Source organism: Dermacentor albipictus, chromosome 2 (assembly GCF_038994185.2).
Source record: "Dermacentor albipictus isolate Rhodes 1998 colony chromosome 2, USDA_Dalb.pri_finalv2, whole genome shotgun sequence".
Classification (NCBI taxonomy): Eukaryota; Metazoa; Arthropoda; class Arachnida; order Ixodida; family Ixodidae; genus Dermacentor; species Dermacentor albipictus.
The window spans coordinates 80,931,224-81,003,051 of NC_091822.1; the positions used below are offsets into that span (position 1 = coordinate 80,931,224).

General features: G+C 49.2%; 2 protein-coding genes across 2 annotated transcripts; one reads left to right on the forward strand and one right to left on the reverse strand.

Annotated features, from left to right (window-relative positions):
• The first annotated feature begins 8,723 nt into the window (after positions 1-8,723).
• Positions 8,724-11,177, forward strand: LOC135896068 (serine/threonine-protein kinase haspin-like). Its single transcript, XM_065424401.2, has one exon. It carries the CDS (start codon positions 9,621-9,623, stop codon positions 10,668-10,670), a length of 1,050 nt encoding a protein of 349 aa, XP_065280473.1. The 5' UTR covers positions 8,724-9,620; the 3' UTR covers positions 10,671-11,177.
• A 4,990-nt stretch (positions 11,178-16,167) lies between these two features.
• Positions 16,168-54,388, reverse strand: LOC135896072 (polycystin-1-like protein 2). The gene is made up of 14 exons (XM_065424404.1): positions 54,252-54,388; positions 53,473-53,756; positions 51,331-51,498; positions 50,047-50,263; positions 49,331-49,538; positions 45,540-45,722; positions 41,680-41,965; positions 30,641-31,006; positions 28,567-28,788; positions 24,100-24,243; positions 21,181-21,386; positions 20,010-20,241; positions 18,889-19,071; positions 16,168-16,629 (listed from the first exon to the last, which is right to left on the reverse strand). Exons 2-14 carry the CDS (start codon positions 53,668-53,670, stop codon positions 16,306-16,308), a joined length of 2,937 nt encoding a protein of 978 aa, XP_065280476.1. The 5' UTR covers positions 53,671-53,756; positions 54,252-54,388; the 3' UTR covers positions 16,168-16,305.
• Between the last annotated feature and the right edge of the window lie 17,440 nt (positions 54,389-71,828).

Consider the following 71,828-nt stretch of genomic DNA (forward strand, 5'->3'; position numbering starts at 1 on the left):
AATTTTTCCTTTGATTTGTTTATGCCTAGGTGGCCGGACCACCCATTTCCATGACAAAGACTCAAAAGGTCCTCCCTATACTTAGTAGGTATGACTAACTGATCTAAAATTCTACCCTTTCGATCTCTGTAATGCCGATAGAACAATCGTCCTCTCTCATGTATCGTTACGTTGCGCCTAGCAATGCCTTCTTTAGCTGTGTCACGTAATTTAGCTAAGATCTCATCATTCTTTTGCTCAGCTGCCAGTGACTCTCTATCCACGCGTAAGAGTTGATCAAAGTTCTTTGAGGCCGGTGATAATAACGACCCTGTCTCGCTTGTGAGCGCGTCTGCTTTCTCTTCCTGCAGGCTAGAACTCTGACACTCTAGTGCTACGCTCTCATTGAGCTGGTCAGCTGGCAGGCTCTCCTCAACTGTTCTTTTGTCCCTCGGGCCTAGCTCGGATTCGGGTATTGAAGTTATTCCCTTTTCTGCTTCCGCTGGAGGAGCTTGAGCATTTTCAGCCGAAAGCGCCGCGATCTTACGAGCTTGGCCTCGGGTCAATGCCTGTACTATGCCCTCTCCCAGTTTGAGCCCTCTGTCACGCAGTAACTGATTCGAACGATTCGAAAAGATGTAGGGATACTGCAGTGACAAAAATTTGGAAACTGCAGCCTCAGTCTCTAGCTCCCCGAATGGTCCACTGATTTTGACTTTGGCCATGGGCAGACACACGCTGTGTTCTTCTACAACCTGTTTTATCCATGCTACTTCTCCGGTGAAGTCATCTACCATCACGTAAGACGGATGGACAATGTCCAGCGTGGCGGCACTGTCTCTTAGCACTCGGCATGGTTTTCCATTATCTTGCAGGTCGTGGAGATATTGACTTAAAAGTTCCATATTCTCATCTTTTTCCTCCACGTAGGAAAAAACTACGCTAGACTTCTCGCAGTTTACAGCTATATGTCCCAGTTTGTGGCATTTGTAACAGCGAATTGGTCTAACAGATTCGAATTTTCTTTTCTGTTCTTTTTGTGCGGTTTCTCCGTTAAGTTTCTCCTCGCTCTTTTCTGCGGGCTTTTCCGCCATGTCTACAGGCTCGAATCGTCTAGTTTGCGCACCCTTTTTGAACGGAAATGGTTTCCGCGGTCCATTTCGACCGTCCCAGTTTCCCTCCTCGGCGTTCAACTTTCTACGGGTTGCGTACTCTTCGGCTAATTCAGCCGCCCTTTCGACAGTGTTTACATTACCTCTGTCTTGCACCCACAGTTTCACAGCTTGGGGGATGGTTTTGTAAAGCTGCTCTAGACATATGCTTTCAATGATCATGTCTCTGCTGTCGTACGCTTCCGCGCGTTTAAGCCACTCGACTAGGTTGGCCTTTAAGCTATATGCAAACTCCGGATAGCCCTCGCTATCTTTCTTGCCTGTGCTCCTAAACCTTTGCCGAAAAGCTTCGGCTGAAAGGCGGTATTTCTTCAGGAGACTAGCCTTAACTTTTGCATAATCATATGCATCCTGCACACTCAATCTGGCGATTACTTCCGCCGCCTCACACGGCAACATAGACAGCAACCGCTGTGGCCATGTACTCGGGCCGAAGTTCATCTTTTCGCAAGTCCTTTCAAAATTGCATAGGAACAAGCCTATGTCAGTCCCGACCTCAAATGGCTTTAATAGCCTGTCCATGCGGTATGATTCTGCCTCACTTGATCGTCCCAGAGCGCCTTCACTTCCTTGAGACAACTCCAAACGTTTGCTTTCGAGTTCAAGTTGCATTTTTCTTAACTCGCGATCTTTATCGCGTTCCTCCCTTTCTTTTCTCTCTCGTTCTTCTCTCTTTTTCAGAAGTTCAAACCCCAGTTCAACTTCTTCCTCACTGGCCTGTTCGGAAATGATATGCAATAATTCTAATTTTAGCATTTCCTTGCGTACATCTAGGCCCAGTTCCTCAGCAACAATCAACAACTCGTCTCTCAGCAGTGTCCTTAACTCCATTACTGCTGCTTTACTGCCTTGATTCTGCTCTCTAAATCTAGCTAGGAAAACACAACCTAGCTAACACACAACAATCTAGCTTCCCTACTGTTCTAAACAGAACAACCACAAAATGAAGCCTAGAGAGTCAAAGCAAAAACCAAGCACTCACCGCAGATACAGCACCATGTCGCAAAGTCCATCTCACCGCTGTCAGCCAGTTGTCAGGATTGGGGGCTCAATCCCATCGTCCGTGGTCCTTTGCCAAGATTGGAGTACGGCATGAATTCGAAGGTAGCTGGCCCATGCCGTCGTCCAACTTATTTACGCTGAGATCGTTGATGAAGTGAAGAACTGTTTCTCATCGAGAACGAGGAAAAGGGTTTATTTACAGAAATTAAATCAGTCTAACATGACTGCTTGAGAAAAAGAGTATCAGTCCAACATGACTGCATGAGAGAAGTGACTCAGTCTAACATGACTGCTCAAGAGAAGTGTCCTCAGCATTCGCAGAACCACAGTTTGTATACACTCGTTCCGCCGGTCATACGAGGCAGCGACTGTTCGTTTACTCATCACCAACTCGCCGCTGCTCTGCAGATCAGTTTACAGACACAAAGGCACACACATTTCGATGCCCAAACGACGGCGTTGGCGGGGTGCCGTTCCGGGAACTATCGGTGTCGATCGAGGGTCGCTCGTTGTTTTGCGTCATGCAGAACCGTGAGAAGCCCCAAAATACGTCGTTCCCGCGGCAGCTTGTCCATGCGTGTCAAATCAGCTCCGCGTTGGGGAACTCCGGAAACATTGTTCAAACACCGAACTCGTTCCGTCACAATGTCGATGGGGCGGGTGGAAGGCGGCGGATTCCAGCGCAAAGGCCGCTTCTTCGAACGCCTCCCAGCTGCAGCGACGGAGAGGGGGAGGTGCGCGTCGTGTCGCCCTGTCGTAACTGTGTGGCAATCTTGTTTCGCAGCTCGCCATTCTTAACAACGGTGACGGGCGCGCCTTTCCGGAAGCCGCAAGCGCCCGCAGTCCGGCCGACGTTCCCAGCCCGTCGGGGGGCGGCACCCCACGCGCTGGTGGTGCCGTCGACCGACCCGCGCGGGGAGCTGCGTCCGTCTCGGAAACGTCCCTTGATGTCAGCGGCGAGAACCTTCGGCCACCCGACGCCCTCAGGCGAGGCGTTCCGGCGCAGGAGCGACCTCTGGCTCCGGAAACTGACGGCGTCCGCGAAGGTGCTCCGACGCTCGGACTGGTCCGACGGGAGGCGCCAGATCTGTCCCGGTTCTTCCTCCTGCGACGCGGCCTCTTGCGGGGACAGTTTGTTCCGACGACCTTTTGTGGCGGTGTGCACTTGCAGAAAACGGCGCCTGTTCTGTGATGCTGTCGGAGGCGAAGGGCTACGCGAGCCCTGCGAGGCTGTCTTGTAAAATGACGTGGTTCCTTTTCGGCGCTGCCCACTCACCTGCGCTGCGGCGCTCGCCGAACGTGAAAGGCCTTCGTTTCGGAGGCTGCTGCCTCGATAACCTCGCATTGCAGCTCGGATGACGTGTCTGCGCGACAAAACCTTGAAAGGATGACGCTACGACATGAGAGCTTCTTCTTTTAGTACTTCTTCTCCTTGTCGTCTTAACGTGCGGCCCCTACTTACTATGGAGAATTAGGGAAGACTCCGGTGGATAAGGCCTAATGAATATATACCATTGTTTTACTTGTGAATTGGCGAAAACCTATGAATTCCATGTGACAGATGCAAGAAAAAAGTCACAGTTTCGCTCGTAAGGTGAAACATCGATTGCGATACGAAATTAGTTGAGCGCTAGCTATACGAAGTAAGGCTAGTAGTTTTATCGGCCGTATAATCTTGTAAGCATAGGCGTACTAACTACATTACCAAGCCTGGTGTGACGGGCACACAAGCAAACATGAACACACCTCACTCGATGTCGAAACGCTGGAGTGAGCAAGCGCGCCATGAGCAGCGAGCGAATTGACCTCCTTCATGCAACGCGATCAAAGGCACGAAAACAAAGCGTTTGGCGGGACTCTGTCGCCGTAGCAGGTGGCTTATAAGATGCAGTGGCCCGGGCGGCAGCGCGCTCGGCCGCCCCGATTAAAGGGGCCCTGGACTGAAGGGGCTCCTACCACTGAACGAAAATCCTTTTAAGCGATAAAAGTTTCTCTCTCCCTCTCTCTCTCCTCATCAACCAGTTAATCGAGAAATCTGCAGAGCACAATCAGCCTCTCTATAATGCTTTCATAGACTAGAAAATTGCATGTAATCGATTTAGGAGAGATACCAGCCATTCTATAGGCATTGCGCATGCTCAGTAAGGGGTGCACGAAGCATACGAATCCAAGCGATTACCCATACATACTCCACAGTTACCCTAATTATCCACATAAAAAGCGGATAAATAGGGATCTCGAAAAGGTCAGGCAAAGAGACAATCTCTCCCCTGACGCTTAGAATAAGTATTCAAGTTGTTCAACTAGGAAGCATTAGGAATGAGAATAAACAGGGACCATCTTGGCAACATTTAGTTTATATTTGCTGCTAGTCATTTCAATTGTGAATGCGTGATCATTTTTATGCATATAATATAAAATGCACCTTGCGGGAATATGCCACGTGGAAAGAAATCCCCATCAGCATCGACAAAATAACGGGAGTCATGACGAGAAGGAGAAGAAGCCGTACAACGGCCACCGCCATAATTTTCGAGCATTTCGTTTAGATCGCCCAGGCAGGGGCGGTGGTCTGCTAGCAATAGTTTCATCAAAAATATATCATAAAGTAACTGTCACTTTTGAACATGCGTGTTCACATTGGGAAATTTTAGGATAAGATTTTTTACTGCCTGGTTGCGCTGCGTTTACAGTGATTAATGCGTATTTCCCGAATGGAGTCAAGTGCACTGATCACCTGGACTCGATGTGCTGAAACTGTTTAAATACAATGCTGCTGGCAGATTTCAATTCGCATCATACTTCTTCGGGACTTAAAACGGGTGTTTGTGAAAGATGTTGGGGAATTAGGTACATGACAAAAATTTTCAATGTCGCAATGAACGTTGAGTTACTTTTCTACGTGGAGGATTATCTTCTGCAATAGACCTGACTTTCTATTCATGCTCATATGTCTGCTTCATCCTGGGACACCTTTGACAATGGAACAAGCAGCGATCACTTACCTATTAATATTTAAATTGTGCTGTCACGTCAGGCTCCTATTGTACGGCGAAGACGGCTTATTAATTATAAAACTAATAAGTCAGCTATAAATTCAGACTTATCAGCGTTGATCCCTTGTGATACGCAATGGAAAGCCGACTCTGTAGTATTGCTTTTAAATTCCGCTATTCAGCCTGATGAGTTTACGGTTGTGTCTGGCAGCTCACCATCAAACTCATCTTGGTGGAATTAAGCATGTACAGGAGATTATAGGCGAAGAAAAACAGCGCGGAAAAGTCTGCAGCATAATAATTCACCGAAAATAGGATGGACAATACATTCTTTGCAGCTATGTTTAAATGAACTGTGGCGTTAGCTAAAGACGAACAAAAAAAAAGAAGTAAATCGACTGTCTTCGTCTTTGTCAGAACCAGAAAGAAGATCGGCACTTCTTAAGCTTTTTCGTAGGGAAAAATCTGTTCAGCAGTCCGTATGGTCACATTCTGCTGTTCTATCCCCCAAAGAAGCGGCAGATTCACTAAATGAGACCGCGAAAGGGTTTGAAGCACGCTTTTCTTCACAGTTTCCCAAACCCAGGATGTTTAGAAGTTCAGCACCTGTGTTTGTAGAAGTTACAATGACAGAATTATCCGACGTTATCTTAATTACACATAAATCGGCTCCTGGAGCTTCTATGATTAAATTATTGTTTAACTCTTTCCAAAATGATCTCTTGAATATAGTTAACTGTTCGCTACAATATACAAGGATTCTGACCTCCTGGGGAATTGAAAAAATTGTGCTTTTACTTAAAATACCAAACCTCGGATATGTCTTCGAAAACATTCGGCCAGTTGCCCTTACATCGAATCTAGTCAAAATTGTAGCAAAAGTAATCCAGGTCCGACTCAATGAATGTACTTTTTCTCAGGGTAATCTGAGCTCGAGACAAATATGATTTAGGTCTCTATGTTCCATATCGTCAGCTCACGCTGATTCGACCCACATGCCTATCAAGAGATGTATCAGCAATGGTAACTTTAGATATTGCAAGAGCGTATGAAAGTTTTGAATATGGAATTTTGATTTCTATATTAGCAAGCTGCGCTGCTCCATACTATTTAGTGACCTGGATACAAGAGTTTAGTTAGGACAGAGATTCTTTTACTTCAAGGATGGGGTGACATCGGGTGCATATCAACAGCCGAGAGGCGTACCACAGGGATCCGTTCTTTCACCACTTTTGTTTTCTGCACCCATCGTCAGGATGTCCAATCCTATCTCTAGGCTGACTACAATGCATTTTTCTCCACATCACGGTATATCAGCACGTTATACCGAATTTTGCAATCATTTTTGTCTGAACTCGAGCCCCGACTGGTCGTAACGTCTTTTTCGCTTAACGTCAAGAAATGCTCGTTGCTTGTGTTTCCATCGCCAAGTGCTGTTTTTATTTCTCTCCATTGTCGAAGTACTCAGGGATAACTTATGATGGTAGGTTAAACTGACAGTAGTAAATCAAATCAAATGCTGGTAAAGGAGAACGTGCAATGGCATTGTTGCGCCGGTTCAGTAATAAAAACACAGGGATGCGTATACAGCTACGTTGCCGATCATTTATAAACTTTACGTCCGCCCCATTCTCGAATTAGGCCGTATTCTTTTTTCAAGATGTGCAGCATACAAGCTAAGACCTTTAATACTACTGGAAAGGCAAGCGCGGCGTCTCCACCTTGGGCAGCCAAGTGTTGTGGCAAACGATGTGGTTGATCTGCAGTTTGGAATTATTCTGCTTGAATCCAGATTTAAGCAACTTATTGTCCTGACCTTCCTGAATCTTTACGATGCATCACTATTCAATTTGCAACCAGCTTTCATCAATTCTCCCGAATCATGTTTCAGAATAGGTTGGCGGTGTTACCGACAGCCACAAGTTTTTTTTTCAGGGGCTGTTATCAAAACTTCAAGTTCGCCTACCGAGCTTGATTTTGCCAAAATTTAATTTCTTCATGGTAAAACTGATTTTTCATGACATTTTTCCAAAACACGCAAAACTTCTTGCGTGCATGCCTGAAGGTCTTCTTCAAGATCATCTTAGTCAATTTCCGTCTCACTTGGTTAATTCTACGAACGCAACGTAATACTTAAAGAAAGCCGCAGTTGCCATCTTTTCCAATCAGCTTAACTGGTATTCTGCTCTCCGTCTCGCTGATTACACTCCAATATTCCTTGCTAAATTTCTGGCAATTATTCTGGTCATCCAAAAATTGGGTCAATAGAAATTTGCAGTAATAGTTGTTGCAGACGCGCTTTCAGTCTGTAAACATTTAACTTTTAAGAACCGGTCACACCTGTTGAGTATATTTTCCATCTTGTCCGAGAGGAATTCTTTGATATCCGCTTTGTCTGCACCCCCGGATATAGCGGAATCTTTTTAAATGATTCCGCTTACTTGCTCGTATCGTCTTCACCGAATGGTCCATTCTTAAATGTTCCTCCTGATTTCTCTTTTATAACAGGAGCTAGATTTAAACGCTTTTTATTGTTGAATTGTAAGGATTCATCCATACTTACCGCAGATGGTTTTCGACATCTAAAATGTTGGTGGAACATGAGCAAATACTTTTTACGTCAATGCGAGATGACGTTATCAAGCTTCCCCTGTAGAGTTCCCCTCCCAAAACTTTTGCCTTCATAGACCTGGTTTACTCGTACCTGACTTCTGCTCCTTGTGTAATGAACTAGACCATTTCTTTCTTTCTCGCCGTTTCTTCTCCTCCCTCCACGGAATATTCCTCATGTTTCCAACTAGTAATCTGGGTTTGTCACTTATAACATCATACATTTTGTCTTTTGGTGCCTGTAAATTAGGCGCAAGTCATCGTCCGATGATTACTACTCTGCACAAGTTTGTTGAAGCATCCGGTAGGTTACGGTGATAGGGTACAGAACGGGGGACACTTCACTTTATTTATTTTTTTGTTTTTTATAAGTCCTCTCAAAATATGTGTTATCAGTTCGTTGCCAACGGCTTCATTCTGAACGTTCTGTTTTACCCCTTTTGCTACCATATGGGTGTACGTTTCATTCCATCCAGTGTGGCCAATCCTACTCATGGGTAGGAGCCATGTTTTGAAGCAACATCAGCAACAACATATCCCCCAGGGTGAGTACGTGCCAGAAGATCACAAAGATCTCATGCCGCCGTTTTTCTAGACAAAGAAAACTCTTAGAAACTCATTTAGCAAACTTGGGCTATCGCTAACCACACCAACCATTCTTTTTGGTGAGGCGACTTCATTGGGATCCAGCCACAGGAATGCTTTTCTTGGATTTTACCATGTTATTATAGAGACAAAATCACCAATTATTTCTATTATTTAATTTCTTTATATTAACTTACTTTATCAAAATTCTTCGCAATATTTTCATTACACTTCTAAATTACATATCTTTAGTCCCACGCTCTACTACTGAAATCTAGTTTTGCTTTAATTCTAAACAAACGGGACCGCGCCTGCTTCTTGGCCAATACCCCATAGTGGTTACGCGCCAGTGCTCGGGAGACAAGACAAGACAAGGATTTCCATCTATATCTACCGCCATGGTTCTGCCGCTGATTACCATCGGAATACTAGGTATGGTCTTCCTGTGCACCTACTACAACCAGTACTGGCCTCTTCCTGCATTGAGAATCGGCCAGCTGTGGGGGGAGGACGACTTCTACGGTGCACCACCGCTTTTAGTTCACAAGCATGACTCTTCGCAAGCGCAGACTCATCCGCGTCCAGTCGTCGACCGCGTCCGTGAGGCGACCGATCGAATGAACTTTCAGCGCTACGAGAGCGTCGCCCAGGCACTTCAGGTGGTCCGTTACACACGCGACCTCTCAGTGGAGTCACTCATCATTCTACTACCATTGCTCCTCGGCGTCGCCTTCAAGTTTTGCTGCCGACGCAAGCTAAGTGGACCGTTATCGAGTAACTCCCAAGCCTCACATTGTAGCAGCTCGACTCTGCATAGCCTGTTTGGGGACAGACCGTTGGGAAGCCCAGAGCGAGATGACCGAACGCTGCGAAGGTACGGGATAGGAGGGCGACGCTCTCCGGAGGAACTGCCACCCGTCGAGTTTCCGGCGTTATCGAGTTATGCGGAAGACTGCAGCGCAGTCTGCGAAGTTTCTGACGGTGAGTTGTTATGCTCAGGAAGTACACTGACGGAATTGCCACCGCTTACTGAGGAACGGCTTCTCTACGCGAGCCACGAAAGCATCACAAGACAGGAACTAACAATTGCTGGCAAGGTCAAGCAATGGCTTCCGGGCATCACGTGCCCAAATCAGCAGGGTCATCGGCCTACCACGCACGAGCACGTTCCTATGAGGCTCAGCAATGCCGACTCCCGTGACTTCGGAGGTGGTCAGGAAGAATTACGTTCGAGGGGTGGTCCTACAATCTTTCGGCCAGCAACAAAGTTATCGAAATGCGAGATGACGGTACTGATCTTCGGGGCAATTTCGCGGAAGAGCTGTATTACCGTACAGGCTCAGAGAGTACCGACGACGCCGAGCAAATCCAATTAGACAACGACGATGAAGACCAGCCTTTACTGGGGCTTTCGGATAACTATTCTGACTACCAAAGCAGTAGCGACGAAACACGACACTCAGGAGGGGGAGACGGTGACCGCTCCGAGGTGAACAATAGCGGACTCTCGGAAGAGAGTGCGTACATGAAGCTGCCGAGGTTCGAGCGGTCGTCCGAAGACGTGAGCACTTGCTTCATAGACTATGAAACCCAGGAGGCATGGCTCTCGGTAGCAGCGGCTGTCGATCGCCCGGTCGACCCACGTGCGCATCTGCCGTCCTCGCCACACCGGCCTCGTAACGCATTCGACCGTCTATTTGAGGCCCGCAGACAGCCAGAGCCCGTAGTCTTTTCCACCATCCTGCAGGAACTTGGGGTTGAGAACTGCGTGAAGCTTCACGAGAGCGAGCACACCGACATCTTCCTCGCGTCCACCGTGAGCGGCGACACAGTGGTGCTCAAGGTCTGCGACTGCGCTCATGGGGCGAAGTACCTGCAGTGTCTGATCAACGAGATCCGCATCGGCTGGTCCCTGACGACGCTGGCCGAAGGGCTGGAAAACCAAACAAGAGGCTTTCCTCGTTTTCATTTGACGCGCCGTGTTTGGGACAGCTATCCCCGGCTACTTGAAAGCGCGCGCACCAGCTGCTTGAAGAGGCGGAAGTCGGCAGATCTCAGAGTGCTTGGGCGAAAGCTTTGCTCGCCATACGTCGTCCTCTGCATCGACAACGGAGGTGAACCGCTCTCCGAAATGACGCTAGGGCAGTTCGACAGCGCCCTGCAGATTCGCTCTGTCGTCCAGCAGGTGGCGCTAGTGGTAGCTGTTGCTGAGGCCGAGCTGGAGTTCGAGCACCGGGTCCTGACTCCTGGACACGTGCTATTGAAGCCCGTGCGAGGTCGCGTAGCCCATTACCGCTTCATGAATAACGCTGTGTCCGTCGAGTAGCACGGATGGGAGGCCTGCATCGTTGACTTTGCTGCGTCTAGGCTGTGCCCGGGTGGGGGAGAAATACCCGTCTACGTCGACCTGCACGGACTCCCTGAAGAGAAGAGGAACGCTGTTGGCGACAGGCTCGTCCTCATCGACAGAACTGTTGGGCCCGACGCGTCCCTCTTCCACCCGTACACGAACGTGATCTTCCTCCACGACCTGGTTTGCGGACTACTGCGCACCCACGAGCCAATCTTCGCTAATCGCGCCCTGTCTTCCTGGACAGATGCCGAGCGGTAAGCTTGGGAGGACCTCACACTGTGGTCAGAGAAGATCCCGGATTGCAGCAGTGCCAGAGACTTTGTCATCGCCCGCGTTCTGTCGAGCACTACGTTCTTCACGTCCCCGGCGAAGGCCGAAGAAGTCTAGAGCCAATGAAACTGTCGACCTCGTGGAGGATAAACTCCTCCTTTGGTATTTACGCAGTTCGCGTTATCTGAGTATAATAAAATTAGTTCAAATTGCTAAGAAAAAAAGTCATGCACCCTTATAGGTGCAAGCTAATTGTCCCATCGCTAACACTTAAAAGGCTGTAAATAAGTGTTTGCTCATCATGACAGTGAGCTAAACGACCTACGATGGGAGAGGGCGTACAATTTCTGACCACCGGCTGGTGAGCACCGAAATACACGATATAAAAGTTGGGCCCCGATAGCTATTCAAGTATATATCGCGCGGTTTTCGTGGTGCCAATAGCAGCTATTCTCATGTTTGCTTGCCATGAAACTCGACATCGAGGGATCTGTCGCCAACAAGGATTGGATCTTACAACCCTTAGAGTTTAAGGAGTTAGCCTTCTGCGCGGTAACTCTTGGCAAATCGCCTTGTCTCACTGTCACGACCAGGGTGTCCAACAGGAACCGGAACAGAACTCGCATTTTGGTCCACAACCGGAACCGAACCAAACCCCAATTTTTTCCGCCATTTAGTAGCTGAGCTTGAACCGGACCGAATCGAAGGAACAGTTCCGAACCGGTTCCGGGAACGGAGATTTCGAGCACAGCAGTCTGATAAAGAGAGTACTTTATTTGCTCCAACCATTGTTGAGAAAAACGGGAGACACTTCCGTGTGATAATGCGGCAGCGTTGTTCGTCCTCTGCACATCCTGATAGAACCAGCACCGCAAGAGTGGCACCGTGGTGCCGGCCACACAAGCTGGCGTCGAGAGGGACATTTTCAGGGCGTAAGTACATCGTCATCGAACGAGGTTGAAACCACCATCCCTTGACGACGTCCTCTTCCTTCGCTCTTCTTATTCTGCCAAACAAACATCTGCCGCATTGACTAAACAGATAATGAAATCTCTGAAAGCGGCAAAGGTGTCACATTATGCTTATCGGTAATCGTACAAGCCAACACTGCACTCTAACCTAATAGTGGTTGCGGTAGAAGATGCAATGGGAGATTGTTCTTAGAGCTTGAAAATATTAGAACGGGATAAAATTGAAAACTGTAATACACGCGCGATAATTAAGCCATACATCCGATAAAATTCTGCAGGAAATTTTTACTGCGAGAAAGGCCCATCAATATGTACGAAATGTATTTATGTATGCTGATAATACAGCTCTCTTGTGCGCCCAGGACTCTCCGGACCATACCTTTATTTGTGCTATTCAGAGCTTGATGTTATCCAGAAATGGTTCGTTTCAATGAAAGTAACGTTAAATACACAGAAAGCCAAGTATATTGTTTTTATTTGCCGCGCAAAGTTTTGGAGGAACACTCATGTTCACTTCCAGTATGCAGTAAATAATTCAGCGCTAGAACGAGTGAATTTGATGAAATACCTAGGCGTTATACTTGACGAGTCTTTTAACTGGAAAGCTCATATTGACGAAGGTCTGTACCACTGGTAACGTTCCACTGCATACAATAGTGAAAAAGATCCCTTAAATTACGCCAACGCTGAGCAGAATCAACCTCAGCTCTCAAGGGTTCCTCAAGGAGGACGACCTGACACTTTGGCAGGCTGCCCCAGAAATCGCACTAGGCGTGTCCCGCATTTGAATGAACGTTTTTCGTGCCAACCCTTTATCCAGCTGTGCCATGAACGCACTGGCTATGTGCCGCTCTTCAATGAACCTTTCTCCAACTTGGGTCACTTAGTATGCGACAGCGATTGTGCGGCAAGCGGGACAACAATTATCAGCCTTTGCAAGCACCGGCGCACCACGTTTACTCGTCTCAAGAGACCCCCACGCACGTATGCCGCACATTGCGCAGCGCTGATCAAGGTCACATCAGAGAGAGCAGTCAGCGCCCTTATATCAACCGTTGCTATGTACTCCATGAACGAGGACAAAAGACTACAATGAAACGAGACTCCAGCTAAACCTCTCGCGCTGGTTTTCAGATTGTTGTGACCGCTTCCCAGTTTTGCCCTTCCTCCACGAAGACGATTGCGCTCACGTTCAAATTTTGACCCCTTCCGCGTCATTATATCTATTTCTGTGATACATCATTTTTCTTCTTTGCTTTCTTTACGCTGAGTAGGTGGCCAGGCGTTCGAGAGCAATAACTTTGCATCCGTATGTGGTGAACAACACCGTCACGATTTCCGGTCCTGTATTCAGCGAATAGAATAAGGTGAGCCGAGGAGCTTGATTTTTTGCTTGGCAATCATACGAAGAATCATACGAAGTGAAGAACAATGAAGACACAGATAGTACAATAGGAATCAGGCTAAGCAGAAATGTAAAAGTAATAAGGTCAAACTAAATGAAAGTGGTCGAAAAGATTACTTGCCCCGCACGTGAAAACCTGAGCCACATCTGCATTACGCCTGCAGTGCTTTTGCAAGCTAACGGACCGGTCATTTCTTTTCTTTATGCCTGATGTACTCAACGTGAACACACTAACAATACTGATCATTATTTTACGGCTGTTTCTACTTGTGCCGTCCTCTCTAACCAAAGTCGTATAATGCCCCTTTAAAACGTTTACCTACGCTCGTCGCGGTGACTTCAGGCGTTGCGCGAGTGTGTCGCAGTGGACGAGTTCGAAGCCCGGCCGCGAATGCTGCGTACCACTGTAGGACGTCCTCTACGCAAATCCCTGCAGGACTCTTATCCAGGGTGGTACAAATTGTGTGCGGGGTGATATTCTAAGTTTTCTGGAATTTTTAAAAAATCGTCTGTGGCAGATTGCGTATTTATTGTCCTTGAGCTGGACTATTCGAAGAGGCAGACATTACTGGCACAATCTCAAATAATTATTTTTGGCACATATTGCAGTTTTACGAATTGTGGCCGGTGAGTTAGCAAGACGTATCCACTTGAAATGAATTTGCTGGATGACACCGGGTTCGAGATATTTGCCAAAGTGTGGGACGGAAGACCTGAACGTTCCAGTTACTTTTGTGCTTCATTTTATAAAGTAGGATTCCGTTAAAAGAAGTAAATTTTACGCCGAGCTTGCTGGCCTATATCTTCAAACTGGTATCATTATGGAAATCCACTTCAAGTGCATGTGCCTCGCAAGCTCACTGACAACAAATCGTAAATTTATATATGTGCCGTAAAGTAAAAAAAAAAAGAATACTCGCCATCCCGGCCCTGCGAAAGTGGATGTCCGGCGAAGCTGTTGCAAAACCACGCGCTACAACTGCTGAGAGGGAGAGATAGAGGGGGGGGGGGTATGTACTGCTTAATTTATGGTTCGGACGCTTGTTTTGAGTATGTTCTTTGTTGAAACGCATGTTGTTCTGTGTGTTCTATGGATGATTTCAATGAATGTATGCGTTGTTCGCTTCACTTTGCTCACTGATTGTAGACTTTTCATTACGAGGGGGATGAGCCATTGCACGTTTTGCTTGCTTACAGGTATGAGCCATTGCTGATGAAGATAATTTCTGCTCACACACGGACGCGAAAAATACCGACCACAGAGAGGCTCGCAGCTTCGCTGTAATAATTAGGAATGTAATTTGTGAACTTTTGTTAATTGGTTGGACATGTGTTTCCATTTCCCGTGCAAGCAATGTCCGGCTCTGGAAAATCTAGCTCAAGTAGTATAATTATGTGCAACAGGTGATTTTCTAACAAATTCCCGAAAATTTAAAACTGATCACCACGTTTACTGTTGATTTCTTGTTACTGGGTGTTAAGTTTCTGTTTGAGAGTAAAGCTCGTGTTATATATTTTTTTTGCCGTCTACTTCCCATTTCACGCTCAACATAGGACGCGGAGCCGTATTTTGCCTTTATTGCTGTTTGTTTCCGTCATCCCTAAACAGTTTTATAAGGTGCCCTAAGGCCTAGGACATTCGGGTGTGGCACAGTGACTTGATTGCGCGTGCATCTTTGACCTGTCCAATGGGAAGCCGTCATGCTTGTTTTGGCTATAGCGCACGCCCTTCATCAAAATCCAGGCGGCCTATTCATTGACAGTGCGTTGATTTCACTGGCGATCAAAGTTGGAGCTATAATCACTCCTAAGAGGGCATTGATCTTTAGACACGAGGTTCTCGCTAGAGTCAGGGGGCGTCATTAGAAAGAAATGGTGTCTGGTAATACGTGTCGCGTAAGCCGAGCTGCAGAAAATGGCTGGTACCTTCTGCCAGATGCTCATGTTCGTTTATAGCAACACAAAATCACACCTCACTTGGAGATAGGCCGACAAACTGGTGGCCAAGATAAAAAGGACATCAGGAAAGTGGCAATGAAATATTGAAGTGGCGATAACCTACTTATCTCTTTGCATCAGCACCGCAACTATCCCATGACAACTGTAGACAAATTTGAACGTGGCATACAACCTGTGCGCCTTACTGACCCTTTGTGGGGCTCGGGTTACCTTCGTTTTGCCCCATCTGCAACTATTGATTGAACTTCGCACAATTATTGATACGCCCTGAAGGCGAAATAAACGTGTAAGACGCCAACAGAAAAAGACACATAACAAGTTCTAGCGCCCATTCTGATGGACTCGTTCGAAGAGTTCGTATATTCTTTCTTTCTTTCTTTCTTTCTTTCTTTCTTTCTTTCTTTCTTTCTTTCTTTCTTTCTTTCTTTCTTTCTTTCTTTCTTTCTTTCTTGGTACAAATTGTGTGCGGGGTGATATTCTAAGTTTTCTGGAATTTTTAAAAAATCGTCTGTGGCAGATTGCGTATTTATTGTCCTTGAGCTGGACTATTCGAAGAGGCAGACATTACTGGCACAATCTCAAATAATTATTTTTGGCACATATTGCAGTTTCCTCTTTCTTTCTTTCTTCCTTTCTTTCTTTCTTTCTTTCTTTCTTTCTTTCTTTCTTTCTTTCTTTCTTTCTTTCTTTCTTTCTTTCTTTCTTTCTTTCTTTCTTTCTTTCTTTCTTTCTTTCTTTCTTTCTTTCTTTCTTTCACTAATTCTTTCTTCAGCAAGCGCGAGATTAACTATCTTAGGCAACACAGAAATGTGTGGCCCAACCCGCCAGAAAACCGTCCAGGTGGTCAAGCCATCTCTACAATAGCGACGGGTACGTTAATCATTTATTACTTATTCTATAAATTTGAAAATGAACCGAAATGTCTATTTCCATTCTAGGAAATGCGCACAGAAAACTGCGCCACAGTTCTTCGAGCAGTCCGCGCTTCCTCGAGCGCGGCGCATCAGGGCCTCAGGTCTTCCGGCAGCTCGGTGAGCGTGTTGCGGAGGCTGTAGTCGTCCACTTCCGGTGGCCTCGGGATGAGCCGGGCGAGGCAGGCCGAGATGAGGATCACCTTGAGCGGCTCCAGGATGATCTCGTTGTGGAGCAGGCCCGTGAGCGACCGGAAGAGCCACTCCTTGGAGCGCTTGTCGCCGTACGAGAAGCCGTACAGGCAGATCACCGCCGAGCACACGAGGGAGCCGGCGAGCGCCACCACCCAGCCGACCAGCTGGAACCACCAGGGCAGCAGGCCCCGTCGACCTTCGCGCACAAGCCGCGCATACTCCTGCGCGGGCAATAATGGTTTGAGGCATAACGTGGGATGGCGCGTTCGTATAAAAAAAAAAAAAGAAGAATACGCAGGTCAGTTCTGTGACGCGCCGCGGAGCCCTGTACAATAGCGAACAAATGTCAAGGAATCCTGGAAATGAAATAGCTTCCAGAATCCTTTGGTTATGCAGACGACTTTGATGTACATATATTGTGCATGATAAGGCTCGCAACAATAAAGAAGGCTAAGCACGTTTACAAAAACAACACCTTTATTTAACTTGGCTTCACGAGAAGCATTGTGGAAGAAGCCACTCAGTTTCCTCTGCACACTTTGATTAATACGAATGTAGACTATTTTAAGGCATCTGCAAGTTCAGAAATGCTTGGGCACTTGTCAAAGTACTCCACTTTTCGGTGGGCCGGTTTTTTTTTTTCGTCGGGGCCAAGGGGCCTATACCACGCTACACTGCATAGTGCAGTATCGCACTTTGTTGTGGTATCGCCGCGCGCACGGCAGCTCAGTGGCGGCTCCGGAGGGCAGCGGCAGCACCGCTTCATGCGCATGAGGCTTCCTCCCCTTAAGCCACTCGCTTGTTCTCGCTTAACTTGTTTCCCAACAGGTGTGTGAATTAGGACTGGCTTTAGCCTAGATACTTTTTGTGTTACTTCCACATCCTGTAAGATAATGCTTATTTTATTGTCTGACGTACGAATTTCCGGATTCGAAAGTCCAGAGGTTCGTGTGATGCTTGCGCGCCACGAAAGCAAGACACCGCGAAAGAAAACTGCCAAGATCGTCATAGACATTTCAGCATGTTATGGGCTCCATTCTTTCTAGCTCCACTTTTTCCCAACCAACGGGCAGGGTAGCAAACCGGAGACTTGCCTTATAGTTGGCCTTCTTGCATTTCCGCTGTCTCTCTCTCTCTCTCCCCGAAAACAGATTTTACGCAGCCCCAATAACCTCCAGGTAGCATATTTTAGAAAGATAGCGAAACGCGTTATCCGCGGTATTCGTATTCCTAGAGTTCTTTCCTCTTTAAATGTTTTTCTGTGTTTTATAGCGAAATGAGTGGTAAAATTGTGACCTTTTTAAGAAAGAACGAATGTGGGCTGCACACTGTAAAAATACCTAAACTCTTAAAGGTGTTTTTATATACAGGTATGGCGTTACAAAAATTTATAGAGGACGACAACGGAGTTCTAACTAGACGTGCGTTGACAAAAGACGTAGTTGAAAACTATGTAATCATTCTGACAGCCTTGGGCCCTGTTGTGCCCGTACAGCCAGCCCGGATTCCGAATCTACCAGATGCAGAATTTATCCTGCGAACGCCCTTTGGACGAACCCTGGGCAGCGCCGAAAGGCACAGCGCACTAACGCTCCCTTGACAAGTCAAGATGCTGTGCCGCCATACAGCGTCGTCCTGTGGGGGGCGTCGGCGAGCGACATGTCCAAACGTGCAACAAAGTGCTAGACAGCCCGGCACCGTATTTCCTTTCCCCTGGAGGCCACCGCTTGCGGCAAATTTGAAGCGGGTGACCAGTGCGGTCGCTGGTTGGAGCTCTCGGACGACCGTCGAGTGCTGGCTTTGTATTGGGCCGTTTGAGTGACAATCGTTTCTCGGGGGTTTAAAAGCCCCGACGCTGCCGCCTGGAGAACCGGATCCACCGAACCACCGTGAGCCGAGTGCAGCTCTCGAGTGGAGTCAGATGTGTTACGCGTTAGAGACTCGCCGGACGTCGCCGTGCGGGAACAGTCGCGTTTGCTGTTAGCTCTCGGCCCCGTGCCAATCAGATCTTGTCCTGTATAATGACCTGTATATAGTGTATAAAGCACCTTTTGTTATTCTCACCGACGCCTGACTGGGAGTCTCCGCTACCAACGCTCTGTCACGAAACGAGTGACGAGCGCTACGGGACCGCGTCAAAGTCGCAACAGCCCGCAGAAATATCCGAGAAGATAATTTCACAGGGAGACACGTGAAACTCTCCTGTCGAATGTTTCTGTGCGTCCAAGGCTGTCAGAATGATTACATAGTATTCAACTACACCTCTTATCATCGCGCGTCTAGTTAGAACTCTGTTGTCGTCCTCTATAAATTTTTGTAAGGCCCTACCGGTAATGGAGTTACCATTGCGACAAGAAAACACCCTTACTGGTGGACGTATTTTTTACAGTGTATCTTTCAGGGATGTTGTGGCTGTGGCAAGCTAGCGCGGCCGAGGCACTGTTCCGCGCAGCTTTGCACGAGCACACGCGCGCGCGCACCTGCAGCATCTGAGTGCGGTGCTCGCTGCGCGACTCGGAGTAGTTGTGCGACAGGTTGTCCAGGTAGCTGAACAGCGAGATGCGCGGCCGGCGGCGCTCGGGCGCGGCGCTCAGGGGCCGCGGGCGGCAGTTGCTGAACACGAAGATGACGAACACGCCCAGCGGCACCGTCACCAGGCTCACCTGCGAGCGAGCGAGTGGCGTTCGAAACGAGGAGCAGGTAGTGACCTGTGGTTACTCCGCGAAAGGGGTGGGACTGATCACTTATTTCGGTTGAATTATGTTCTGTGTTATGCGTGCTGCCACAGAGTGTGCTCGGTTATACGTGGTGTCACCAGCGGCCAACCCAGCAACGCGAAGGTGCGTACACACTACCGACAAAATCTGCATTTAGTTCGGTCTGGCCAACCGGCTGCCGCCGCCGTATAACGAGCATTGACAGTATGCGAGACCGTAAAAACAAATATCCCCTAAAGCGACACTGCAGGCGTTACTATAGTTTACGTTCACATAGTCACCACCCACTCGTATGACGTAGGCCAGTCAGTGCGTAAGTCTCCTCCTTGCATGCCTCGTCCTCTCCGTTACACCCTACTCCTGTAATTTACTGCACTACTCCAACTTTTCCTGCTGGCCATCGCTCTATTGTCAGCAGAAAAAGCTACGCAGTTAAAAAAAATTGCCGCTTGCAGTGATTTCCATCTTTTCCTATTTGTTGAAACGACCCCAAATAAGCAACTACTTGTGCCGCTGCACATCCTATTGCAGCTTTATGGCTGCCATTACCTTCGCTTATGCACTGTCGCGCTGTAGAAGAATGAAAAGAGGTTTACCTAAACAGTGAAAACAACAACAACGATAACAACAACAACAACAACAACAACCACAAAACTGTCAACAGTCGAACGAACGTGTTTTCTGATCGTCATGAACTTCAGTTAGCGTGAACAGGGGACACCTAACAAACCCAAGAAGTCTAACGTGCTGCCACCATTCTTTCTAAATCTTTTGATTATGGGCGAGTGTCCGTTCACCATCAAGCTACACTCGCCTCAGACGTTTGCGCGAACACCGGAAATCGAAAAATGCGCTGCGTGCAAGATGGCTTCAGTCCTGCTCACCTGGAGCCCAAGCAGGAAGTCGTTGAGGTGCACGGGCACCTCGAAGAAGCTGAGGTGCTCGCCGTCTGAACTCGTGTCCACGTCGTGGTACATGACGTTGAACATCATGGCCGACAAGATGACGAATAGCGCGCAGGTGACGCGCTGGGCGCGCGTGAACTTGGAGCTGCGGTAGCGCGCGATCACGTTAAACCACGTGTGGCCCGTGAAGAAATGTCGCTGCAGACGGCGCCTGGGAATTTTACAGGACGCCAACAGCGACGAAAAGCAGCGTTAGACCAGATGGAATACCCCATCTATTAAGACATATGTGTGGTGCAGCACCTGCCATTGACAGGCGATACTGCAGCTGACCGCAAGTGTCCAAAGAACATTTTCCGCGTTAACTTACCGATGAGAACCACGAACATAAATGCTTTAGAGGACCCTCTGCGATTTCCCTTGATTCACTGATGGATAAACCTGTTACATTTGCTAATAAGAATTGCTTATATCTGCGGCAGGTAAAACCACACTACGCATAGTTAACAGAAGTGTTTGCATTCCGCATGCTCTTATGTGATGCTTGCGAGCCACCATAATTACATTATTTTTTGTGTTTGTCCTCTCAGTGCAACTACAGATTAAGTGTATGGCGCCACGCCTGATATTTGTTTCCTCAGATTTCTTCACCGAATACAGTTACAATGGTAGCTTTAACAGGAATTAGCAGGAGTGTAATAGGTACAATTCCGCAGATTTTTTCGGTCTCCACAGCTTGATGAAATATGCAATTTTTCTGACGTACAAAACTATCCTAATAAAATCAAAGGTTATGCCATTTCATGTCCTTGAACAACATAGGAATGCAGTGAAAGGAATGACCGCGAAAAAAACATGCTGACAACGCAGGCTTTTCATAAGAACTTAAATTTCAGTAAACAGACACCAAAATATTCCGCCCTCTGTACCACTCCCACGTATAGGACCCTTGCAGCCTAAGAACTTTCGCGTAAATTTGTGCTAACCTTTAGCCCACCTGGCCCACCTTACATCCGCTGTTTTATTTAACCTAGACACTGTGCAGCGTGACGTTAATAACGCTCTCAAGACTGTTGCGCTATCTGCACGAAATGATTATGTGTGATTTCAACGACATCAACCACAAGGCAATTAAAGTGACCACGGTCACCGAAAGAGTGTCCAGAAGTCTGCCTGCTGCTGTCCGTCGGCTGGCCGGAAGCGGAAACTCTTGGGAGAATCCTGATCTCCCCCTTCCGGCTGCAGCCACTGCTCGACGAAGAACACCCAGACCAGGTCTTCGAGCATGTCCTGCACCACCACAGTGTGCAGGAACCACGGAGCGCGGGTGCCGCGGGCCTCGAGGGTGAACACCACCTGCGCACAAGGACGGCCTGCTCGCACTCAACGCGACAACTGTCGGCCTGCCCAAAATAGATGATCGCAGTACACAGTTATGTCCAAGTTGAGCTAAGACCTGCTTCTCTGACGTGTCACTTGTGAGCTTTTATGTTTTCCTTCTGTCTGTGTCTGTCTTGTGCGTCATCATGCATGGAGGCGTATGTTCCTGAGAGTGAAAAGAATAGAAACAAGACAGGCCATGCAGACATGCGCTTGAAATCTGCTTCGAACGACGTAGTTTGCCGCTAGTACTTGAGTCCTCCCGAGGTTTGGCCATCAGAAGGTCCCAATTTACGTTACACCCGTTGCAAATAAAGAAGTCTGAAGTACGTAAACCGCGCGGAGATGATCATGCCGTGAAATTATTCTTGCTGCGCGAGCTGCAAAAACAGTTGACAGTTCAACAGAAATCTCGCGCGTCTTTGTTCTCGCAGCAGCCATTCTCCACTCTAACAAGGGCGTCACTACTCTCGCTTACCACGTTACACCCCCCCCCCCTCCCTGTCCCACCTATAGTTCGCATATTGCCAGCTGTAAGGTGAAGAACAAGGGTATTTACGGGAAACACAGAAGCTACAAAAGTGCCAACATAAATGCGCCGTAAACGTGAGAGAGAGAGAAAGAGAGAGAGGGAGAGAGAGGGAGAGAGAGAGAAGAAATAAGGGAAATAAAAGCAGCAGAGCTCGTGAAGATAACTTCATACGGGCACCGACCCAAAAAGTAGGCTGGGGAGGAAGGCAGCTCGCATCCTTGCATCATCGCCGCGCAGCATTTCCTTTTCTTTCTGATTCCGCTGTTGCTAAATCTTTTGAAAAGTTGTTTTGGCAAAACGTTAATTGGAGGGCGTTTTCTTCTAGTGTACAGCGTTAACTTCTGGCGGTGTTTGGTGACGGGCCCTTTGATTCAAATGGCAAACAGAATAGCAGCACATCTCCGCGGTCCGTGGAGGCGTCGGAAGAGCGTGAGGCGGTTAAGGGCGCAGTAGCCCAGGGTATCGAAATGGAACTGAACAGAAAAGCCGGAGAAAAGAAAAATTGTTGTTGCTGGAACCAGAACTGAACCGAAATGTTTCGATTTTTCTCACGCCGGAGTCAAACCGAAATAGCGATTTTTGGCTCAGGCTGATCACCGTTTCCTGGAGCTGATTGCCTGCACTCATGGCTCAACTACGCTACCTCATTTGCAAATGCACACTACCTACCCCTGATTTAAGAAGTAGTAGCACCATTAGTGCGGCTTTCGATGTATCGTGTCGGGGGAAAGGCATGTTAGTAAAGCACTTGTAAGTGTTTGAAGTCGGTGAGCATCAAATTGTTTTCCGTTGGTAGGAGACATTTCTATGACCGTTAAAATGACGAAGTGCTATGTGTACGTCAGAACTCAGCAGCAAACTCAATAAGACCTGTAAAAGGGAGCCCGGTGGGCCAACAAGATTCCTACGCGCATCCTGCGGTCGCCCGCACGTGTAGCTTTCATGATGGTGGCAGAAAGTCAATGTGGACACGGGGTTGTCAGCACTATGCGAGATGTCTGTAGCCGTATCCCACTGGCTAATCTCATCGTCATTCCTCATACCCTTCTTTTCTGTCCTCTATTTCTTCCATCTACAAAAACGTGTAGCAGGCAAGCGGACCTTCACTGCGCTTCCTCAACAAATTTTGCTTTCTATCTATCCCTCACTGAAGCTTCGCTTAGCATAGATTCCATCGCTGGTGTTCGATCCGTATAATTCTTTTGTAACCACTACCCCTACTAGAGGCCTCAAGAACACCAGGTGTTTTCATATACTCTGCCCTTACTGGTAGGGCCTCTACAAAATTTATCGAGGACGACAACGGAGTTCTAACTAGAAATCTAAATTTGCTGTTAAGCGAAATTTCCTGTTAAGCGAGAACTGACGGAACCGTTATCGCTTAACAGGAAAAAAATCATAAACGAAAAAGTTTGTTCCACACACTGCTGTTGACTTGCTATAAAGGGTGTCCCGGCTAACTTTACGCAAGCTTTTCAGCTAAAAATAAAGCCTGAAAAAACACGGTGCAAGACAGGATTTCAAGATCTATAATGTTCGGTCGTCAGAGGTCTGACAACCGAACCCCGTAGGTCTTACAAGTGTATCTTGCACCATGTTTTTCTAACATTTTTTTTCGTTGAACAACTTGGCTAAGGTTAGCTGGGACAACTTGTATACGGCCACGCTACGAGTCAAGACAAGCGCGTCGAGTTGGTTGGAACCGGAGACATGCTGCGAAGGCTACACTGGCGGCTGTCTTCCCGCGGCGTTGAGATCACGTGACAGCGCGACAATCGCACGCGCTCACATCCCACACGAGAAACGACGACATAGTGCGCTGACTTTTCTCTAGCGTTTTAGCGCGAAACGATGGGCACGGTGCTGAAACATCGCACTTTTCGCAGTTCATATCGTGGCTGCTGCTGCTGAAAAAGAAAAGAAGATCCCTGACTCATCCGCATGGCAGGCACGCGTTTCTGCCGCTAACGTAACGGTAACTTAACGGCCTGCAGTGCGATTCGCGGGCGGACGCTGCTGAGCTAAACCACACGGCAGGCGGAATGTAACAGCAATTCTGATGCGCCGCACTGATTCGGACAACAGACAAATTAAGAAGCACCGTTGCGTTATTTCAAGCACGGCAGAACAAGCCTGCGCAGCGACGCGCCCACTCGCCTCGGTGATTTCTCCCAGAGCACGCTCGGTGGTGGCCAGGAAGTAGTCCTCGGACTTGCGCTGCAGCGTGCCCGGATTCACGTTCTCGTCCTTCAGCAGGAAGGTGCGCGACGAGCCCTCCGAGCCAACCAGTTGCAGCCACACCTGCGCATAACTCGTCCCTATATTCGCCATGTCTGGCGCCTCAGTATGCAATCTTTATAGGTGGACGTGACCGCCGACTGCGGCAGATAAAATCACGTTAGGAGGAGATGCGGTGAGTATAGGGCACGTCGTGTAATGAGTTAGCTGCTTTTTCAAATGAAAGGGAGGAAAGAGCAGCTGACAGACTGCAGCACAAGCAGCATACCCATAGGGAAGAAACTGGAGAAGAATGGAGAGTAGCGGCATTTGTAAAAAGGCCTGTGAATGCGGGAATCTTCATAGGAACCGGTTTCACGGCGAAGCTGTACTACCACCTTATGCATTCGTTGTGCCTGTGGAAAAAAGTCAACCAATCACAGTGGGAGGCGCGCGCCGCGTGCGCCGCTGGGTTCCTTGCAGTACCACCAGATGGTACACGCCTCCGCGCATGCGCGAAAGCGGCGGCACCGGCCTTGCGGGGAAAATAACCGGAAAGCTCGCCTTCGCGCATGCCTTAGTGCATAGCATTCGCTGCAATCGTTTTCGGTAAAGATTACGGTTGCATAAACTGCAGTTGCCGGTAAGCGGCAAGTATAGCACACGAAGCAGGGAGTGACGTAACTGCGCTTTTATATGTAAAAGAAGAACCCACGTAGCAAATGATTTCACTTGTGTTCGGACAGCGCTATGGAAAGACCGTGCATAGTTAGTACTCCCGAAGACAGCGTTGACACGGTGAGCGGCGACGGGAACAGCAACGTCAATATGCACAACGGCGTCGTGCTCAGCGAGAGTTCAGTTTTCCCCATGGTCCTTGTCTCAAGCAAAAGTTTGACTAATGGTACCAGGAATATGAACAAAAGCACAATTCCCGTCTCCAGCACTCAAGCAGCTTTCACTGCACTTGCTGTACGAGACATACAACGAGCATCATCATCTATATATTGACGTTACAACCACGGTGAATGGGTCTGCCGGATCGGTGATCTTTCCTGCAAAAACCTCCACCGTAAAGATTCGACTGCCTCACCAGACTACATCGACTGCCGCGGAACTCGCTGCTATTCGCTGTGCACTTCGCTAAATTTTTCATGAACTGCCCAAGAAATGGAGCGTATTCAGTGACTCCAAGGCTGCTTTTCATTGTTTGGTTTCTGCCTTACGCCGCGGACCCCACGAACAACTAGTTCTAGAAATGATACTGCTGCGTCATCACCTCGTCGAACACCACACCACGTTACAGTGGATTTCAAGCCACTGTCTGTGGCATAATGGACAATGAACATACCGATGCAGCTGCACAATCTGCACATGAGGAGGGCTTGAAGACTCCATATCATTCTCACGAACAGACGCAGCAATGAAAATTCGTGTGCTTGCAAATGAAGCCATAAGATCTCTATGGAGCACACCAAGCTTGAAGCACACAGTCTGCACCGACTGGATCCGTCCCTACGACTTCGACCCCCATCTGGACTCTCTCGACTCGAGACAACAGTACTTTGCCGACTGTGGTTTTGTGTCGCTTTCACAAGATCTTTTGCCTTCTGAGTCGGTATGGATGAGAGCGCGGCTCGAAGTCACTGCAGCGGCGAGGACGCTATAGAACACGTACTTTTCCACTGTCCCCGATGCAGCGTGCGCCGGCTGTCGCTAGCGGCTGTGTTGGCACGCCTTGACGACAGGTCACCTTCAGAACACACAGTCTTGAAACGCCAACATGAACTGTCGTCGCACCGAAAGTCGGTCAAGGCTTTGTTGACCTTTTTGCGTGGAAGTGGCCTATTATACAGACTATAATTATGTCATCCTTTTCTTTTCACGCCTTTCCCTTCTTTCCGTCTTTACTTCTACTTTCTCTTCCCCTAGTGCAGGGTAGCAAACCAGAGGCTTTAACTCTGGTAAACCTTCCTTCCTTTCTCTAATTTGTATCTCTCTCTTTTTCTCTCTATCTCTCTGTGCTCAGGAAAGATGCAGCGGTTCTTGCCCAATGGAAATCACGCACAGTTAGGACGCCTCAAGAGCAGCGCGAATATGATGAGCGACGAAAGGAACACCAACGTCAGTATGCATAACGGCGTCGTGTTCAGGCTTGGCAGGACCCAGTACAAGGCTAGGTCACATCGGTCTATTGGATCAGGTGATACCACAGCTTAGCTGGCCAACCACTTTCACAGCGTAAACTGGAGCCCCCCCCCCTCCCCCCCGCCCCCCCCCCATTTTTTTTTCTCAAAGTATAGCCATCGCAGTGTTAGAAGGGGCGGAATCGTTCTGGATGAATCATTTGTTCTGGCTCGTGGTTCGAATCATAGTCTATCGCTCGCAGTTCTGTCATTTCCGTCACGTTACGTTAGCAGGTTAACCTCGCCGTTTCCTTCCTTTACTCGATTTTTCTTGGTGGTATGGCCAATCTGGTGCATCCTCTTCAAAGATTGCCGTGTTTCGCGCAAAACTCGCTATACGAAAGTCAATCAATATCACATGGTAACAGTATATCAAACATGTGCTGTTACTTTTATATAACATGCCTTCAATACTCTACTCTTCTCCCAAGCACTGGTACACGTTCATTATACCCGTGTTCAGAAACTTAACGGAACAGTCGGTGTATAGCTACCATTTGGGGGACAAATATTATTCGAATAATTACTCTTTTATTCTGCGAAAACGCAAGTATTTTCATCTATGTACCTACGCTTGCGTGTGGTAAGGTCGATGTAACCAGCATTCATCCTGTTTGGTTATATGTTAACCACTTTTATCACCAAGTGTTTCTTTCTGTAGCCAGTGCAGACGATTTGCAGACATGTGTCATGGACGTGGCCATATCGGATCACGAGGATGCATCAGTGATCTTGTGCGTCAAACCCTAACAGCGGCCTTAGTGTCGAGAGACATAGGCAAGGATTTTCTAAAGCGCCAGTTAATGCACGACGACTGGTCCGACGATGTGCGTGTCCATTTATGCACTGAAGGCGTAACTGCGCATTTGTAACCCTGAAGTTCATTGGTGAGACTCATGCGCTCCGCATTAACGTGTTAATGATAACGCTTTCCAACTTTCTGTCACGTGACTTCAATTGAAGCGAGGTATGCTTTGCGCATACCACGCATCTGTATGTCTTCATATTCGGAAAGTGCATAGTAGAACTACGTGCCATGTGCTATTTTCTTTGTCTGATTGCTTGAAGAATGGGAACCAACTCGGCAAATGGCAATGCGTGCGCTTTGCCAGCAGTAAAAAACCAATACGTGTGATTAAATCAGCGGGATGCCCGTTCGTGCGCTTATGTGTAGCGTAAACTACGTAAGGTTGTATGCCGGCAGTTAAGACCATCGATTTACACACCCACTCACGGTTAGCCTGAGGCACTGACTGCGAAATATAGGTATAGTTCGGCACAGCACCTTTACCAAAGAGTCGAAATGGTGGTTTTCATCACGTTCAAGTTTATTATTGGCAACAAAAACCATGTTAACCAGATGGGCCTAAAAGCAACGAATGCCCGAGAAGCCTCCAGACCCTTCGCTCCCGGTATCACATATCTTAGTGCACCCCAAAAAGAAAAGATAGCATGATAAATAAACGATATGTCAAGAATCAACTTGTATGGTATTTATTCATTCACATAGCTACATTATTCCGAAGGCGATAATGTGGCGGGGTACGGGGCACAGGAGTCAATTCCAACAAAAATAGACAATGGAAGGAAGACACTTTCTGTTCCACAGTGAACAATGCAAAGGCGTTTCGCATATAAGCAACACATACATATGAATAGCCTGTATAAATGAATGCAATGCAAAATCATACCGCATTAGCCTATACGTTTAAATTTCTTGTTCAAAAATATTTGACGTTATGAAAGAAACTTCAATAGCAAGAACGGCTCATGCTATAACATTCGTTTTCTTATGGAGAGATATGGAATAAGGCAATATGCTTTTTGAAACAATAAATGGACAATGTGGTTAACAAACAGTCTCATAACTAACTTTTGAGGGGTTATTGGTGATGTCACGTATTCGATATAGATATTTCTTGACAAGATAATGATTTTTTCCCTTGGGATAATTGTATGCCACAATTAATACCTTTGTTTCATAAAATAATTTAAAAACTCATCCGGTTGCAATTATACATAATGAATATTTTGCATCGTCCAAGCGGGGGCGCGAGCCATGCCAGCCGGCGCGAGATGCCTGCATTGCCATGTTAGACGGCTGTGCAGACATCTTAATAGTCTAGTTACTGCGCATTCTCTTAAGGATACAACAGGAAGCGTGTATACAGTAGCTTCACGTGACGCCAAACAAGAGCCAAAGACGAGCACAGGCACGCGCCTTGCTGGTGGTGCCGGCGTTGCGACGGAAGCCGGTGATGATGGTGACTATGTAGGGTTGCTGGTCGGTGGGCAGATTCTGTTGCAGGTCGGTCACCGTGTTGTAGACTTCGTCCCGCTGGTCTGCTCGGCGAGCCCATAGCAGCACGGCGCCGTACAGAAGCCACAGGGCCAACACGCAGCTGCTGACCAGCAGGTGGCGCTCGCGGACGCCGCGCGACACCTGCGCACGAGGCAAGACGACGTCATCCGGTAAGTGGCGCCAGTCACCGCACCGCGAATGTCCGCCAATCGAAACACTGTCACGCCTTTTGTTTTACGCTAGGCGAACTGTACGAGAAATGACTATAACGAGGAGAGAGAACCCCAGGAACTAAAGAATGTGTTTAACAAGCCGGCAGCGCTCTTACATGCAGACAATAAGGCAAGTACCGCACACATACACAAAGTTTTGTACGTGTATGCCTCGACCTAGTTTGATAGCTTGAGATGGATTTTGTCCACGCTCTTGCTTACTCCTTATAAGGGCATGATAAATCTTGTACGCATATAAATAAAGGTCCCCATACGCGAGGCAAGGGTGCACGCTAAGCCTTCGACTATATCAATTTGAAGAGACTAGACAATTTAGTGATGAGAGCATACCTTAAGGAAATGATTTTTTTCGTCGCAATGGTCAGGTGCACTAGAAGATCTCTTGGATGGCCCTATAAACACAGCTACGCAGTTATTAGCCTAGACCAGCGCGCTTATTATTTGATGAGTTCCTCCACATCTCTTCCGCAAAACGAGGCCATCCTAATGAAGAAAGTCGTATATAAACGTAGAGCTTCACTTCTTCGCTTCGCTTTTGCCTGATCGGCGACAGCGCCGACGACTGCGTGACGTACGTCCCCTATACCAGAGGGTTCTTCGCGAAGTCGAAGGTTCTTTGTTTAGGCAAGAGAAGCCTAAGGATTTTCCCTTTTTTTTACATTGAACGTTAGTCTTCACGGGGCTGAAAGCATAATACGTCTGTAACCAGCAACTTTCGTCTGACAGTCATTTCCCTGTCTGTGACCTTACATATTATTTCTACGGAAATTCGAAAGTGCCGTGCCCTCTTTTTAACTCCAATAAAGATTGTGGTCTTGACTGGATCAAGAAGCCGTAAGACTATATGCGCTCATTTATATATGCCTCGATATTTTGCTCTTTCTTGCTACTTCCATTTTGGCGCCGCGGTTCTCTACTCATACAAGTATTCAGCGTGACCTTGAGATGAACAGCTCTCGCGAAAAAAAAATAGAAAGAAAAGAAAGAAAAGGTCGTAGATTGTTTTATTTCAATCATTTCAACTCGACCAGATTTATTCGGGTTTGACTGAAATGACGAAGTATTATATTGAAATCATAATTACTGGTGTGTGCTAGCGACGTTACAGAATTTCGCGACTGTGAATATTCTATTTAGTTTTGTCTGTTTCGCTTCGGTCAGATGGATGAATGTTAAGGCACTTCTGATTGGTCTCCCAATAACGAAATGTGAAGCTGTTTACGTCAGTGGCGCATCCTAACAAGATCACCACTCGCCATGTAATTTCATTACATTATCCGTGCCATCCATACCATAATTAGACCAGAGCTACTCGCCGTTAGACGTGTCTGTAACCTCCATTTCTGTCACTCTTACGACGTACTATTATTCCGAAACCTTCAGTCAATCGTGCGCGATTTTACTCAGACAGACCTAATTTATATCACCTATTATAAATTTCTTGTCATATACACTTCTTCCAACGGGGTACACAACTAATTCTTCTTGAACATTAAATACGTTCAACGAGCGTGGAAAACACAATATAAAGACGAGCGAATTGTGTCTTGTCCTTCTATTCGGTTGCCCGCGTCGGTTAGGCGCACCTCGCTTTCAATATACTCAACTTGCCCGTCTAACTGTACTGGGCGTACTTCCCGCTTGATTAGGCCCTCTGCAGTTCGAGCCGAGATGAAACGGTGTTCTGCCCCAAGAATCTCTTGATTTAAAAGGACGACACGACGCAACACATCTGCCAGAGGGACGTTTCCGCAGCCCACCTTCCGCCAGGATATCTCGTTCGGCGCCACCCAGTGGGCGCCGGAGAACCACGACAGGTGCGAGCAGCGGCAGTGCAGCGTCTCCAGCGACGAGTCGAGAACCGCGGCGCAGCCTCGTCCCGACCACGCGGGTCGCCGCCAGCTGCGGCAAGCCACCAGCGCGGTCCACAGCCGGTAGCGGACGCGACGCGGGTCGGCGGGGCGCAGGGCGCCCACACCCCACTCCAGCTTCAGGCGAACGGCCACGAACAGCGGGCGGCCGCCCAGAGCCACCCGCGGCACCAGCGTGCGGTTGGAGCGCCACTCGGGACCGGGGCTGCGCAGGAGCTCGGCCTCCGTGGGCTCGCGACCAGCGCTGAACGTCACCTGCGCGTGAGCGGCGCTCAAGCGTAAACCCTCTTGCAAACTGGGATGCTATGCAGGAAGCACCTGAGTTTGGCTCTCCGCGAGCTCTGGTGAGGCCCTCAGATGAGTGAGTTAACGGTATGAAAATAAAATTTAACCGTCCATGCACCTCCAGTTTTATTGGCTTATCTAGTTTTGCTCTTGGGTTATCATCACATGGGCGTTACCTCATGAACGGCCGATAAAGAAGGGGTCACGTGGCCAAACCAGCACCTTCTTTTATTCCTTTGTCTTTCCATCCAATGTATTATACATATGCAAGTAAGTTATAGTAAAATCGTTTGCTTTTAACATATTCAAAAGAAGGAAAAGGTTTGCGTGAGAATGCGCCACGCATAGAGTGTTCGCATTCGTTGATGGAAAGACGGATAATGTCCGAAAGAGGAGACACGTCCGTGACGCGCTCCAGAAAGGCGTAGCAAGTGGTAGGCGCCGAGTGTGTAGATAGATAGAGGGACAGTCATGGTATTGCGATATTGCGTTGATAACCATAAGCGGTGCTGCCGCTTAACATTACGCATTGTTAGGATCGGCCTGCAGCTATTTCAGCCCGCTGCAGGTGTTCCGATCCAACCGGGACGTTGGCGCACTTCAGAAAACTGCGGATAACCGGCAGCCACGTGGCGAGGGGTCAGCTCAGGGGAGTTCTCGAGGGGAGGTAATTGGCGGAACCTCCCCATGCGCTTTTCGAGGCACCAGACCATGTGCTACCCGCGCACGCCACCCCGGACGGCTCCGAGTTCGACGAAGCAGGCTTTGTGCGCAACACGACAACGCCGCCCTGTTCTGTTATGAGTGGGGGAGTTGCCGCGGGAACGCCGACGAAGGCTCCTTCACGCGCGCCGACCAAGACGCAAGACAATGTGCTACCCAGGCGCGCTACCCGGACCGGCTCAGAGTTCTACGAAGCCCCTCTGACGACGGCTCCGGACCATTACACGTGTGTGTGTGTGTGCGGCACGTGTATGTGAGCCCTCCTCCTCCTCCAAAAGGGCGGGTGACGGGTTCAATGACGTCGAACTATGACGTCGAGCAGAGTGCTTATAAGCAGCGATTGTCGGCTACTAGAGTGTGCTCGTTGTCGTGCTCGAAATGTACTCGTGAGCTGTGTGCTCGTAAGCTGTTTGCTGTATGCTCGTCTTGCGGGCTCCATTTGGGAGACACGCTAGACTGTCGATGTATCTCATGTTCAACTGTAAAAAACATGTAAATAAATCCTGCTCTCCTAAGTCCCGACGAAGAGCCAAGCTCCTTCCTACAGCTACGACTGCCAAATCTTACACCTGAATGGCAGCGGTGAGATCGGCCTACAGCTCGTAGATAATCCCTAACAAATCGTGGCAGCGGCGAGATCGTCCGACGAATCTGACACCATGCAGTCTTCCGTGTTTTAAGCGGGGAAGCGGCGGGCGCAGGGTGCACTCCGTGTTGACACAGGTGGGGCAATGCTTTATGTCGACATTTTATTGTCTGCTGCTTTCGCGCGTTCCGCGAAGTCTTTGTTCCTGCATGGCTGAGCGCGCTGCCAAGTTGAAGTCCCACCATGACAGTGAAGTCACCCCAACTAGCCCCTGTCGCAGCTTTGCCATCTTCGTTCAGTGACTGCCACTGAGCAAACTCAGGCAAGCGACAAACTCGGGGCATCCTGCATAGCATACCAGAGCTCTTCAATCCTGCCGGCTGCGAATATCCCCATATAGCTGTGCCGAATTCACACAGCTTTTCCTTCGTAAGTTTTTTTTTTTTTTGCCGTTGGCCAGACGCCTTCTTTAATATGTCTAATGTCGTGATTGGCTAGCCCCTGCCCTATATACTAGTGGTTCCAACGCAAGAACTTCCTGTGAATAAGGGCCCCTACCTTTCGAAATCCGGACAGTGTAAATTCTCGAACGGCAACAACGATATGCTGATTGTAGCCTTCAGCTATGTACAATAACTATCGAACGTACGTACATTGCCGAGCACTAGGTCATGGAAAAGAAAAAGAAGCTGAAAAGACAGGAGACAGAGTAGATGCACAACCCGCTTTAAGCAATACAAAAGAAACAATTTATACACCCTCTTCAGCCATCCTTTCCATTTTAAGCACCATTTAGGCGCCGACAAGCGACGTGAGGCAGAAGGGAAGTGTCTGTTGCTGCTCATGCATGCACTGATGGCGCGTCAGTCAATTAAAATAGAAGGTTTGCATCAGAAGCACGTCTGGAGTTCCAAATAATGTTCTGGAACTGCTATTTGTCATTTTTGAAGATAATTAGCCCTGAAATTGTAGCGATTTTCGGAACCGAAATAGCTCGCTGAGTTTAGCGGGCAAAAAACAGAGTGACAAGTCGCGGTGGTGCCTCATAAACCTGCCCGCGCGTATTTTCGACGCACATTTTTTTTGCAGCTAATTAAACTTCTAAAATCAATTTTTCGGCAAAATGCAGCATACATTATTCGTACGTGTGCTTGAGGCATGATGTGCATGTTGTTTCTTTGTAAAGATAACGGGCGTCTTGCGTATTGGGCACATAAAAAAAAAACGCATTTATTTCTCGACAAAGCCCACTTCAAAGGTACCAGACCGGAAGTGTCTTGGAACAGCAAATAAAGCACATCGATCAGGATGCGAAAGTGCTGACATCTGTGAGAGTTGCCCACTGTGTGCAGTACTGCAGTGCAGAATGTGCGCGTTGGTGACCCCAGCAGATTGGCTGTCGACTGCTATTAGTGCATAGTCACTGGGCCTTAAAAGCGGTTTGATTTCCAGTTAGCAGATGGCGCCAAATCCTCAGCAGCATTGGTGATTCGTTGACACTGCGGTACACTATAAAGAACTGATTCTTTATTGCACGATTAATTTACTACTGCGCTCGAGTATTGCACGCGATGATGGTGGCGAGCAGACGCCAAATAGGTGGTGTCCAAAATCCAATACCTGCGACGTGTTTCCAGATCACAAAATTTGTTCAAAAGTGTGCAACCAGCATAAGCATAGCCTTCAAAATCTGCACCTGTTGATGCACAGGGGGCCACCTATGCGGCGTGAACTAATGAAGCTGTGCAGGGTGATAAGGGCTGGGCAAGTTTTGAAGTGACTAAAATTGATTATAACGAGCGACTGACGAATATGAAAGAAAGTAAACGGGCTGGGAGCGTTTTCAGGTATTTGTACTGGAAAAAAATTGATTCACAGTGAAGGAAAAGAACTAGGAAGCTTACCAGCAAGTATACGACCGGTATAGTGAGCAACATAGCAAAAAGAACGTCAAACGCAAAGTGAGAGAAGCTGAGACAATTTCAGTGGTGGCGGCAATGGAAAACAAACCAGCTATGAGTTACTACCTAAAAGGAGAAATCGAAATCAGGAAAGAAGCATTTTATGATAACGCAAACGGAAGCTCTTTACCTTTCGAGCGAAATCAGGATGCCTTATTAAAAGCGAGGTACACCAAGGACGAAGAAGCAGGTGCTTGCTGCGGTAGAGCTAGGGGAACGATGGAACACGTTTTATTAAAACGTGAAGACATCTACCCAGCTGCCGGCTTAGGCTCCTCTGGCCTCCTTGGAGCCCTTGGGTTCAAGGATAGCACGTGGAAAACAACCATGTCCGCTATAGAGATTAGTAAGAGGCGATTGGAGGTTTGGTGGCAGAAAGGTAGGGAGTCCATAAACAACGGAGGCGCAGAAAAACAGAGTTCCCGGGAATTGTTTAAGAAATTTGATGCTAGGAATTCTTTGTGTTTGAGTGTTTTCTCAAAAATATAGGTAACATTAGGCAAACTAAGAAGAAGAGCTTAGTGGCACAGCCCACCACCCCGTTTCAAAGGGGACGTTTATAGCATCCATCTATCCATCCGTCCGGATTTGGACGCCGAGCGGGTGATGCGGCGTGGGTGAACATTCATAAGGGCAAACGGCCTTACTGATGTCTAAGGAGACTCCGAAGAGTAATTCATGTGCACATAGATTATGGCTACAATGCCAAAACACTGGTTGAATTAATTTACCACCCGTAGAACATGTATCGTCACCATGCCATGCAACGTCTCCTCAGCATGCTAAGCAACGCTGAGCGGACGACCAGGCGCGGATGAACACACCATGAGCTGCTGAACACATCGTTGTTGCAGCATGCTAGTGATGCAAGGTTTACTTCAATAAAAATGCGCATGAAATTAAACAGATATGTTCCACAACGTAAGAAAAATTAAAGGAGGCGCAGAAGCAAAAAGAACGAGATAAAAGATAGAACGCTGGAGCGTTGGACTAGTTGTCTAAATTCCAGCTAGCCCAACTCTCTGCCGTGAATGCAGTTGAAATTAGCGCTACGTGTGACCGCGTGTTTCCATTGTGTCCTCGTTTTTCGTGGAATACATACACCAAGCCATGCATTATCAGCTCCCCAAACAGCTACGCTTGTGAACACGCAAGCCTCGCTACAAGAGACTGTTAGATATGGAGCTGTTTCCTGCGATTACTTCGAGTTCCCCAAACCACTTCGAAACGCAGCACAGCTAATTGAGGAATGCAGAAGCAGGAAAGCACATTCCAGAGGAGCGGCCGAGCAAACAAGTTGAAGGCAACAAGTTCACGTGCCAACAAGTTCGTACGCCGCCGGGATTAGAAGGAGGCCTCGGACAATGGAGCATGAGCAGCCCTCCCCTTCTCCTCGTTAGAAGAAGTGCATTGCCAGTCTGCGAGGCAAGACCGCAGAGAGCCGCCAGGTGTGACACCGCGACACGGGCGCCTACCATTGGCTGAAAATGGCGTCATCTGAGCGGACTCTCCTATTGGTCAAACATGACGTGACTTACTTTGCTCGAAGGGTTTATAAGAAGCCTTCCAGAGAGACCAGAGCATGCCCTGATTCCCTGATTCACCTCTCTCGAACTTCTTGCCGCGGGCCGCAGCGTCCGAGTTGCTGCCGGCCCGTAATGACTGTACGACTGTTAATTGACGCTCACCTCCCTGTACATAATGTAGAATAAATCCCTCCCAAGTTTTGGGTTTCCATCCCGAAGTCCGTACTCCAACCCCTACATCTGGTTGGCAGCGGTGAGATCGCCTCCGAATGCATCAGCTGGTGGCAGCGCTACGGATAAACCTTCGTCAAGAGAGATCCTAAGGAACCGGGAAGAGCGAAGAAGAGAGAGCCTTCGTCGAAAGAGGTCCGAAGAAACTGGGAGTAGCGAAGAAGGAGCGAGCCTTCGACCCAGGGAGTCCGGAGGAACCGGGAACAGCGGACAAATGAACCGGATGGCAGGGTGCTGCAACCGTAAGTGAGCGCGTGGTTTTTTTCCTTTTGATTCGCCAGACTCAAATGTTGTGTGTTCATTTTGATAGTTCTGGGAATCGTGAGTTTGTTGCATTGTGTGTTTGCACAAATTAATTAAGGAAAACAGTTTTAACCACCTGTCGGGGCAGCTGCCATGCATCTTAGAAGGTTGACGAGGTTAGACTTGTTGTTGGTGTGCGACGATTTGGGAGTTGAGGCGGAGGAACGGATGGAAACGCCAGCTATCATAAAGGCGATTAACGATAGTGGCAATGATGACAAAAACATTGAGCTTGCTTGGGAGGTGATACAGGAGCCACGGGAGCGCGAGCGTCGTGTACGTTTGCGAGAGCGTCGTGAACTTAGGAGTGAGCGTATGCGTGAAGAACGCGAGAATGAACGGAAGCATGAGCTTCAAGAACTTACTCTTAGGTATGAGCGTCACGAACGTGAGAATGAACGCAAACGTGAGTATCAGGAACGTAAGCTTGAGCGTGAGCAAAAGTATGAGAGAGAGAAGGCAGCACTGATCAAAGAAATACAGTATTGTGATCAGTTATTGGCACAGAGACAACGGCTGTCTGAGAATTCTGTACGTAGTACAGAGCGAAAGAATGAGGCAGCATCGAGCGGATTTTCGCCAGAAGCCGACGAGAAGAGTAGTGCCTGTGAGATTAGCTGCAGATTCATAAGTAAAGGGAAAATGCTAGCTGCTAACGATGCCTTAGTGGCAATAGAGGCCGTTAAAGGCCAGAGTGAAAGCGACGAGGTGCTGTGCCAACAGATGACTGTGGAGACAGCTAGGCCAGCTGCGAACAAATTGGCACAGTTACCGCGTGTGTGCGTCGCTGGTAATGTTAGCGAGGTTGCTAGCGAAGAAAAGGGTACTGCTGACCCGACGGACGCGAGCACCCATGTAGAGCCAGATGTGCGTGCAGAAGTGAGGTGCGAACTGGACGATGCAGTTGAGAGTAGTTCTCGGGATGGCGAGCTCCGTAGTCCACGAGAGAACAACTGCATTGTTCAGGGATCGGTGCGGCTCTCCGCCAGTCTAGATAGCCTAGATAGGGATGGTTCAGTTATTAATCATTCGGACTGTGCGCGTGAGACAGCGATCGATACCGACGGGCTGTGTGCCGATGCACACCGTGAGCTGGGCAATGTAGCAGAGGGCAGTTCTCAAGAGTGCGAGTTGTCTTACTCGAGTAAAGCCTGCTGCATTGCGCCAGAGTCGGTTGAGCTGTCCGCCAGTCGAGGCAGAGAGAGTGTTGATTTAAATGTAAATCACTCAGACTGTGCGGGTAAGAGACCGATCCGGGCCGACGAAATGTGTACCGGCCAGCACGAGGCACGGGAAGGCGACAGGAAAGGGAGTGCAAAGAGAAAGCGCCGTAAAAAGAAGCGCGGTAAAGACCGAAAGACGGTAATTAATGAAGCGCCGCCAAAGTTGGCGAGAAACCCAAATGGGCAGGGCGCAAGGAAAAAGATGCGGTCGTCAAGGACGATGTTGACGCATCCAGAACGTTCGAGCCACAGGTCAAAGGAGGACCGCGAAGCATGTTCTGCACGGACGCGGACAAAGGGCACGGGGCAGTTAATCTCCTCGTCGTTCCGTAGTTCTTTTCATAGCTCAGCGTGCAGTTCGAAGAAACGCAAGGTGGCAGGACGAGACCAGGTGGGGAGTAGCGACGCGGTCAATCGAGCTTGTGTTGAAAGCGGGGCGCGAGGACGCAAATTGGCAGGAGACCTTGACGTCTTGGGGGAGCTGATAGTCAGCCCTTTTGTGTTTCCTCGGCAGCCAGAGTAGTTTTCAAGCCGCGACCAGCTCGGGGACGGCTCAGAGTATGAGTCAGACATAAGCGTCTGGAAAGGGAGGCCAGGAGCGCTTCCGTAGAAATGAAGTGTTTTGTTTTTTATTTAGAGCATCGGAAAGTTTTTCGCGAATAGAGACTAGGATTTCTTTCAAGGTGTAAGGTATGAGCTTTGTTTATGCTTTGGTTTGAGAAAGCTCCGAGATTTGAAAGATCCGTTTTAAGTAAACACGTAGTCTCGCGAGATGCTCATTAATAAGTAGATAGGCTTTTTTTTTTGTGTGTGAGTAACCTGAGGGTCAAGGTTATCGTTCAGAGGCCTATGGTAAAGCGCGTGTGTTATTTAACCTTCTTTCTTTTTAAGTGTTTTTGAATTGTCTAAGGTTAAGCGCGTAGATTTTCAGTGAGTGCATGATTAGCACGGAGAAGCGTTCTTAGTTCCATTAGCGCGTGTCCTTCGTGGACGGAAGGAAGCAGATTTATGACTGGGTTGCTCGTGTGTTGAGGGCAGCCGTATTCTGACTTCTTTAGCGAACGTGCGTGGAAAGAGTTAGTAGAAGACGCATCATTTTAAGAGTTCTGCGGAGTGTGTAAGTCCCGCGAGTTTAATTGTTCGTTTAAGTCACGTGTCCTAGAGGGACTAAAGGAAGAAACGTGAGTAAGCGTAATGAAGAGTTTGCCTATGACACAAGTATGCGTTCTGAATAGTGACCACAAGGCTAGCGCGCTTGTGATTACGTACTTGTGAGGGCTGACCAGATTGTTCAGTGGCACCATTACGTGCGATAAGTACGCCACTGCGATAGATTGGAAACATGCTGTTCGTGTAGTTAGGCCACTTAAGTTATGTTCGGCTGTTTTCATTTGTTGTTTGCATCGTCAACGACCCTTTTGTTTTGCAATAACAATAGTACTCTGGTCTTGTCGGCAATCGAGGAGAAATGGATAGCTGTTTGGAAGGGTGGTTGGAACTGCTTTGTCAAAATTGGGGAACTAAAATATCAGGGTTGATTTTGACTCAGTAATAGCCTGGCGAGTCAGGGGTGAAGAGCCTGCGCTTACGCGTGGTGCAGCGCTGTGTTGTTTGGTTTGTTTGACGTATGTTCTCCAGGGCCCAGGATCCCGAGGGTTGTCAAACGAGGCTCGACCCCAGTACCCTGCAGCTTCTTTCAGCGTTCCTCATGGCCAGCGAATTGAGTTCACCGGCCATTCAGAACAACCGGGGCGAGGACGAGCTGTTAGATATGGAGCTGTTTCCTGCGATTACTTCGAGTTCCCCAAACCACTTCGAAACGCAGCACAGCTAATTGAGGAATGCAGAAGCAGGAAAGCACATTCCAGAGGAGCGGCCGAGCAAACAAGGTGAAGGCAACAAGTTCACGTGCCAACAAGTTCGTACGCCGCCGGGATTAGAAGGAGGCCTCGGACAATGGAGCATGAGCAGCCCTCCCCTTCTCCTCGTTAGAAGAAGTGCATTGCCAGTCTGCGAGGCAAGACCGCAGAGAGCCGCCAGGTGTGACACCGCGACACGGGCGCCTACCATTGACTGAAAATGGCGTCATCTGAGCGGACTCTCCTATTGGTCAAACATGACGTGACTTACAGTGCTCGAAGGGTTTATAAGAAGCCTTCCAGAGAGACCAGAGCATGCCCTGATTCCCTGATTCACCTCTCTCGAACTTCTTGCCGCAGGCCGCAGCGTCCGAGTTGCTGCCGGCCCGTAATGACTGTACGACTGTTAATTGACGCTCACCTCCCTGTGCATAATGTAAAATAAACCCTCCCAAGTTTGGTCTTCATCGCGGAGTCCGTCCCTCAACCCCTACAAGACAACATACGAAAGGAATTTAGCACCCAAGGTACTAGCAGGACAGCGCAGTACAGAGTCGATCACACTTGTCTAGTGTGGCCCGACGGCTGCTCCGCACTGCGCCTGTGACGCCTAGCGACAAGCACCGGGTTCGAGATGTGTTGGCCGATAGCGCCACGCGCGTGGGCGCTGCGGCATTCGCGGGCGGCCAAGATAGAGGCCTGCGTAATTTGCGGGTCGCGAGCACCGGCTTTTTATCACTGGACGAGCACTGCCAGCTGAGCTGCGAACGTGACACGGCTAGAATGCAGCGGCCTGTATCTTGGCCGATCGCGAATGCCGCAGCGTCCACGCGCGTGGCGCTATCGGCCAACACATCTCGAACCCGGTGCTTGTCGCTAGGCGTCACAGGCGCAGTGCGGAGCAGCCGTCGGGCCACTCTAGACAAGTGTGATCGACTCTGTACAGAGAGCGCGCATGGTGGGCGCGACAAGTGCTGCATAGTTCGCCTAGCCATAAAATAAGAGTTGCGGAATAAATACCAACAACTTTCAGAGCTTATGAAAAATGAACCCTTAGAAGAAGACACAACGAAAGTCTGTGACAGAAACAAAATCTGCGACAGGTGGACTGACGCGCGTGCCATCTTTTGCGCGATTCAGTTTGTCACTGTGGGACTGTCTCGGTGTTTTTTATGCGTTGCATATTGCAATCACTCAGTTCAGCCCTTGGGCGCGGCCGGGCAGCCACCATTGACCTTTAGCGCAACCACGTGACGTGACGTCACGACAGCCGGAGGAAAAGCTGGGCCCCAACTTGCGCGGTCGCGCGCGGCCGCAGTCACCACCTGACTCCCGCTCCTCCCGCTAGGGGCGCTGCGCTATGATTGACAGTAGAGTTACTGCATATGCTACCGTAGGTAGCAGAGTTGCGCGTAGGTCCGCCATCTTGCCTGAGAAGCAACCAAGTCTATGCGGCGAAGCCGCACTCTGTTTTTGCAGGCGACATGCCTAACGTATCGTCGATCGACCGTGGGCGCTTTTGCATCACTTGTGCACCGCATTTCCGCCTAATCGCAAACTAAACGCATCGAAACAGCTGACTGGATTAGATTGTGAAGAAAAAGGCGCTTCCCTTTTTTAGCGCGCGGCGTAACATGCAGCGCGTATATTAGTTTAATTTTTTTTTGGACTTGCATTCACCTGTGCACTTTCTCCGCCCTAATAACGTATGGGCACTCGCGTATATAGAATAGACTGTGTATTTTGTATTTTGTATTTATCTAGAATAGACTGTGTATGTATTTATGTATTGTGTATGTATAGACTGTGTATGTAATAGACTGTGTATTTTGTATTTTGTATTTATATAGAATAGACTGTGTATGTGCTACCTGCGGTAGCACATACAGTAACTCTAATTGACAGTTTCCCTTGATACCTGCCAGTGCCGCCAAGCACTCCAAAAAAAAAAAAAGACCGCGCAATATGCAACGCCTTCTTGGCTTAACCAAGCTAAGCCTGGCCCTTTTTCTTTAACGCAGTAAAATTAGTTCTAGAACAGTGTCATTCCGGCACTGCGGTCCTTTCTGTCTTCTTTGAAGGTGTTTCATTTTTTTCTTTCCCTAAGCACATGTCAATGTCTCAGATATCCACGTTCGAAATTCCCGAGCTTTCTGCGTTAAATACCTAAATGCGACATAACGCTGCGAAATTTCAAGTGCAGTTCGCATTTCCCCTTCCTTCAATCGTACCTGCAGCAGATCTATGGGCCTCTCCGGCTCCAAATGGACGAGCAGGTCGAATCCCGCCGCGGCTGCCGGCACGTCCAACTTGTGCAGCGTGACGAGGCCGCGACTGGCGTACGCGCGGTTATTTGTGGCCAGCGGTGAGTCGGGCCGCCGCTTCCGCAGGAACAGCTCGACCATTACCGACGCCTGATCCGCCGAGTGGCCGTCAGCCCGCTTGACCATCACGAACTGCGTGTTCAGCAGCGAGTCGTCCGCGCACGGGAACGGACTCACATCCATTACGAGGCATCTGCATGCGGCGGAAAATAGACGCGTATCCGTGTATGAGAAGCGCGTTCGTTAAGTTGCCACACAAAGCATGTCTTGGTCTTTCTGGCACAAACTAACACTGAAGAAAAGGTTTGCTAGAGCAAAGAAATTACTCGTCTCACGATGGCTGTCGATGTTAATACGATTAGTATACGAGCAATGCATCGGTAAACCATGCTGCCGAAGGCACCTTTATCTATATTCTGTGACGGGGAAAGTAAGCCATGAACGTTAACCACATTAACGTCCACATGCGCCACAGCGCCACGGCAGGCCACAAAGTTTACACTTTCGGACGCCACAAGGAAAGCGTCACTAAAAGTTGCCTGTGACAGGCCAGTCAGTTTCGTCCCGCTGGCATTGTAGAATTAGGGCTCGGCATATGTCCTACTTCGAACGAACTACGGGACGATTGCGTCGGCGTCCATTTCTGGCGTTAACATTTTTTCATTGTCAGCTAGAACGGCGGGCGTTCTCACTTTTCTCAGTCGGACATGAACCTGTGAAATGCTCTCGCAGCGATTGAAGAGCGCCGTGAAAGAGGTCAGACATTGGAAGACCTAAAAATGTCTGAAGTATCCAAAAGAAGCCAATCGAATTAAAAGGAAAATGAGAATGCTACCGGTGTGAGTGAGAAGCTGGCGGCTGCTTTCTTAAGCTAGTTTAATAAAAAAGAGCGAATGAGTGCGACAAAGCACGTGATGTTTTCAATCTAATTAGAATGCTGCAAGATTGACAGTGCAGTCTTCAATTACTCAAATCAAAACCGAACCTCTGGCACGTATTCTACGTAATTATTTCCGTGCGTTCTCTGCCGGATTTCGCCTTGGGCCGGGAAAAATTGAGATGCGTTTGGAAACGCCTTTTAGCAGAATTATCGCACCGCTATATCAGTGGTAAGCGGCGAAACTCCTCGTGAAATTTTGCTTGATTTTAATTGCAGCATAATTTTTCTTTATGACGCCTGCTATATGTTCTTATCGGGCCGAAAATGAATACATCCAAGAGCCAGCTCCAGCCTCCTTGACATGACAGTAGATGTAGTACCCCGAGACCCGATGGAAACTGCGTGACCTAATTGCTCTTGAAATCTGCTCATATTCAAGTGGTATGTTACCAATGTGAAAACCAATTTTGTTTTGCTTAGCTGTCATTGTTAAATGCCAGAAGCAGGACTTCATCATGCGTGAACAAAATAACCATCTCCTCATGTTTATTATGGTAAAAACTGCTTTGGCTTGCATAAACACAGAGCTGAAGATGCGGCATCGTGTGGTGAGTTGTCATGTTTACGATGCGTCCTCGATATTAAAATCATTCTGCCATATTCGAAACGCACTTCATGGTTGCTTTTCGTCGTCTGTAACGATTGAACGGCCTGTGTCAAGTCAGCGTCAATTTTCTTGAAAGCTATAGGCAATAAATATAAGCAAATTGCTTTTATCCGTTTAGCATGCATCTAACATGATATCTGTGGTGAACGCATTGCGTAATCAATTCCTAGTTAACTCTGAAATAGATTCAAAGTAATGAGCAATATATGTACAAGGGGGTCTCAGGAATGAACACATGCGAAACCGACGTTGTTTTTGCGTTCCGACTTCGGCAACATACCAACAGAAACCACGAATTACCTATGTATAGCATTAGTAGTCACTTCGAAGCTACTTTTTTATAGGTCCTATGTTATTCTGAAACTTCCATGCAACAATATCTGCGAAACTTGCAGAGGCAACTAAGCAGTGACGACGGCTGCACTAGAGAGCCCGAACAAGTCCGGGTCTATATATTGTTACGTGTGGAAAGACACAGACGAAAGATGCTATTTACACGCTATTTACACTGGAGCCAGGCAGCCAGGCTGACACTCGCTCGTGCCAAGGGCACCGACCAACTTCTTCGTCGTTCCCGCGGTGGCTCGTCTCTTGAGCATCGCTCAATGGTATCGTAATATTACCCCCCGGCGGGAAAAGCACCGTCACGGTGCTGTTAAATATCCAAGGCGCATGAAGAGTTGTAGGGCTTGAGTCGGGCAACGTGGACAATGTCATTGGTTGTCACAGCAGAGGACGTAGTGGGCGTGGCTAGAACGATTTCATAAGTGACGTCGGTCACTTTGCGTATCACGCGATATGGGCCTGTGCAACAGGCAAGCAGTTTTTCACAAAGGCCGACTTTCCGACTTTCCGTGACCAAAGCAAGACGAGGGCGCCGGGCACAAAATAGACATCACGGTGACAGAGGTCGTAGCGTTGCTTCTGCTTGTCTTGAGACACTTGTAGGCGAGCGCGCACAAGTTGGCGAGCATGGTCAGCATGGGCGATTGTATCACGGGCATAATCGCTAGTTGAAGCTGTGGCGCACGGAAGCACAGTGTCCAGTGGTAGCGTCGGTTCGCGGCCATACAAGAGGTAAAACGGGGAAAAGCCAGCAGTTTCGAGACCGGAAAACTTGTATGCAAAGGTAATGTAAGGTAGAGCCAGGTCCCAGTCACGGTGGTCGTCTGGAACGTATTTGGATAGCACGTCTGTAAGGGTGCGGTTCAAACGCTCAGTGAGGCCGTTCGTTTGGGGGTTGTAGGAGGTGGTAAATTTAGAACTGGCATCTTTTCATCCAGGTACTTTTTTTTATCCGTTTATTTCTTCCGTATGATAAAGAATGCGCCCCCCCCCCCCAAAAAAAAAAATATTACGCGACTAACCGCCCACCTGCATCAAAAAGGAGTGCCCTCAAAACAAGTACAGGAATTAGCATGCAATCTATCGCTCCTCAGCCGCGACGCATTAGCGTTGCTACGGTCTGAGCAGGGGCACTTCTGCTGACTACAACGGAGCTTGTGTCAGAGCGCTGCTTTCTGTTGCGACCTGAATGTTAGTCACGTGATATCTTTCGCAGGATTATTCGGAAAAAATACGAAAACGTTCGCATCCAGAGGCTGTTAGTTTTCCTTATACAGTACATCACCTGTAGGAGCTCAACATTCTTAATCAATAAATGTTAAAGCGAAGCTTCCTTTGCCTCTTCCCCTCCTTTGGCTGTGCTGACTGCCGACTTGCCGATTTTGCAACATCTTTAGCTAAAGGGTATGTGCCGCTGATTAACGCCCGAGTAGGCAACTTCGGACACTGGGTAAGTCCAGCTGGGCATGCGTCACTGGCTATGGGAACCTAAATGGCCAATCTCCCAGATTGGGCACATGTCGCTGGGTGAGTAGGGGACCGAATGGACAAGCAGAACGATAGGAAGGAACTGAAGAAGTTGGCAACAGAAGCAGCCGAGTGTGCAGCCGAGCTACATAGAAGTGAAAAAGAAGAAGACCAAGCGAGGACTTCATTAAACAACAAGGAAATATTAGCTTATCCTCCATTCACACCTAAGCTTGGTATCCACCGATTTTTTTATTACGACGGCTGGGCTGATTTCTGATAAACATTCATGCTACAGGTCCACTTACATCTTTCTGCTAAGCTAGCGCCGTGTTTCCAGAAAACAAATATACAAATTTGATGCCTTAAGAACACTGAGTCATAATTCATGATCGAAGTGCAACCCACCTGGCAGCTGAGGCTGGCTCCAAGTTGACAACGCTTCCGTTGGGCAGCCCCAGTGTGGTGACGCGCTCGCGTGGTTGCGCACCGCGTACGCACACCCCGTAGCCGGACAGGTGCAGCGACAGCGAGTCCTGCACCGAGGACGCCAGGGTACGCTGCACTTCGTCCAGCGTCGACAGCAGAGCTCTGCGTGAGGTGTAAAAAGCGAGCGTTTCACGTTGCTTATACGGCGCAAGGTTGTACTGGGGCAAGCTTGCAGCCTCCTGACGAGGTTGTGGTCTAATCTAGCTGGCGCTGGTCTCCTAAGAATACGTTGTGGCGACGGGTGGCAGTGCGAACCCGTAGGTGTCCACAGACCTCTGACGAGTGCAGAGAGGACACGTCAGCGATGTCTCAGGCTAGCTTTTAATCTGCCGAACGCCAGCCGGTGCTGGCGCGTGCCGAGCGCAGCACCCGCGCTGTTGAGGCTGGGAGCGCCGGGTATTTTATTCATGCGACGCCAATGCTGCTGCCGCTATACAACCTGTTCAGTGGCAATTGGCGCCCCCCCCCCTCCCAAAAAAAAAAGGCACGTATGCCGGAAGGGGAGAGGAACACAGCGCTTGTGCTTTTTAGCACTAATTTCCCTCAACACTCAGGCGACACCAACTAACCCAACAGTTAATCCTTCGCCTAGGAATTGTCAGTTGTCAATGCTCCTTTACATTACATCAGGTAATCAGTTAGAATGTTTTTCGGTCAATATAGAAAATTAAGCTTAAAAATAGAGGATTTTATAACCATATCGATTATCGTCAGGTTGCAATGTGTAAGTCATTGAAAGATCACAACACGTAGGCGTCGTGCTAGATTGGCGGATTATTCTTCTATATAGCAAACACGTGACTATCGAATGCAGTTAATACATATTCACGCAGACATGTATAAACACCACACATTTACATAAAGAAAGAAACACCACGCCCACCTGCTTGAAACGAAGAGAAAAAGAGAAGTCGCAGTTTCGCCACAAAGGAGAAGCATCGATTGCGATAGAAAATTAGTGCACAGCTATACGAAGTAAGGATTGTAGTTTTATCGGCCGTACAAACTTGTAAAGATAGGCATACTAACTAAATTGTGGAGTCACACACGCAAGCAAACATGAACAAATCTCACTCGATTGCCGCGGAAACTCGCTGTGAAAACGTTGCAGTGAGGAAACGCGGCAGCAGCAGCGAGCGAACTCAGCATCGTGCTGCCGCTCGCATCAACGCGAACTGAGCCACGAAAAGACAACGCAGCGCGGACTCTGCACCCGTCGTAGATTGCTTTCAAGATACAGCGCGCGCGGACGCCCGGAGTAGAACGTGCCCCTGTTCCCTCCCCCCCGTAACCTTGCGCGCGACGGAAGGCGGCGTGCTTCCTCCCCGCTTTCCGCCACTGCGTGCGCGAGATTGAGCCGCGATCGCTTGCTCACCCTCGCATGCTTTCCCTCGTACGTACAGCATATGGCGCACGACGACGATTTTATCGCCCTTGGACTTTATACGGAAGCTCACGGCAACGCCGACGGCAGAAATGCGCCTGGAGTGTCCGTATAATTGCTATCGCAATAAAACAACGACGATATGGACATGTGAGCAAACAGCAATAATACATAATACAGGGTGTCCCAGTGTCGTGTACGCATTCCACTTTCTAAATTTCTCTCAATTTTCTACAATGTCTTCATTCGCAGCACGACATTCAGAGAAGTAAACTAAAATTAGGTAATTTTAATTAAATATTAAATTGAATCGCACCAACAAAAAGAAGACTGGCGGTTACTCTACTTCATTGTAAACAATATGCTCTTTGTTGTCTTCGTGTGGAATGAATAGTCTTTTTTAAAACGCGATGTATGACATCTGGAACACCCTTTATATAGTCGCCATGTCTTAAGATTACACAAAGGCACTAAACCTGCATAATTTTAGAGTTCAGTAAGTAGAAGAGCCAGAAAGGTATTTCCAGTAGGTACTGCAACCAGAGGAGGCTAGCCGTACAGAAAACAATTTAATAACCACTAAGAAATGGTGCAAGTGAATAATGAACCGGAATCAAATTCACAAAGCTTTTCTTTTGTACTGGGTGTTTCCTATTTGCCGGTGATACGATCTCGATCGGGTGAGGTGGGTCTTCAACGCAAGAATCAGGAGATGGCGATGAAGGAGGGTATCGTGATTAAAAAAAAATGGCTGTGGCTTAGGTAAGGTTAAGCCCAGGATGCGAAGCATACTAGCCTTTATTTTAGTTGTTGAACCACTGTTTAGCCTGGTGAACTGCTGTTGCTTGGCTATATTTGGTTCGGCTAGACGAAGAAACAACTCATGCATTACTGCTTCGCCTTCAAGAGTGGAACGCGACAGCGTTCCCGTCGACCCGCCAAGGGGTGTAAGACAATGGGCTACAGGGCAGCGACTACGCGCCCCGCATTGGACGCGGTGAGCGTCGAGCAAAGCAGCGTTCGGCGCGGCAACGAAATGTGCGCCTGAGCAAGAGACGCACGCCTTAGAAACAGCTCGTTTCTAAGGCAACACCGCATTCACTAGAGGCGCTTTTGTACCGCTTTGAAGCATCGTACTCGTGGCTCAGTGGTAGCGTCTCCGTCCCACACTCCGGAGACCCTGGTTCGATTCCCACCCAGCCCGTCTTGCAAGAGTTGAGCCAAAGCCACTTCTCCTCTGTCGTGACGTCACGGTGTCACGTGGTTTCATGGCGACACCGCCGCGCCTGAGGAGCTGGGTTGAGCTCTCGTAATATGCTTCGCATAAAAAACAGAAAGAATCTATTCACTTCATTGGTACATGATTGTGACTCTATCCGAGTCTCGAGCGGTTCTGTCAAACCTGGGGGCCAGGACGGCCCAGGCCAGGCCTTTAACCCCTCGCGTAAGGCCGGTACAATCGGTGGAGAGGTCCCTTAGAAAGGGTCGTTCACTTCACGTGGTCTTATGTCAGTCGAAGTCTGCTTGTGATTGCGCCCATGGAAGCATCAGTGCCTGCTTGCACAACGCAGCTGGTGTCCCCTTGACAGGTTGTGAAGTCGACGACCTCCTCCTCTTCGTGCCCACTGAGGGCGGGGCAGGGTCTATAGGGGTGCCGCTTTGTCGAATATAAGGGCAATTGCCTCGGCGCGGGAAAGCGAGCTTCAACGTTTCCCACACTTGAGAAGTCGAATTCCGGGCCGATCACAACACCGGTCATCTTCGCTATTAATATATCCAACATCACAAATGCTTGTCATCTTTAGCGCTCGCAAATAGTTGTAACGCAAGAATTTTTTAATGGCTGCGGATCCTGACTGACAGTGGGCAAACAATGTGTAGCCTTGCTACCATAGGTTTAGCAGCCTTGCACAGCATTAAACGGATTATACAACCACAAATAAAATGATCCTCGCAAACCGCAAGCCGCCACTGAAGTTCACACACATTGAGATACTGGAGGAATGGTCTGTCGTCCCATCAAAGAATACGAAATTAATACGCCATATGACACCTATCACAGCATCAAATACAGCTGCCAAAACGGCTGTATGGCCTTTCTTTTTACTTTTTTTAACTGCGCGGTTAGACCAGACTAACGGCACAGGAAGGTCAGGCGTGCCCACAGAAATATAACGAACGCCCCTCTACTTTAGTCCACGTTTTCACGCCTGGCCGATTTCTCACCCGTAAATCCCTATCAACTGGCCCATTTCCCGTCGTTCCAATCTTCAATCGAGTACTTTCATATAGCGTGTCATCACATGCCGCCGTGTGGCTCCCTCACCTGGGCACAGTCCTGGACGGACCGTGGTGGCACGACGAGGAATCTCGCACCGCGTTGCCGTGCAGCGTGGCCACGGCGCGCAGCAGTGCCACAGACGAGGCGAGCCTGGGCTGCTGCGGCGCCGACAGCAGACTCCGCGAGCGCAGGGCGCTCGCCCAACGGGACGCCAGCCTGGTCACGCCCAGCTGCCCGCCGGGAGAAGACAGCCCTAGGGTTGTAAGCGCCGGGAATGGTAGATTAGTGAGTGAGTGAGTGAGTGAGTGAGTGAGTCAGTCAGTGAGTCAGTCAGTGAGTGAGTGAGCATAAATCCATTCGTCTATCCAAACCATGGAGGAAAGAAGGAAGTTTCCTTCCTCAATGGTCCAAACGCTCACGCACCTGCCACACTAAGTCGCCATAGCTGCCCCCATGAGGGAGAATGGCAGAATACTGATACATTTGCTCCACTTATTGCCAATTCACCTTCCAAGTTTTCTGTGGTTAGGGTTATTCTGCACAGAAAACGTAACAGGTTCGCAATGTTCTTTCTCGCCCGATTTGCTGCTTCAGGAGAGAAAGGCAGTGCTGTGAAAACACAAAGCGACAGCATTGTAAGGATCGGCAGATATTTTGCGTGGGTCGGTGCCCGAGTTATCTCGCGAGTGGCAGTGCGAGGGTTAAAAGGTGCCGTGATCCGCCACTGCCCCGTGTCATGTAAACGGTGTGCTTCAACGTGCCTGCGATTGCGAATCCCAGAGCGCGCAGTGCTTCGGCGCCGTGCTCCAGCTGCAGCGGCGTGCGCACCCTCGCCCTCTGGAGCAGCGGTAGAAGCAGCGCCGACGTCGAGTCCGGCGAGTGTCCGCAGGCGGCTGCGTAGCTCGCCGCTACCGCCACCAGAGAGAGCGTCGGGTGCACGGAACTGTCAACGGGCACGTCGCCTCCAGGGGTCGCCACCTGGAAGCGTTCCGTAAGATTGAGTACAACGGTACATAGGAACCGCGATTAAGAAGACGTATCAGAGCATCAGCTTGTCTTGTCATAGGCATATGTTTCTGCGGGTGCTACAGGCGGGCGAGAAGTGAAATAACAAGGAGGCTATAAACTTTACAAGTGTCACAAAGATGGATTCGACTTTGTAAGGAATGAACTGCGGTCGTACGTGAACAACAGATGAGCCGTGCTGAATATTAAGCTGAATGCCATGATATACGATGATGTTTCTTTAATAAAAACAATGCTGATAATCCCGCTTGTTTTATGAAGTATGTTCTTGGTGGAAATGGTACCCGCCGTGGTTGCTCAGTGGCTATTGTGTTGGGCTGCTGAGCACGAGGTGGCGGGATCGAATCCCGGCTGCGGCGGCCGCATTTCGATGGGGGAGAAATGCGAAAACACCCGTGTACTTAGATTTAGGTGCACGTTAAAAGAACCCCAGGTGGTCGAAATTTCCGGAGTCCCCCACTACGGCGTGCCTCATAATCAGAAAGTGGTTTTGGCACGTTAAACCCCATAATTAAAAAAAATTATTAATTTGGTGGAAATGTTCTTGGTGCGTGTTTCCCATAATCGAAATCAAAGCACCGCAACAAATAGAGTAGACAGATTAGCTATCATCATCATCGGCCTGGCTACGCCTACTGCAGTGCAAAGACCTCTCCCATACTTCTCCAACTACCCCGGTCATGTGCTAATTGTGGCCATGTTGTCCCTGCATACTTCTTAATCTCATCTGCCCCCCTAACTTTCTGCCGCCCCCTGCTACGCTTCCCTTATCTTGGAATCCAGTCCGTAGCCCTTAATGATCATCGGTTATCTTCCCTCCTCATTGCATGTCCTGCCCATGCCCCATTTCATGTTCTTGATTTCAACTAAGATGTCATTAACTCGTGTTTGTTCCCTCACCCAATCTGCTCTTTTCTTATCCCTTAACGTTGCGCCCGTCATTCTATTAGCTGTAGTGATGTGGTAAAAGGTATGCACACAAGTGGGTACGGTCACGTGGCACCAACTCCGTCACCTACCAGTTGTGCGAGTGGTTCGCAGTGGTGCGGCGGCGTCACGGTGACGTTCGTGGGTGGCGAATCGGCGCCGTGCACGTGCAGCCCCATGGCGTAAGCCTGCTCGGCGTCGCCCATGGGCAGTTTTACGCGGTACGCGCCAGGACCCGGAAGTACGTGCACAAGGCGACCCTGCGTGACACGATGTAAACTCTTGGTCGTACTGGCCTATTGTGTGTTTTTTTTTAATCTGAAAAAACATACGTGAGAGTAACCCTTGTTTAGCGTGACTAACAGCGGCAGAACAAGGAATGTCACTGAACCCAACGTATCGACAAGGGTACGTCTCTTCGTCTGGGCAACAAATGACCGGCAACCTAACACCAGCGGCGGGGCAGCAGCTGTTGCACTAACGAAGACGTCCCCTTGTCGAAACTTTGACTTCAATGACATTCCTTGTTCGATCACTTTTAACCACTTCAAGCCTCCGTATTGTTGTGAACCTCTCTCTTATTGTTTTGAACACACGTTTAACGTGCGTCATAATGATTGCAGTTGTAAACAATACGTAACTTTACGTAAACAATATGTGTCTGTTCAAACTATTCTGACATACCCGAACACCGAAGTTGCTTAGCAGCAATATTAGTTCTGGAAGCCTTTGTCTTCCTCTTTATGGGGACCGTCTGTGTTAGAAAATGATTATAACACCACATGCTACAGCAAACGTACAACGCTACCAGCGGTACCTATTTGTTGGGAGAGGAAATAAGTGTCCGAGGAGTTCCTTTCGACAGCAGGTCAGGGTGATCCATCTCTAAATCCCCTTTGAAACCCCTCTATTATTATGGCTCTTCCCTGCACCCGATGATATCTCAGCCAGGCGTGCGTATGGTGCTCGTCCACAGTGTATTCCGTGCTGCTGGACCCTTAGGCGCCTCTTCATCATGTTTGGTACAACTGCAAGACAACTACCGCAGTTTTTGAACGAAACCCTGAAAAGACGATCATCAACTGGAGGATGATATTTTGAAACGAAAGAAAGCATCGGGGAAATTAGCTGCGGTGGACATTCAAATGTAGGAAATAACGAAGAAAAGGCAAATGAAAGTGGACGAAAAGATAACTTGTCGCCGGTGGGAGCCGGATCCACCACCTTCGCATTACTCGTGCGTTTCACTACCAATGTGCTACGGCGACGGCTATCAAACCATCCACTAACTTCGGTATTTACGTTTTACTCGATCTAGCCCTCAGAGACATAGCCTGTGCCGCTCAGAGCCATGGTGACCGGATGTGAAACATCTTTTCTTTTTTTGCCCGACGCCGTCACGTAACTCGTTAACTCAGGAGAGGAGGAATGTGGCTAAACAAATTAAGCCTTGTATGATACCTAATAGCATCAAGACTGCCAGATTAGAGACCCACGCTATGAATGAACTAGAGAAGAAGGGAACTGAGGAGCTCGATCTTGTTAATTATGACGATATAAAGCCAACAGACAATAAGGCCAGTGAAAGAATCGGGGAAATTAGTTGTGGTTGACATTCCAATGTATAAAACAAAAATAAAAAGGAAAAAAAACGTCCACGGCCTAAATAAAAAATCCGATTCCAACAGCCTCTACATTTTAGCTTTTTATTTTAAGTGCAAGAAACCTCATCATAATTGGTGCAGACGTTGCCGAGAAAAAAGTGATTTCTCCTTCCTCATGTATTTAGATAGGAGTCCGCCAGCTAAAGCTTCCTCTTGAGGTCTTTTTAATTAACGACGACAAAGGGGGTACAATTTGTATTATAATGAGATCATGGCCTAGAATTATGAGTTCTATGCACATTTTGGTGGTAAACCGACACTAATATAAGATGATGCTTTCAGATTGGCGACGCTACACTTAAGTGCCGGCTTGAAGTTTTGGCACGACAGCAATAAATCATGTTACACGCTGGCAATCAACCTATCTGCGCCGCATGAATTAAGGTATAGCAAACCTCATTAATCTGAGCGACCGTTCAGCATCGCTTTTGCGAGCAGACGGTGGTTAAAACTATTCCGAAGCCTCCCACTGCGATGTGCGTCGTAGCTTTTATGACACCTTGTTACGTCAACCCTATTACTGTCCGCAACGACCAGTCACTCATCGCACGTACGACTGCACCCACGCACCTGGTAGGGGCCGGCAGTGGCATGGTCCCGCAGGTAGACGCGCAGTGGGACGCCCTCCTCTCCTCCCGTGCAGCCCACGAGGAAGCTCGTCTCCAGCACCGAGCCGTGGGTGGGCTGCACGATGCAGCGCATGGGCTCGGCAGCGCCAGCGGTCGAAACCAGAGCTGACAGCAGCAGGAAGGCCGCCGCCCGCCGCATGCTCCTTCGTTGGCGCTCGAGTCGGTACGGCTGCAGCTGTAGGCACCGGGCGGTTGGCCGAAATGACGAGACGGGGCTTCCACGAGCTATGGCACACGGACATCGAAAACTCTCGGGTTATCGCTTCACTTTTGTCTACGCTAGCCATCATTACCTGCACGACAACAGGTCAGCGAGCCGATGCCTAAGGCTTCATGCATATATGTTCAGTCATTCTGCCTGGTCCTATTTACGCAAACACCAGGCTGTCCTTCCGTGCCGAATAAGCACACCTAACGGCCATTCTTGCACAACTTTCGTTACGTTTCGTCGATAAACGTACTGTTCTCCCCGCTATTCGAACGCCTTGCCTCCACGTCACCCGGCCCGGCACCGTGCTTTGTTGGCTGTTAGGCGTCTGCACCGACTTCATCGGCGACACCACAACACTCACAACCGTTTGGCGTACCCTGCACTTCCATTTCAGCCCGACTTTCCTATAGGCATCGTTACGTATGCATCATCGCATGAAGGAAATACTGCATCGTGGTCGCCAGCCTATAGTCACACACAAAGAAAGACAAAAAATGGCGCACACTCACCCTTGCACCTAACAGCTCTTGTGTTAGATGTGATCACGCAGCTCTTGTCAACAAGACGGGACCAGTAGTACTCTGAAGGCGAGAATTCGTTGGACTCCGGGTACAGCGTGCAAGCGCGCCCGTTCGCAGCCTTCGTTCTTCTTCCTCTTCCTTCTCTTTCCAGGTCAGAACACCGCGTGCACGCGGCGCGCTCTCGCGTGTTGGCCGCGTGGTACGTGCCCAGTGATGCCCCCGTGAAATAATAAATGAACCTTACGCTTAGATATAATATTGCTACGGCACAATATGTGCGATCACGAAAGGCCAGCAGTTTGAAGACGACGACGACGATTAGATGCTAGCGCGGGCTGTTGCCTCTTGGCCTAGCGCAGCGTATTTTCCTTGTAAATATATTTGTACATAGCTTTTCGTCTGCGTCATCCTACGTAACATATCTGGTGGAGGTGGACGTTCCCTGTACCTCGTCACGGAGCTTCGCAGTGGACGGTACGTCGAGCCTTCCTTCATGGCTCCCGGCGACGACAACCCGATTCCGCCGGCTCCGACACCTGCTGCCTTTTCGACGACCTACATCACTCTCCCCGCTACCCGTGATCCTGGCGTATTCTCGGGCCACGATGGGGAAGACGTCGATGACTGGATCAGCCTCTATGAACACGTCAGCCGCAATAACCGGTGGGACCCTACTATTATGCTCGCCAACGTAGTCTTTTACCTCGGTGGCACACCTCGAGTTTGGTATCGCACGCACGAAGATGAGCTCACCAGTTGGGATTCACTTAAGACACAGCTTCGAGACTTGTTCGGCAACCCCTACGGTCAAAAACTTGCCGCGCAGAAGGCGCTTTCCGGCCGTGTGCAGACGTCAACAGAGCCCTATGTCACGTACATTCAGGACGTCTTGGCTCTGTGCCGCAAAGTTGACACCCACATGACTGAGTAAGACAAGGTTTCCCACATCCTCAAAGGCATTGCCGATGACGCCTTCAACTTGCTCGTTTGCAACAACGTAGCCACGGTGGATGCTGTTATAAAGGAGTGCCGCCGCCTGGAACTCGCCAAAAGCCGACGTATTGACCAGCAGTTTGCCCGTCTGCCCAACACCCCCGCGACATCTTCCTGTGCCGACGCTCCTCGTCCCAACACCACTGCCGATGTTACCAGGATCGTCCGGCGTGAGATCGAGGCCGCCTATCCGGCTGCCTTCGACTCCAGTCCCACCAACACATCTGCAGTCACGGTCTCACTGATCCAGGCAGTTGTCCGCCAGGAGTTTGAAAACACGGGTCTTCACACCATCTGCTCGGCCCATCGCCCTGATACCCGCCCGGCCCATCGCCCTGATACCCGCCCGGCTTCTTCGATTTCGCCCCGTCCCGCATCTTCTTACCCACCACGTTTCCGCAACCCATCTGAGTGGCGCACTGCTGACGACAAGCCTATTTGTTTCCACTGCCATCGAATCGGGCACATTTCTCGGCACTGTCGTAGTCGCTGGAGTTCCCCGATCCGGTCTACTTATACTGCCTACTCTCACCCCTCAGGTGGCCCTTCTCGTCCCTATGCCGCACACTCCGATAATGCCGCCACTGATTCTCCTGCACCGAACCGCCCCTATTCTCGTTCGCCTTCGCCCCAACGACGACAATCTCGCTCTCCCCAGCCCCGTCGCTCCTATTCGCCGACTCCCTTCGGGCGCCGCTCCCAGCCGGAAAACTAGACGATGCAGCGCCTCGAGGTGACGCTGCATTGCTCCCTACGCCGCCAAATCCTCTACTGACTTTGCCCACTCATCTGAACCTTCTTGACGTGCACGTCGACGGTGTTTCCGTGTCTGCTCTCATAGACACTGGGGCGCATTTGTCCGTAATGAGCGCTGACCTTCGTAACCGGCTCAAGAAAATCATCACGCCCGCCACGACGCCTGTTGTCCGTGTCGCCGATGGCGGAACAGCCCCCGTAATTGGTATGTGCACCGCCCGCGTCTCCTTCGCCGATCGCTCAACAATCGTGCTATTCACAGTCATCGCCCACTGTCCCCACGACATCATCCTCGGCTTAGACTTCCTCTCCGCACATTCTGCTCTCATCGATTGTTCCGCCAGTACTCTCCGCCTTGACCTGCCTGTTCTGGATCCTACTGAACCACACCCCAGTCGCCTCAGTTCCGCCGACTTCGTTCGCTTGCCACCTTCGGCACTGACCTACGTTGACCTAGTGTCATCCCCACCAGTCCCCGACGGTCACTACATCGCGGCTCCTATGCAAGACGTCCTCCTTACACACGGGATCACAGTACCCCATACAGTTTTATCTATTACGGCGAATTGCGTCTGCCTGCCAGTGGTCAACTTTGGCTTGACGACACAAGTGCTGCCACGTGGGATGTCTTTGGCCCAGCTTTGTTCGTTCGAGGATCACTCAGTAGCATCCATTGCAGTAGACGACACTTCATCCGATACTTCTCTACCATCGCAGTCGACAAATTGTTCCCTCGCTGACTTACGGAAAATGATTGCCCCCGACTTGCCCTCCGAGCACGCTCGTGAACTCTGTCGTCTGCGTCTTCCTACGTAACATATTTGGTGGAGGTGGACGTTCCCTGTACCTCGTCACGGAGCTTCGCAGTGGACGGTACGTCGAGCCTACCTTCATGGCTCCCGGCGACGCCAACCCGACTCCACCGGCTCCGACACCTGCTGCCACTTCGACGACCTACATCACCCCTCCGAGCACGCTCGTGAACTCTACCGCGTTCTGTTTTCCTACCACGATATTTTTGACTTTAACGATCGTCCTTTAGCCCAAACTACAGCTGTCAAACATCGCATTAATACCGGCGATGCCCCTCCTATTCATCGCCGCCCGTATCGAGTGTCACCAGCTGAGCGTCAAGTTATTCACGCAGAAGTTCGCAAAATGCTTGCCAAGAACATTATTGAACCGTCATGTAGTCCTTGGGCGTCGCCGGTTGTGCTGGTAAAAAAGAAGGATGGCTCATGGCGCTTTTGCGTGGATTATCGGCACCTTAACAGGGTTACCAAAAAAGACGTGTACCCCCTACCTCGGATTGATGACGCCCTTGACTGCCTCTACGGTGCTCGCTATTTCTCCTCTATTGACCTTCGCTCCGGCTATTGGCAGATTGCCGTGGACGATCTCGACCGCGAGAAGACTGCCTTTGTGACACCCGACGGTCTTTATCAATTCAAGGTGATGCCGTTCGGCCTATGTAACGCTCCTGCCACTTTTGAACGCATGATGGACTCCCTTCTTCACGGTTTCAAATGGTCCACGTGCTTGTGCTACTTGGACGACGTTATCGTATTCTCCCCAACGTTCGCTACGCACCTCGAGCGCCTCTCAGCAGTCCTGGACGTTTTTCGGCGAGCCGGTCTGCAACTCAACGCATCGAAGTGCCAATTCGGCCGTCGCCAGATTACCGTCCTTGGACATCTCGTTGACGCGAACGGAGTGCAACCGGACCCAGGCAAGATCCATGCTGTTACGCACTTCCCTGTTCCGACGTGTGTCAAGGATGTGCGCAGCTTCATCGGCCTTTGTTCGTACTTCCGCCGTTTCGTGAGGAATTTCGCCGCCATAGCACGACCACTAACCGACCTTTTGAAAAAAGACTCTCCTTTCCAGTGGGGCGATAACGAGGCCTCTGCATTCTCTCATCTAATCGACATTCTCACAACGCCTCCCGTTCTGGCCCATTTCGATCCTTCTGCGCCTACCGAAGTCCGTACTGATGCCAGCGGTCACGGAATTGGAGCAGTACTAGCACAACGCCAGCGTGGCCACGACCGTGTTATCGCTTACGCCAGCAGGCTCCTCTCACCCGCGGAGCGCAACTATTCCATCACTGAGCGTGAGTGTCTGGCCCTAGTTTGGGCGGTTGCGAAATTCCGCCCATACTTATATGGCCGATCCTTTTCCGTTGTCACAGACCATCACGCGCTTTGTTGGTTATGCTCATTGAAAGACCCTTCAGGAAGACTTGGTCGCTGGGCCTTACGCCTCCAAGAATATTCGTTCTCTGTCACCTACAAATCTGGCCGACTACACAAGGACGCTGACTGCCTGTCTCGCTACCCGGTAGACGAGCCTGACGACGCCGACAGTAGTACCGCCGACGGCATTTTCTCTGTGTCTGCCTTCGCTAACATCGCCGATGAGCAGTACCGAGACCTATCGCTGCGAGTACTCATCGAGCGTCTGCGCTCTACACCTACCGACGCATCCGTTCGCCGATATGTCCTCCAGGGCGGCATTCTGTACCGAAGGAGCTTCCTCCCTGATGGCCCTGATCTTCTTCTTGTCGTGCCAAAACATCTACGACAGGCTGTGCTCTTTGAGATGCATGACGCACCCACTGCAGGACATCTTGGGGTAACCCGCACGTACGACCGCGTCCGCCGCCGCTTCTATTGGCCTGGTCTCGCTCGCTCCTTTCGACGCTATGTTGCTGCCTGTGATCCCTGCCAGCGTCGGAAGACACCTCAGGTGCTACCTGCCGGTCATCTCCAGCCGATGACCGTCCCTGTGGAACCGTTCTTTCGTGTTGGATTAGACCTGCTCGGTCCCTTTCCCACCTCATCCTCTGGGAACAAATGGGTAGCCGTCGCGACTGATTACGCCACCCGATACGCTATCACTCGGGCTCTCCCTACCAGCTGCGCCACTGACGTCGCGGACTTTCTCTTGCGTGACATTATCTTGCTTCATGGCGCCCCGCGACAGCTGCTTACTGACCGTGGTCGAAACTTCCTCTCGAAAGTTATCGCTGACATTGTGCGTTCCTGCTCCATTCACCACAAACTGACTACTTCATACCATCCTCAAACCAATGGCCTGACAGAGCGGTTAAACCATACTCTTACCGATAAGCTGGCCAAGTACGTTTCCAAGGACCACCACGACTGGGACATTTCCCTTCCTTACGTAACATTTGCGTACAATTCTTCCCGGCACGACACCGCCGGATTTTCTCCCTTTTATCTCCTGTACGGTCGCGAACCTACCTTGCCCCTAGACACGGCGCTTCCTCCTGCTGCGGTCTCAACAAGCGAGTATGCGCGCGACGCCATCGCCCTCGCCGACCATGCACGCCAGCTTGCCCGTGCTCGACTTACGGCCTCACAGACCACTCAGCAGTGTCAGTACAACGCCCGCCATCGTGACGTACAGTTTTCACCTGGTGCGCTCGTGCTCCTGTGGTCGCCCTCTCGTCACGTCGGACTTTCAGAGAAACTTCTTTCGCGATACACAGGGCCCTACCGCGTGCTGCGCCAGGTGACGCCTGTGACTTACGAAATTGCCCCTGTGGGCTCAACCTCGTCCTCTCCTGTGGCACCTAGTGATGTCGTACACGTCAGTAGGCTCAAGGCCTACTACACTGCTTCCGAGTCCGATCTTTAGTCGCTCCGGGACGGCGCTTTTGCAGCCGGGGGTAGTGCTACGGCACAATATGTGCGATCACGAAAGGCCAGCAGTGTGAAGACGACGACGACGATTAGATGCTAGCGCGGGCTGTTGCCTCTTGGCCTAGCGCAGCGTATTTTCCTTGTAAATATATTTGTACATAGCTTTTCGTCTGAGTCATCCTACGTAACAATATAGAGGCGAAATACGGATCGGTAAATGAGACCATTTTTCTTCTGCTACATCTTTTTTTCTTGCACCATTTTAGTGCGACTGCATTATATGGCCCATGAAGCGGAAGATCCGACAGCGCGGCTGGAAATGCTAGAGAAAGTCACGTGATCAAAGAGACGCGCTCGTGCCACTGCTAGCGTCTTCGTCGTCTTCCGCAGCTGGCACCGATGCCGCTGATGGTGCCAGCGTTCCCATACTGCTCCTCCCTCTGCGAAGGCGCCGGCGGCACTAGCCCAATGCCAGTCGGTGTGGTGATTTCGGTTCTCATTATGATTTACTGCATGCATGTTCGCCCGATAATGGAGTTTGGCTGCGTTTTGTTTTCTAGTGGACCTGCATACAAAATGTGGCCTCTGATTCTATTAGAACGAGAGGCGTTACGTTTATGTCTTGGGCTTCCTAAATTTCTCGCTAACGATATCTTATATCAAGAAGCACGCCTGCCTTCTCTTCTCATGCGATTTCATATATATTCAGAAAAGTTTCTACAGAGAGGATGTGAAATCGCATGAGAAGAGAAGGCAGGCGTGCTCATGCGTGAGAAGGCAGGTGTACGCATCACCACAGAGGAGATCACAATATGTTTTCGTTTCATTTTTTTAACTTTCAGGGGTATCGCTCTATTAGATTCGTCGGACGATCCCACCGCTGTCAACCAGATGTAGGAGTTGTCGGACGATCTCGCCGCTACCACCATTTGAAGGAGTTGAAGGTCGTGGAGAGGAACATTGGAGGAACTGGGTGAACAGGATTTATTTACATTATTTACAGTTTAAGCAAGACATACATCGACAGTCTAGCGCGGCTCCCGTATGGAGCCCGCAAGACGAACATACAGCAAACGAGCACACAGCTCACGAGTACATTGACGAGCACAGAGCACGATGACGAGCACACTCTAGGAGCCGACAATCGCTGCTTACAAGCACTCCGTTCGACGTCATCGTTCGACGTCATTGCATTGCCTTTTTGGAGTAGGAAGGCTCACACTCACGTGCCGCACAGGTTTCAGTGCCGCAAAGGTTTCAGTGCTCTCTCGAGGGCAAACGACCTTTGCAGCGCAGTCGTCGTGGTATCCATTGTCCTGCGTCCCCGTAGTCAGCTGGTCATGCCCGAACCCAGCCGGCGCCTCTAAATTCCAGAGCGGACGTAGTCCGCAGTTCTCCAAAGGGAGTTCACGGTTGGTTAGCGCTGTCCTCGCTCGTTCTCTGAAGGGCGCCGCCACCGCGGGTCGGTCGAAGCACGTGCAGCGGGCTGAAATAGCTGGCAAGTTGCCGCCCCGGCCTGCCATTCCTAACAGCTCCCATTGCCCTCAAATTGTTTTCGCTCAAAAACTATTGGACCCATTAAACGTTCACCTATGCGAGGCGGTCTTACTAAATTCCTCGGTTCCAGATGCTAAAATTTAATTTGCTGATACTTTTCCAAAGAATGCTCAGGATATTTCCCTATCAATATCTGAATAGTATTCTGGTAGACTAGCTTGCATACTTGTATACAAAGACCGTTATGGCAACTGATGCTTCCGTGTGTGGAGAAAAGGCATGTGTGGGAATTGTATCACCGCATTTAAATTGGTCTTTTTCGATTTGGCTACCTGACTTCACGCCTTTAGCTTCGCTCACGTCTTAGCTTTACGCAAATTACCACCATCTCTGTCATCAGCCATAATCTTAACTGGATGTCTTTCTGTCTGTTCTTCACCAACCACACCCAAACTGTCAGATTCATTAAAATCTTTCTATTCTCTCCTCCCAAGACACTTACGTCTCGTTCGTTTAGTGTGGGTGCCAGGTGACAAAGGTCTAGCCTTAAACGAATATGCAGACACTCTCGCAGTAGCATCCCATGATGGTCCTATAATCTCCATTTTACCTTCATCAGCTTTCATCACTGCGGCGAGATTCAGAAAATATACTACTACAAATAAGTTCGTGCAATCGTCACTGGCAACACCTGATTTCCCGCATCTCAGTTTTCCTCGGAAAAACAAATGGTGCTCCACTAGAATAAATGAAGTTACGGTGATGATGATGATGAAGCCTTTAATTAATGACACAAACCTACCGTGGGGGATTGGCCATGAATCGGGTGGTAATATGATTGAAAAATAAAATAAATTAGTTAATCAATAAATAACACGAAAAAGGCAAATAAATGAAAAACCCAAGATAAAAATAAAAGTTACGATTGCAAGACTATGGTGCCGAGTCCCCCATTTAACTTTTACCTCCACAGGTCCGGTCTGGCTATATCGCCCTTGTGCCCTCTGTGCAATGAGAGGAAATCTCTGGAACACTTCTTTTTGACATGCCGCTGTTTCATTATTCAACGGAAAAGATTTTTAGAAGAACCCTTCCAAAAGCTTGTCTTGAATTTGACGTTTCCTATAACTCTTTCCTTTGGGGCTACCGTGCTGGGTTTCAGCCACAGGAACGTTTGTGAAGCCCTCTGCATCTTTCTGCCTCAGGCAAAACGAATTGCATGTTAAAATTCTTCAAAATCTATAATGTTCACCAAATTCACAAAAATATCTAGATAATTGATTAATCATACCTGTAACAGTAGAGACTTCAAATTCCAATTGCGAGATACTTATTTCATTTCAACCTAATTTATTCCGAAAAATGCTAACAGTTTCTTCGCCGCCCGATTCATGGCCGATCCCCCAGAATGGGTTGCGTCATTTCACTAGGGAACAAGAACAAGATTTCGGTGAGTTCTGTCGCGTGCTCCGATGGATGAACCTTAGACTTCGACTTCTCAGTCAGTAGCTGGACGCAGCTCCTTTGGACGGCCACGTAAGTACGTGAACGAGGCTCATGATGCGCGAAATGATACAACGAAGCGTGGAAACAATGTCATTACGTTTCGTAAAACGAGTTGTCATTGGGAAGACGTTGCAATGCTTTCCCATTCATCCGCGTAGGGACACCTAAGTGCGCTTGACTTCTTTCTCTCTTGTGGTTTTTGCACCACCCTTCTTTTTCTTTCTTTTTTTTCTGAAGCTGACATTTTATTTCGGTACGTTACAGCTTCTTCATCCACAAAACCACCTGCATTGGGCTACAATTTTTCATTTGTGGGGCCAATCCCTCTCGCGGGTGCGTGCTATGTTGAAAATAATTAACATCAACCACAATGTGTTGTAAACATTGACATGGTGCGCTGCAAACGAGTTCAATTACATTTAACGTGTCAGGTCCTTCGCTAACACCGGGACATATACACCTCTCTTCGCTTCATTTCTTATGTAATACAGGAAACGCTGCAACAGCCGACGGAGCTCAGAACTGCCTGAATATTAAGCGTAAGGAAACGACTTATGGGGGCGCAAGGTGTACGTCGCCAGGCACCGAATCATTGATCTTCTGGTCCTGAGACCGGGTTTCCGCAGAGCGAGCTATCAACTTCGAAAGGCTTAGTTACTAATTTTGTTGTTGCTTTAAAACAACTGATAACTCTTCACTTCAAAAACGTGCATTGGCGCCTGTCTAATGGGAGGAGGAGGAGAATGAGGAGTGTTGGCTTGCTGCAGGCGTACTTAGCCTTGCGAAAGTTGCCGGCCATTTCTCCGCCTGAACGCCGCCTACCAACCGCAATATGGTCTGAAACACTTCGCAGTACAACTAACAACACCAAGTTCCAAAAACAAGTTGAATCGGAGCCCAATATACGTTGCGCGGTTTCCGAACCACGACGACCCATACGGCTCACCATTCACTTTCCAACCCTGTAACACGAAGGAACTTTAGGAGGAGACGAAGCACCTCCTTCCTAAACATCCAATGCTCTCGCGGGAACAAAATCTCACTTGCACTTGAGTGTGGTGCTGTCTTGCGCTTGAGTCCATCTATTTATTTCTAACGATCTGCTTCAAATTCAGGAAACCTTAATATATAATGTTCAATGTAAATAACAGCTTTACAATGCACACACGACGTTGATGGGCCAAGTCCTGTCTTGCACCGCCAAGCAGCAGTTTGCGCTGACTCTGTGCGGGTGCGATGTACCCGAGCGGCACCAATTCTAACGGGCTCGCGCTGCCCTCGGAATATTAACGGCTCGCGATGCTGTTCATGCGATGACGACACTAACTGCATTAGTTTAACAGCGCTTGCCACCCCTAACTTGAATTCATCCTTGTTTGGTATTCTTTCTGGGCGCTCGTATGCAAAGTGTGCCCAAGAGGTAGTGCGAGCGACTTCACTGCGTACGACATTTTGAAAAGATGTGACCAGCTTTGTACAACGAGCTTAGCGATGAGGAGGGAAGACACAGTTCGACTATGGTGATGATGATGATGATGATGATGGTGGTGGTGGTGTGGTGGTGGTGGTGGTGGTGGTCATCCAGGGAACCGTGGCAGGCAAACACTGTTGAGACGCTGGAGAATCGCCTTAATTGACAAAATGATGCGTTACTTCAGATTACACTAAAATTAATCTGAAGCAATGTATAATTTGTCGATCACTATGATAATTACACTCTTTTACTCGGAAAAGCATACGGACAAGCAGCTTGTTTGCAAAATCTGGAGCAGCAGTAAGTACATTCGGGTTTCATATTCTTTTACCACGAAAATCAAGCTATCGTGACAGGACAATGGCTAAACACTGCAGGAAAACAAAAGAAGGAAGAAGAAGAAAAAGAAGAGGAGGGGAAGAAAGAGAACGAGACATTTAAATCCAGTGGGAAACCACTACGTTGGCATCTGTCAATGTCAATGTCTTTCGTAGTATGGCTTCATTCGTACTACGTGTACGACCTCTGGGCGAGTCCTGCGTCGTGTGGAGCAGACTTGGCCTTCAGGAGTTACCTCGTAGTTTAAGGGACTTAACCGGCGAAGTACTTTGTAGGGGCCAAAGTAACGGCGCAGTAACTTCTCCGAAAGACCGGGTGTACGTATAGGCGTCCATACCCACACTTTGTCTCCGGGGTTGTACTGTACCTCTCTTCGCCCTAGGTTGTACCGGTTTGCGTCCACGTGTTGCTGTTGTATGATACGGTGCCTCGCCAACTGCCGTGCTTCTTCTGCCCTTTCTATGTACTCGCTAACGTCAGGGTCGTCTTCGGTGCTGTTGTCTACAGGTAACATCGCGTCCAGTGTCGTTGTTACTGTCCGACCGTAAACAAGTTCAAATGGCGTGAAATGTGTCGTTTCTTGTACTGCAGTATTATACGCAAAGGTGGCATATGGTAGAATACTGTCCCATGTCCGATGCTCGACGTCCACGTACATTGAGATCATGTCAGCGAGCGTTCTATTGAGCCGTTCAGTCAGGCCGTTTGTTTGTGGATGGTACGCTGTGGTTTTTCTATGAGCAGTATGTGTTAGTTTCATAACAGACTGCATCAAACGGGCCACAAAAGCTGTTCCTTTGTCTGTTATGAGTACCTTAGGTGCGCCATGTCGTAATACTATGTGTGTGACAAAAAACTGAGCCACTTCAACGGCGGTTCCTTTTGTAAGAGAACAGGTCTCAGCATACCGGGTCAAATAATCGGTTGCTACCACAATCCACCGCTTTCCTGAGGTTGAAACTGGAAATGGTCCAAGTAAATCCACTCCTATTTGTTCAAATGGCGCTGTCGGTGGCTGTATCGGTTGCAGAAAACCTGCTGGTTTGAGTGGCGGTGTTTTGCGTCTTTGACAATCTCGGCACGATTTGACATAGTGCTGCACTGAATTCATCAACTTCGGCCAGTAATATTTCTGGCGGATTCTCGCCAGAGTCCTACTAACGCCTAAGTGGCCAGCTGCAGGGTCATCATGGCAAGCTTCTAAGATTTCAGCTCGCAGCGATGATGGTACGAGAAGTAGAAACGTCTCACCACTGTGCTCGAAGTTTCGTTTGTAGAGGACGTTGTTCCGGAGGACATACGAACACAATCCGCGAACGAAAACTCGAGGCACTTTCACTTGTCGACCCTCCAGGTACTCGATGAGCAGGAGTAATTCCGGATCAGTACGCTGATGATGAGCCATGTCCGTCGTGTTCACAGCCCCAAGAAATGGGAAATCTTGCTCGTATTCAGGTGACGTAGCTTCGATTGGTGCGCGTGATAAGCAGTCAGCATCATTGTGCTTGCGACCGGACTTGTAAACGACCGTGATGTCATACTCCTGGAGACGCAAACTCCATCTAGCGAGTCTTCCAGAAGGGTCCTTGAGGTTGGCCAGCCAGCACAATGAGTGATGGTCGCTTATGGCTCGAAACGGTCTGCCATATAAGTAAGGCCGGAACTTACTGATGGCCCATATAACCGCCAGGCATTCCTTTTCTGTAGCTGAGTAATTTGTCTCGGCTTTCGATAAGGTGCGGCTTGCGTACGCAATAACTTTTTCTTCTCCATTCTGCCACTGAATAAGTATGGCACCGAGACCAACGTTACTCGCGTCGGTGTGGATGTCCGTTTCGGCATTTTCATCAAAATGGGCAAGTATAGGAGGACTCTGCAAACGCTGTCGTAGTTCAGAGAAGGCGTCTTCTTGTTCTTTCTCCCACGAAAAAGGGACATCTTCTTTTGTCAGTCGCGTGAGTGGTTCGGCAATTTTAGAAAAATTTTCTACGAAACGCCTGTAGTAGGCACACAGTCCCAGGAAACGTCTAATAGCTTTTTTGTCTCTTGGCTTCGGAAACATTTCTACTGCAGTGATCTTCTCAGGATCGGGACGGACGCCTTCAGCACTGACAATGTGTCCGAGGAAGCGGAGCTCGCGAAAGCCGAAGTGGCATTTTTCAGGTTTTATGGTCAATCCCGCCGTGCGAATAGCATCCAGAACTGCTCTCAGTCGCTGCACGTGCTGCTCGAATGTAGTGGAGAAGACCACCACATCATCAAGGTAGACGAGGCACGACTGCCATTTCAGTCCGGAGAGAACAGTGTCCATCATCCGTTGGAATGTGGCTGGCGCAGAACACAGACCAAATGGAAGCACCTTAAACTCGTATAAACCATCCGGTGTCACAAATGCCGTTTTTTCGCGATCTCGCTCGTCCACTTCTATCTGCCAGTATCCGCTTTTGAGATCCAGAGAAGAGAAGAAGTAAGCATTGCGTAGTTTGTCCAAGGTGTCGTCGATGCGGGGGAGTGGATAAACATCCCGCTTCGTGACGAGGTTGAGTTTCCTGTAGTCAACACAAAATCGTAGGGTGTTATCCTTCTTTTTGACTAGGACTACCGGAGATGCCCATGGACTATTGGATGGTTGTATTACATCGTCCTTGAGCATTTCCTGTACTTGACTTCTTATCGCTTCTCTTTCTTTTGGAGCTACTCGGTACGGGTGTTGGCGAACTGGTCTTGCAGGTTCTTCGACCACAATGCGGTGTTTTGCGACGGGAGTACGACGGACTTTCGATGAAGTCGAAAAGCATTCCGCAAACTCTGTGACCAAGTTCACAATCTGATCTCTTTGTAGTGATGACAGCTCTCGGTCAATGTCGATAGAGGTAAGGACACTGCCTAAGGTGGCAGAAGCTGGTGATGCTGCATCGAGGGTTGACACATCTGCAAATTGTGCATAGTCATGAAGAGACGCTATGGCTGTTCCCTTCGCCACTTGTTGGGCCTCATTGCCAAAGTTAGTCAAAAGGACGTCCGCATATCCGTTACGCAGGTGAACTAGGCCTCTTGCCACGCATATTTGCTTTTCCAGTAGCAGCCCGATATTTCCGTCTGCAAGTCCCTCATAGTCACGAAATATGTCGCTCCTTACAACGACAGTCATACTGCACCGTGCCGGCACCGTCACGTCTTCATCCACAATACGTAGAGAGGAAATATGTGGCTCTTCTGTATCAGAAATGGTAACAGCATTTTCTGTGGAAAACAACACGCGTGATTCTTGCAAGTCGATAATTGCGCCATTCGTTCGCAAGAAGTCCATGCCCAGTATCAGATCACGGGAACACTCAGGGAGAACAATAAAGCTGCTGACGTATGTAAAGCCTCTAATTCCGATTCTTGCGGTGCACATTCCTACGGGGTCGACTAAGTGTCCCCCCGCTGTACGTATTGGAGATCCGGTCCAATGGGTCAATACCTTTTTCAATTTTCTGGCGAGTACACTGCTAATAACTGAATAGTCCGCACCAGTGTCTATCAATGCAGTCACTTCGAAGTCGTCGATGATGACGTGCAACTCGGAAGTAACGGTGTCATCACTGCACTTGTCCGTCGTTTCGTCACTGCCGTCGTCTTGTCGGATTGGCGATGGAGGGCCTTCGGTGTTCCGGGCGTCAGCGGCCTTGCCTCCACAGGTCGCTGGCTCTAGTTTTCCCGTCGCGGACTTTGGGAGCGTCGCCTCGGTGAAATGGAAGCGGGACGCGGACTGGGCGACCTATAACGCATAGGCGCTGCTGATCGAGGTTCATGTTGCTGGGTGTTCCGAACAGTTTGGCGCGTCGATAAAAATGCCTCAATCTCATAAGGGCGCTCACCGTTTCGGGGGCAAGGTGCATTCACAGAAAAGCCACGCAGTCCTACTCGGCGATACTGGCATTCCCGGTATAGGTGACCAGCCTCTCCACAGTGATAGCAGAGGGGACGCCGGTCTGCAGTGCGCCACACATCGCTTTTACGTGGGCTTCCTTCTGGCATGGGCTGCACATTGCGAGGAAGTACCTGGGGTATTGTGGCCGTTCGTCCAAAGTCGGCGCGTCCTCGGTCCTGACGTAAAGCTTGGGCGTACGACATCCGCGGCTGACGCTCTGGCTGTGCGTGGGGCCGTACCTGAGGCTCTGGCTCACAAATTACTTGCCGGACTTCTTCACGTATAACATCAGCAAGTGAGGACACCGTAGGAGGGCTTTGGGCCAGCTGCAGTTTCTGCAGCTCTTCTCGTACGACGGACCTCACCATTTCGCGTATGATGTCCATGTTGTTGGGGAGGGCTCCTGACCCAACGTCAAATGATGCGACGCATACATCTCTGTTGTACTGCCGCGCGCGCTGCTGCAGCGTCTTCTCCATCGTCGTCGCCTCTGATCGAAATTCGGCTACAGAGCGGGGCGGATTACGAACCAGGCCGGCAAAGAGTTCCTGTTTCACACCGCGCATTAGGTGCCGCAATTTCTTGTCCTCAGCCATGTTTGGGTCGGCTCGGCGGAAGAGGTGGGTCATGTCTTCAATGTACATGGTCACACTTTCGTTGTTCCGCTGGTTCCTCGCCTGAAGAGCGGCTTCTGCCCTCTCTCGGCGGTCCGTGCTCGGGTATGTAGCTAGCAGCTCTCGTCGGAAGTCGTTCCACGATGATAGCGACGCTTCGTGGTTCTGAAACCACGTGCGTGCAGATTCCTCCAGCGCGAAGTACACATACCGCAGTTTCTTTGACTCGTCCCAACCGTTACACCTGGCGACACGCTCGAAGTTCTTGAGCCAGTCCTCGGCATCCTCAAATGTGTCTCCGTGGAAGGATTCTGGCGTCCGGGGTGAGTCAACGACGACGTGAGAAGGGGTTATTTGAGTAGCCATCGCACTAGTACCTCGGCTGGCTGCCGCCGCTGCCCTTGGTGAATCGGCGAGAGGACCAAACTCGGGGGCCTCACCTCGTATGCGGCGACTCGTGCGTTGGTGGACAGGCGTTAATTCTGTTGGTTCCAAACTTCGGGGATCCGGGCTACCTTCCCTTGCGTGTGTGGGGCTTGGAATCATACCCCGCACCTCCACCAGATATGTAACGAACAGTTACAACAGCCGTTTCTGCGAAAGCTGATTTATGTTGGGCGAACCTGTGCCCGTCAACAAAAACCGACTGAGCACTCAACAACAACAAAAAACGTCCCTCGAGCTTCGCTCCTTCGAACGTCGTCCTCCTCTTTCTCGCCTGCTGTCGCGTGCCAATCGTCCGATTCTCGCGCACGAGCCGCCGGCCTGTCAGCAGCGGCCGAGCGTTGCCTTGCGGTGCTTTGCTTGACGCTCGCGGTGTGGCGGCTACGCAGTTGGGATATGTCGGTCGTCTTTGTCTTCTCGCAATGCTGGCGGCAATATCATTGGAATCGGCCAGCCCGAAAGGGAATAAAATTACGTAAAACGTAGTGTTACACTACAAAGACTTAGTCTTATTAGGCAAAAGTGCAATAGAGGCTGACATATTTATTGACTAAAAGGAGCCCAAACTGATTGACGCTGCCAGGCGCTTCATGATGAACTTCTGGAAACGATATGTGTTCTGGAAGAACTGCGTCACAGCCTGCGTCGATGTGCCGTGTTGCCATGTCTCTTCTGTTAGCCGTATCACTCTTCATCACACGCATAGGCCATCTTTGCATGTCCCGGGCCGGATCAGTAACTGCGCAATAAGAAGGAGGAAAGAGGGAGATCGAAATGATTCGTTTACAGGACCGATTAAATTCAATTTCCAACAACAACAACAACAACAACAACAACAACAACAACAACAACAACAACAACAACAACAACAACAACAACAACAACAACAACAACAACAACAACAACAACAACAACAACAACAACAACAACAACAACAACAACAACAACAACAAATCAATGCCGTATATTGAAGCGAACATAGCTTTGTTTGGCTATTTCGCTCGCTTTCGTGGCTGTCGCTGCTGGTCGGACTTTCACCGCTGGCACCAAGGCGCCGATGCAAAGGGCGCACGTGCTCTTGCCTGAGAGCTTTTCGGAGTCTGAAAGCGCTGTCGAGGACGGCAGAAGGCAAGATGGGGTGATGAAATTAAGAAATTCGCAGGCGCTAGCTGGAATCGGTTGGCGCAGGACAGGGGTAATTGGAGATCGCAGGGAGAGGCCTTCGTCCTGCAGCGGACATAAAATAGGCCCATGGTGATGATGTTGAAAGTTTACTTGCTCCGGCGGAGCGCTCGGCCAAGACAGCCCTCCTCTTCTGCCGCCCCCCTCTTTCATTATGGCTGCCGCCGGAGAGGGCTCCGGCAACGGCAAAGAAGGACGGCAGTTCGCCTTCCACGCCGGCGCTCACGAGGACATGCGCGCGACGAATGTGGCTAATATGTGTAGCCACGTCTACTACCGCTACACATTTTCTGCTTAACGGCTCTGGTCTCTCCGTAATTACGCAATGAAAGTACATGTGCTGTACAAATATCACAACACACGTGATCGAGGGCATCATATATTTACCAACACGAATAGCTTTCTATAAGTCGCCTATTCGCTTACGTGAGAAGCGTGGTTGACTGTTTCTGCACAATATTTGTTTTATCATTTTGTATAGAGCTTTCTCTGCAGCGCGGACTGAGACAGTGGCGGCCTCTGCACGTGTGGTCACATTATGAAATAGTGTGTCGGTCGAAGAATGACGTTGTTCTCCCAGCAAATTCCTGTCTTTCGGCCACTTCTTTGAATGAAATTCAATCGATAACAGAGAATGAAGGTTGTTCACGTCTAACAACAAAAACAAAAGAAGAGAGAATGTTGTCCTGCCAGTACGCTTCATTCTTTGTCATCCACAGCAATCTATGACAACCTTACCTTTTCTTGTCTTCTTTTTTTTGGGGGGGGGGGGCGGGGGGGGTGACAAGCACACGCGCTATGTTCAACCTGCTTCTTCTGTGTAATTTTAATTCTAATATTTTATTTGCAGACCAAGGCAAAGAGTTCCACAGAGAAATTGTTATTCGGCCAAAACATGAAAAAGCAACCAGCCGGCCGAGCACTGGAATTCGTTGCCTGGTATTGTCCTCGTTCTATCGTCCGCTGTGGTTTGACACTTGCACGATATATTTTCGAGCCCTACTGGGTTCACTTCTGCAATAGCGCCTTCGGTACTCCAACAAAGCGAAATAAACATTTTGAGAAAACCATTCGAGGGCTATTGACATATTCTTTTCAATGAACTTGCTTAAATGACACTGTCACAATGCAGGGCACACACCGAGAGCGCGTGTGATGCCATCTTATTCTGCATTC

Coding starts and splice junctions, on each gene's coding strand:
- LOC135896072 (XM_065424404.1), bottom strand. CDS start 53,670: ATGCGGCGGGCGGCGGCCTTCCTGCTGCTGTCAGCTCTGGTTTCGACC. Junction 28,789..30,640: donor ACGAGATATCCTGGCGGAAG/GTGGGCTGCGGA, acceptor CCTCGTGCGCAG/GTGTCGCGCGGCGTCCGCGA. Junction 20,242..21,180: donor GACTTCTGGACACTCTTTCG/GTGACCGTGGTC, acceptor TAAAATTCCCAG/GCGCCGTCTGCAGCGACATT.
- LOC135896068 (XM_065424401.2), top strand. CDS start 9,621: ATGCGAGATGACGGTACTGATCTTCGGGGCAATTTCGCGGAAGAGCTG.